The sequence below is a fragment of the Cupressus sempervirens genome, chromosome 9 (assembly GCF_028749045.1).
Source record: "Cupressus sempervirens isolate cs-2001-9-10 chromosome 9, ASM2874904v1, whole genome shotgun sequence".
Lineage (NCBI taxonomy): Eukaryota > Viridiplantae > Streptophyta > Pinopsida > Cupressales > Cupressaceae > Cupressus > Cupressus sempervirens.
Genome location: NC_143126.1, coordinates 554,962,882 through 555,034,970, shown reverse-complemented (window position 1 = coordinate 555,034,970; position 72,089 = coordinate 554,962,882). Strand labels below are relative to the sequence as shown.

General features: G+C 34.4%; 2 protein-coding genes across 3 annotated transcripts; both read right to left on the bottom strand.

The window, feature by feature from the left end:
- Positions 1 to 56,974: 56,974 nt before the first annotated feature.
- Positions 56,975 to 66,784, bottom strand: LOC149539853 (disease resistance protein Roq1-like). 2 transcript variants are annotated; one of them, XM_089801047.1, is made up of 6 exons: positions 66,072 to 66,784; positions 64,869 to 65,952; positions 63,899 to 63,958; positions 63,457 to 63,783; positions 61,693 to 63,369; positions 56,975 to 58,217 (listed from the first exon to the last, which is right to left on the bottom strand). In XM_089801047.1, the coding sequence occupies exons 1-6, from the start codon at positions 66,617 to 66,619 to the stop codon at positions 58,206 to 58,208; spliced, it is 3,708 nt and encodes a 1,235-aa protein (XP_089657173.1). In that variant the 5' UTR covers positions 66,620 to 66,784; the 3' UTR covers positions 56,975 to 58,205. The 2 variants fall into 2 exon arrangements, with proteins under 2 accessions (XP_089657173.1, XP_089657174.1); XM_089801048.1 differs by lacking the exon at positions 56,975 to 58,217 and adding an exon at positions 61,506 to 61,642 and having other exon boundaries at positions 61,690 to 63,369.
- Positions 60,612 to 61,639, bottom strand: LOC149539854 (uncharacterized). Its single transcript, XM_089801049.1, has 2 exons — positions 61,225 to 61,639; positions 60,612 to 61,135 (listed from the first exon to the last, which is right to left on the bottom strand). Exons 1-2 carry the CDS (start codon positions 61,501 to 61,503, stop codon positions 60,731 to 60,733), a joined length of 684 nt encoding a protein of 227 aa, XP_089657175.1. The 5' UTR covers positions 61,504 to 61,639; the 3' UTR covers positions 60,612 to 60,730.
- Positions 66,785 to 72,089: the final 5,305 nt, after the last annotated feature.

The following is a 72,089-nucleotide window of genomic DNA, read 5'->3' as shown; positions in this document are numbered from 1 at the left end:
AATGAAGCAAGGTCATAACCAAGCATCTTTTTTACTCCCATCCTAGCCTGTACTAACACTCAAGGCATGGGCGAGGAAGAACAATGACTCTTATTAATCTATTTTATTCTCATTTAATGAAATATTATCACTTATTAAAATAACCTACAATGGGTTACGTAGGCAACCACTTTAGGGCTCCGAACTCCATTGTAAGCCACTTCCCATCATGACATAAATATAACCTACCCTAAGCTCAGTAAAAAGAAGGTGGTCTCATACAACCATAAAACATACACCAATTTTTAAACAAGCAACTAAAAAGCACTGAAATACTAATAATTGAAAATCATAGATTTCACCAATATAATCATCCTAATAGGACTGATCCAAAATCAAATACACATACAAAACCATGACATCACATGACATCACCAAAACAATAACTCCCAATCTCTAGTAGACATCTTGAAATTGGTCAACACTCTAAGTCAACCCCAAACCCAACACAGAAGAAATCATACAACTGGCACTATAGTTTCATAGATTTTGTTTCGTTTGAAATCATACAATTGATTTAATAGCAGGGTTCAAGTTTACATTTATGTTATAAGTTTTTGGTTTAATAAAGTTTGCAAATTTTCCCTTATAATTGAACCCATTTTCCCTTTGTAAATCTGAACACACAATTTACCACAATAGAACTAATGTCTTCACAAAATATTATAAAAAAATTTAAACAATAATTATTTATTTATCAAATAATAATTATTAAATTATTAATAACATAATACAAATTTATTAATAAACATAATCATTAAAGAATAATAATATAATAAAAATTTAATTTAAACTTATTAAAGAACATTTAATATTAATTAAATTAATTAATAGTAATAAAAAATTTATATTAATTAAATTAATTAATAAAAAACTAAATTAAAAAAAATTTATTAAATTATTTTTAAATTAATAAATTTTATTAAAAACATATAATAAAGAATGTTTAAAAGCCTGTTGGCCTAGAGCATAGGCTGCCATAGCAGTGTACTACTGCGTTAGCAACAGTACCTGCTACTACCGCAGTGGGGTCTATTGTGGGTACAACAACAAACGTCATTGGCTGTGTTGGAGAAGGGGAGTAGGGGGAGGTAGGGTGTTGGTGACCTACCTCCCACTCACAATTAATTTAAATTTTATCTTGTGTTTGTTTAATAAAACAAATAAATCCACCCCCCATTCAATTTCATTTTTATTTTTTTAAAAGTTTGTGATAAAATTATCATAGTAAATTCATTTGGTGTGGTAATTTTATTAACACACACACATATATATATATAGAAAGAATTTCTCCAATTAAACTGATAGGAGAATTACAAGAAAGCAATCAAATTAGTATAAACCAATATTGATATCTTTTGCAAACCCTACTCATATCAAAATACGATTCTCTAAATTTTTACAAACAAGGGTTTCTAATTCACAACTCATATACAGATGATCTTGAAACAAAGAATAATGAAATTTACAATAAGGGCTTCAACCAGATCAAAATTTCTAAAAACAAATTCATCCAGATATGAAGAAGACAGAGAAATCAAAGAACAAAAACTACTACGTGAACCCCATAAGATCCTACCTGGATCTGATGCTAAAACGACAAATGCGCGAAGCTCACAAGAAATATATATATATATATATATATAGAATTTCTCCAATTAAACTGATAGGAGAATTACAAGAAAGCAATCAAATTAGTATAAATCAATATTGTAATCTTTTGCAAACCCTACTCATATCAAAATACGATTATCTAAATTTTTACAAACAAGGGTTTCTAATTCACAACTCATATATAGATGATCTCGAAAAAAAAAAAATGAAATTTACAATAAAGGCTTCAACCAGATCAAAATTTCTAAAAAAAAATAATCTAGGTATGAAGAAGACAGAGAAATCAAAGATCAAAAACTATTGTGTGAACCCCAAAAGATCCTAACTGGATCTGATGCTAAAATGACAAATTCGCGGAGCTCACAAGAAATTTGACCTTCTTCTGAAAAACTTCTTGAAAATTGCTCTTCCAAATCCCAATTTAGAGAAATGAACTCTAAATTCCTAATAATGTTTTTTCCCCAATTTAGGGCTTCAATTGTGCAATCACACGAAACCCCTTTTCTTAATTACTTTATTATATTATAATTTTCATGTACAACTTTTTTGAAATAAAATTAAAATAATATTTATTAAATTAATTTATTTCTCTATTTAATTAATTCTTCAGATGTTTTTGATAAAATATTTATTAGCTTAAATAATATTAATATTTAGAGTTTATTATAAAAATGAAACTCCTAAATATATTATTAAATTAAGTAAGTATGATTATGCCAAAATTAGAACTTAAAATATATCTTTAAATTTAATTAATTTCTGAATTAATTAAATATAAGTAAATATTGAATTTTATCTATAAAATTTCTATTAAATTAAATCATTAAATACTCTTTTAATTTGATTTAATTATAATAGAAAATAATCACAAAATCACAAGACTAAATACGAAAACTCATTACAAAGTACAAAATACTAGATCAAACTCATGGGTCAAAATCATGAGTTTACATCACTTGATGAATTCAGAAGGGTAGACAACTTAGGTACTTGTCCTACTTTCAAGGACAATTGGCTCAAGGTTAGGATTTGGACTCAAGACTTATCTCCCCACTTTTACCATTGATATACTGCGATAGGGTACGCTCATCCAAGCAATTCAGGAAAGTTGATGTCTGGTACCTGTAATCTGCATAAAATTTGAGCATGTACATACACATATAATCTAAACTAAATAGGCAATGGAAGAAAGTGGTGCATCATGTAGATTTCAACTAGTAGGTGACAATGACTCCCTCCCTCATCCACATCAAAAACATCAAACATAAAGTAAAATATACACGTACACCATACACATGCAAGTATGGGGTGAGTAACCATAGAAACTACATTTAAATAATCCATCTATCTATCATCATGAGATAACTAAAATCACTAAATGAACATAAATATCATCATTGTCCTTGAAAGGATAAACAACAATACATGAAATAACTAAGTATGCAATAACATCTAATCAAATATAGTAACCAAGTATTGCTAATCATAAAACATAATCATAAATTTGGCCTAAAAAAATCCAACAATCCAACATGAAAAATCAACTAGGGGTAGGCATTACAAAAATAGCATTAGTTCATAAAAAGGATTGGGAAACAAAACTTCATAAAGCACTACAGGCCTACAAGACTACATGGAAAACCACCACTGGATTCACCCCTTTTCAACTTGTCCATGGTAAGTAAACTATGATGCTTATGGAGTTTGAGTACAAGACTTTAAGGACAACATTTGAATTAAATTTGGATCTTACTATTGTCCAAAGGGAGTGAATTTTAACACTAAATGGATTAGACAAATGAAGGAAATCTACCTTGCATGATATTGAGATATTGCAAGAACAAAGGAAACAGTGGCATGATAAATGGTTTGAAATTGGTGATTGGATCCTTTTTTATGATTCTAGATATCAACATACCCTTGGGAAATTTTAAACAAGGTGGTTGGGACCTTATGAGATTGTTGCTATTTTTCCTAATGGTGTTGTTCAATTCTCAACTGTTTATCCAGTGTGTTTCAAGTTGCTTGTAAATGCACAAAGTCTTACGCTCTATCATAAGCCTTACAAAAAACAAGAGTTCCTCCAACAGTTTCAATCTGGAGCTAATGAAAATACTCTTATAGCATTTGATCTCAAGCCTTTTTCTCATGACCATTCTTCTCTTTAGAGTTCAAATCATTTCATAATAAATAATTTCTTGTCGAAAGTACATTCTCCATAATAAATTCCATATTTTCACCTCACAATTTCCTCTTCTTCCACTTATCCACCTCATCATTCTCCACCAATGGATGCTGTCAACACTTTGTTAGGTTTGTATATACTATCCACAATATATATTTCATAATTTAAAAAATAAATTTATTAACATCACTATTGTCACATGTGCAATTGTGGAACCAATTGATCAATTAAGTTGGGGGCAAGATTTAATTCTTTTGTTTTATGTGATTATCATTGTTGTATATGCTATTCTTTGTTGATCTTAGATTGGTTTTGACAATCGAGTGTCAACACACTTAAATAATTTACTTAGTTCATGCTAAACTAGTAATACATGTCGAGTATAAACATAGACTATACTGAGTTGCAATGAGTGCCAAGTCACTCAAGTGCCAAGCAGATAGACCATGTAGAGTGATTCAAGTGTTGAGTAAACAATTAATGCCAAGTAGTTCATGTGATGAGTTAGAAATAGAATTATAATAGGTACCGAGCATTAGTGACTTCACATGCTGAGTAACACAGATTGGACATATTTGTTTGTAATGGCACAAACAACTATGTAAACCATTTTTATGTTGACTTATGGATAGATCTTTGATTTTTTAAAGATAAGGATGAATCTATTTGAAATCCCTATGCAGTTACATGTAGCCAATCAAAAAAATGGGAAGGGTTAAGCGGTAATATGGATGAATCTTAGCCATAGAATCATACCTAACTCTAAGCCACCAAATTCTTTATAAAGAAGATGAAGCCCCAAAGTTTATATGTGCAAAGAGAGAAAAGAGATCAACTTATAGGAAGGTAACAAGGGGTGAATGATTGAACAAATCATTCAAGGTGACATAGCAGCAAAAGAGTGAATTGCAGAATCAGTAAAAGGAGAACAAAGAATAGAGAAGGATACAACATTGTTATATCAAATCAAAGAGGATCAAGAAGGACAATGTACAGATTTGATCTTTAATTAGGAAACCAGAGCCAATCACAAGATCTATGTTGAAACATCCTAACAAGTAATTTTGGTTAAATCTCCTAGGTGGAGTAGTCCTAGCAAGTTGTACTAAATCCTTTAACAGGGAGGCATTCCAAGTGAATGTTCTAAAGTCCTTTAACCAGACACACTTCTAATAGGTTGTTCAAATCCTATAACAAGGTGGGACTCAATAGTCTCTATAAGCCTTTAGTAGGGTAGGCCTTTCATAGGACAAATCATGTTTTATGGTCAAGCTATTGTAACCTTAATTGGCTACACTTTATTGTTGTAGGAGTAAAGATTTGTGGGTGTCATCCCCACCCCAATTTTACCTTCTCATTTGGAGGGTTTCTGGGTGATCATATTAGGTGTTAAGTGTATATGTGTGTTTACATGTTTTGGATGCATTTACTTTACATGCTATTTTTAGTTTTTACATTGTATGCATCTAATGAATGGTGAAAGTTTTATGTGTTGAAGTTTGAACTTCTGATTCACACCCCCCCACCCCCCTCAGAAGTATATGTTTCCCATTTGTAATTCCAACAATTGGTATCAGAGCTAAGTTCTTAGAAGGAGAAGCTTTACAACTTAGAGGAAAGATCTTGAAATGGAAGTCTACAAACTGTAAAGGATTATTGAGAATCAAGGAATTGAGATGCAACTCATTCTACATTCATTGGATGAAGCTAGAGAGGAGTTAAGAAAATCCTTAAAGAGAAGAAAAGAGATTCCCATTGTAGAGAATGATACACAATACAAGGAAACTGACACCACCAAGCTATTTGTAGATGGAGACTCCAATGAATTTGATGTAACAATTATAGATCTGATGGAAAAGATTGGAAAAGAATAGAGTACAAGCTAAGGAGATTAGAAATCTCAAGCTAGAACAAGAATCCCAAGCCATGATGCTATGTGAAGCAACTAAACAAAAGAAGAAAACCATAGGAGATAAGTCCATGATTGAAGAAGACAAAAGGATCCTCACACACTAACTAGAAGAGAAGTCAACAAAGCTAGCCAAAATTTCCAACATGCAATTGGATACCCTAAGCCAGATGATGAATGCTCATCATGAGTTGAATGTCAAAGACATTGAGATAACTATATTGAAGTTGTTGAATGAACAACTACAAAATGACCTAAAAAGAGAAAGAGAGATTGCTAAAAGTTTCAAGAAGCCAAATGAAGCCATCAAGTACTTTGAGCAATTATTGAAATCCCTAAGATTCAACAATGATATAGTAGGATTAGGCTAGACAAGCACTGAAGAAGGAGAATCATCCAAGGTTGCTGGAAAAAGAAATATCAAAGGTATGAACTCAAAACCCACTTTCATTATTGTGGTAAGAAGGGACATACTGCTAATGTGTGTAGGAGTGAGAATAAAAATAAGCATGTCAAGCCTAAGAACATGACTCATTGTCATAAATGCAACAAATATGGTCATCAAGCACATAAATGTAGAACCAAAACTATGCATGCACCAATATTTTAAGGTTATTACTACAATTGTCAAAAATATGGATATCGAGCATTTGAATGTAGATCCAAGTCTATGTGGTCATTAAACAAGTCAACAAAGAAAAGAAGTTGAAGACACTATAATGACTGGGATTACAACAGAAGACAAAGCTATCATTACTATCAAGAGCATGGACATATCCATGAGAATTTCATCTAAACACACTTCAGAGGTAACTACAATAGATGGTTAAGTAAAACTACATGTTTCAACTATTTGAAGATTGGTCACATCAGTAAATACTCTCCAACTAGGTCAAAGGCACCCAATTGTGAATTCAACAAAGGAAAAGGCAAGGCAGATGTTGAACCCATCAAAGGAGAGATGAACAAGACATGGAAGAAGAGAGATGATTGGAGTACATCAAATGAAGGGATCACTTCACCTAGTAGGTCAAGTGGTCACACCTTATCAAACTAAGAAAATAAGAGGTATGTGGGATTGATACTTAAGTGCTATATCATACATTAGTTCAAAAAGAAAATATTACTAAAAAGAATGGATTAACATGAATAAAGATGCAAGATGTTCTGAGAAATCCAAGGTTAAATCAAGTTAATTTTTCATGTTGTTGCTAAGCACAGAAAGATTTCAATGGATGTCGAGTGAAATGCTAGTTAATGTCGAGCTACCAGGCAAAGTCAGTTATTGCCAAGTCCATAGTAGCTGCTAAGTGTTCGTAACACCAATAGATGCCAAGTGGATCAGAAATAGCATTGATGCTGAGTTTACAATTGTACAAGCATTAAGCATTAAATGCAAATATTTGAAGGGTATATGATCGATTTTCACCCATTTATTTTACAATGAATTCAAGTGAGAGCAAGTAATGTAGAATGCAACTCAAGAATCTGTTCAAAGCATTTGAAAATTAACATAGCAATGATTCCACTCCAATTCTTCAATTTCTAAGGTATTCTTCATAAGCTGAGTCATGCAATTTGAAATTTGTAAAAACCTTAGCTTGTCAAATGGTGTCTAGTTAAGGGAATGTAGAGGGAAAATAAGTTTTAAAAGATGTTCAATTATTGAGTAATGATGTCAAGAAACCAAATTTTAAAGCTATCCCAGACATAGCATACAAGCAAGAGCCCTCAGGCACACTTTCCATTATTCCCCCGAATGTGATAATGGTCCAAGATGTTAGAAAATGCTACAATTGTAAGATAGGAGGAATAGGTGATATGGAGATAAGACAAGCCTATGATACGTTATGTGAGAAAGGCATTCTAAAGGAAAAATTCAAGATCGTTGAAAGGAAGGGTTTGATCCGTGCCCTAGACTTTCCCATACTGTTCAAAATGGAATGGATAAGGATAGTATTAAGTATAATTCATGATGGATCCTTGTGGCTAGAAGGAGGACCGATCAAGATTTCCAAAAGAAGAGTTCATAGGGTAACTGGATATCAAACCCTAGATCGGCCCAAAACTCTGTGAAGTGACTCCAAGGAGGTTATAGAGAAGAACATAGGGGCAAAATGGAATAAGAGAGAAATTCCTATTGACACTATCACAGAACCACTATTGGAATTTTCTATTAGGGTTATTTCTCACTAATTTTATCAATCTAGTAGGTTAAACAATATACCCTGCATTGTAGTTAATGTGGGCTATAAAATTGTAAAGAAAGATCATACCTATGATCTTGCCAAGTTTCAATTACAATAGTTGAAGGAAAACCTTGGAGTAGTTAGAAAAACCAAGAGTGCATAGTGTAAGTTTGGAGCAATACTTGTTTTCATATTTTTCTATATTCAGAACACATTCCCATCCTTTGGTATAGTTGGTTGGAAGACAAACAAATAGTGGCTGTGCAAATCAATGAATACATTGAGCAAATGGGAGAAAATTTTGAAACTATCATGACTAGCTATTTTGAAGACTTCAAGAAGTCTATGAAACAAAGAATGACGATACTAGTATCTTTGGTTGAGAAAAATTATAATGACATATGTTTTCTTGTAGGTATTGACTATACATATATACAGGCTGCTACACCTAGGGTAAGATGGTTAAGACCTCTAAGTTATGAGATCAATGTTGATGAAGCATCCACAACAATAACAACACTTCTAGTTGATAAGAGTGAAAATATATTTGGAAACTATGATGTAGTAAAATCCAAAGTTGAGATGGAACTGAAGACTGCCTCCACATTGAAGAAGAAGGACAAACTATTCAGGAAGCTTAAGGACAGATTTGGTGAAGGTGCAGATGAAGAAGAAGAGGAAGATGATGAAGAGGATGAAGAGGAAGAGCAAGATCATGATCATGCACAAGAACCTCTTGCATTAACCCAAGGCATGGGAGAGGATAAGGATGAAGAAGAAGAAGGTTCTTAGAAAGAAGGAGCCCAAGAATCACCAGTACAAGCTGAGCCAAAGAAGAGAAAGGCCAAGGTACAACCTGTGGTTAAGACCAAGGACAAGAAGATAGAAAATCCAAGCCCAACAAAGCCAAAAACACCAACCACTAGGGTAAGACAAGGGCCACTACACAAAAGGCCAAGGAGAAATCCAAAGAGAAAACCAAGGCTACAAAACAAATAGGCCAAGTGAAGAAGAAACAAAGAAGGAAATACATTGCACAACTTCGAAGAAAGAATTGAATTAGAGGACACCAACCAATTCAGAGTGGTAAGTCATACACCACAATTTGATATTGAGAATATCTGTGAAAATGTTAGAAATAATGTAGATTTGATTGGTTTGAAATATATTGATTTTGAAAAACTTGGTAGAGAAGAGAAGAACCAAGTAGAGGAAGCAATATATGTAATGATGTCCAAATTCAAGAACACTCCACTTAAATTAGATAATACTATGCCAAAGGAATTATATATTATTGTTGAACAAAAGTGGCATTATTGTTTAAGCCTAGAGAAAAAATTAGAGAATCCACATTGGCATAGGTAATGCCAAAGTTGACAAAAGGGAAAATTTCCAAATCAAACAAGAAATATGGTGGAAGGTTTGCACCCAAATATAGAGCATTCAACATTCTTCAAAATAACATTGAAGATGTTGTAAAAAATCTACCCAAATATGGAAATTGATTTATGGGTTAACAACTGTCAAAAAAGGAAAGAAAGATCCCTTTGAGGGAAGAAATAATGGAGATAATGATGATAAGAAAGAAAAGGAAAATACTATTGAGGAGGAAATACAAAAGAAAAATGTTGACACGAGAACAACTAAGGAACAAAAAGAGGAAAAGAGTGTGCAAGACACACAAATTTTGAGTGTCAGCCCTCCTCATGACACTAATGTACCTGCAAAACTATAACTATTAAGGATGTTATTGATGCATCAGCTCAGAACATCAATCCTTTAACTATAGAAGAATTAAAGAAGATTCTTGACCAATCTACACTTCAAGCAAGATTATGTGACAATCCAGCATTGGTTAGTGTGGATGAACTTAAAAAGGCAGTAGTTGAAATAACAAGGGACAAGGTGAATACACAAGAACCACCCTCTATCCCTACAAGTACTCAAGTACAACCTCAAATCTAAAAAAAAGTAGATAAATTTACTAAGGTTGATACTAAAGATGACACAAGTAACAAAGTTGAAGTTAAGAAAGGAAAAGACAAAATAGGACAGATAGATGTATCTGTACCTAAAGAACAAGAGCAAGGTGCAACTCAAATCATTGTGATTGACAAGGACAGATCTGAAGAGAGCAAGGATACACCAAAGGAAAAGGAGTAGGAAGCCATTCAAGCATTGGTAACACTACCAACATCAAGCACTCCTATAAAAATTCTTCAAAAGCTGAGCACGGAAGCTGCACCCCTGCAAAGTTCAGTACCAAGCTCAAGCTCTACAAAAGTTGATAAGGTAACTCACTATGGTGACATAACTTTAGATGAAGAGATAGTGATACCTAAGTATGATTATGATACAATCTCAATAGAGAAAATAAACATGTTGCAACAAGATCTAGAGAAGAAGAAACATCAAGAGATACTTAGGAAGGAGTATAGGCAAAATCAAGCATTGCAAGAAATCAAAGACATACAAATGTTGAAATGAAGAGGAAAAGAGTGTGCAAGACACACAAATGCCAATTGTCAACCCTCCTCATGACACTAATGTACCTACAAAAATTGTAACTGTTAAAGATGTTCCTGATGCATCAGCTTAGAACATCAATCCTTTAACTACAGAAGAATAAAGAAGATTCTTGACCAATCTACACTTCAAGCAAGATTATGTGACAATCTAGTATTGGTTAGTGTGGATGAACTTCAAAAGGCAGTAGCTGAAATAACAAGGGACAAGGTGAATACACAAGAACCACCCTCTATCCCTACAATTACTCAAGTACAACCTCAAATCCAAACAAAAGTAGATAAATTTACTAAGGTTATTACTAAAGATGACACAATTAACAAAGTTGAAGTTAAGAAAGGAGAAGACAAAATAGGATAGATAGATGTATTTGTACCTAAAGCACAAGAGCAAGGTGCAACTCAAATAATTGTGATTGACGAGGACAGATCTAAAGAGAGCAAGGATACAACAAAGGAAAAGGAGAAGGAAGCCATTCAAGAATTGGTAACACTACCAACATCAAGCACTCCTACAAAAATTCTTCAAAAGCTAAGCACGAAAGTTGTACCCCTAAAAAGTTTATTACTAGGCTCAAGCTCTACAAAAGTTGACAAGGTAACTCACTATGGTGACATAACTTTAGATGAAGAGATAGTGATACCTAAGTATGATTATGATACAATGTCAATAGAGAAAATAAAAATGTTGCAACAAGATCTAGAGAAGAAGAAACATCAAGAGATACTTAGGAAGGAGTATAGGCAAAATCAAGCATTGCAAGAAATCAAAGACATATTTTTAGATGTATTCAACTTGCCTACACCAGAAGAAACAAAACCACTATTTGAAAAATTGTCAAACATTGTAGAAAAGATCAATAGTGAAGACCTAGATTCAAATGCTAAACTATTAGAATGGTCTAAAAGAAAGTTTCAAGGAAAAGTCAATGAGAAGATATTTGGTGACATTGCACTAGCAACTAAGGTTGAGGATCTAAAGAAGGTATTTGAGAACATTTTCTCATTGTACACCAAATTGTGTGACCCCACACTCTTCACCCAAGAGACTAGACATAGAATTCTGAGTTTGGAGAGAAATCTAAATGTTTGAGGTACACAACTACCTCTAAACCCAGCTTAGAGTGAGAAGCATTTTCACACATTGCTTCAGTATAAAGTCAATTAGTTGTACTCACAATAGAAGAGGCTAATATTAGATCCAAATTGGCAAACATTCAAGCCTCCCTCACCCCACACATGGAAATACTCCATAAAGAGCTAGGCTATGCAAAAACTTTATTAAAGAAAGATCCTAATCTTTCTACATTAGATAGACTAGTTCACCTTATAGCCGAGCTGGCAATCTGACTCAAGTCATTGGAAGTAGCATGTGAAAACTAGGATGTAGCTCTAAAGATAATCATGGAAGTCCACAAATCCTTTTTGGACAAATACACTCTAAGTGTACAACCCATTCGACATAAGTGTCAAAAAGGGGGAGATAAAGAAATCAGATATCATAGGGGGAGATAAAAGCAAGAAATATAGAAAGGGGAGATGTTGCAAAGGGAAAGTAAGATACCAAGAAAGGGGGAGATAATGGAAGGAGCAGATAAAGAAAATAAGGTGAGACAAAGCAAGGAGAGATAATGAAAGGGGGGCAAACAGAATAAACAAGGGAGGAGATAGATCAGAACAACAAACAAAGTAGAAAAAAGATAGAAATAGAGCATATCAAATGAAAGATTATAAGTGCATTGAAGTCAAAGAGTATCAGTAGAGACAAATCTACTCAGAATGGAGAACAAATTTTGGATACAAAATAGGCACACTAACTCAGGGGGAGTTACAAATTTTGAGGTATATAAGTTATTGCAAAATTTTGAAAATTTGAAGCTTTGTATATAAGTCGAGTTGTGAATATGTTATGGGTGATCCCACAATAATGGGTTCCATTTTTGACCAATTTTGACACTGAAATCAATATTTTTGCAACAAACATCACATTCAAGTGACTATATGTCAAAAACTATAAATAATTTCAAGATGACATAAACTAATGATTTTCAGTACTCTGTTCCTACTTTGTAATCATATTTTTTAATCTAAAAAAATAAAATTATTTATGTCAATCTTTTCATCTCCTTCAAAAAGTGGTACATAATAAAATTCAATATTTCAAAAGAGTGACAGTCTGTTTGACACACATAACTTTTTTTTCTAAAAATGATAATGAAGTAATTCTTTTGGTGTTAGATTCGTAACATCAATATCCAGAGCATGCATTTGGTTTGATTCATTTTGGTTGAATATTGTGTAGTTTATGAAGTTTTGAAGTGACACAAATTGTAATTCAGACATATGTTCCATTTGACACAGATAATTTGAAGTCGATTTATCAGAAACCATTTTTATTTATTTTTGAATAGAAAGGTATCTCAATAAGCTAGTGCCTACATATTTTTAAATTTTTTTGACCTAATTTACTAATTTTTCCGAGGTGTCAAAGTCGGTTGATGTTCGATTGGTAATGAACCTATGATGAGTTAAACTCATATTTGAAAGCCTTAATGATTAAAATATGTATTACAATTATAGTCGTTAGAAAGCTTGCTTCGAGTAGCACATTTTGGCATTTTTTTATTTTACACTAGGAGATCATTTATCTGCAATTATAGGTGTCGAAAGAGAAAAAAAAATATTAAAAGAAAAAAGGGCCCAAAAAAATGTAATTTTGTATGTTCGTGAGAACATATGACCCAAAAAAATTGGGTGAAAAGACATTTTAAAACGTTGGAACTCAATGTTTCATATGTTCGCGCGAACATATTTATCACGTATGTTTGCGCGAACATAATAAGTATGTTCGCACGAACATATGGTAAACTCGATTTCCCATTTTGCAATTTTTTTCATTTTTGTTTGTCCCACTAAAGTGGAACCCATTATTGTGGGTTCACCCTTATACTCGAGAAGATTAGATTGATTATGCATAGTTAAGTGTTTTTGACACTCATGTCAAAGGGGGACATTGTTGATCTTAGATTGGTTTTGACAATCAAGTGTCAACACACTTAAATCATTTACTCAGTTCATGCTAAACTAGTAATACATGTCGAGTATAAACATAGACTATGCCAAGTTGCAATGAGTGTCGAGTCGGTCATGTATCGAGTCACTCAAGTGCCGAGTAGATAGACCATGCTGAGTGATTCAAGTATTGAGTAAATAGTTAATTCTGAGTAGTTCAGGTGTCGAGTCAGAAATAGAATTACAATAGTTGCCCAGCATTAGTGACTTCACATGCTGAGTAACACAGACTGGACATTTTTTTTGTAATGGCACAAACAACTATGTAAACCATTTTAATGTTGACTTATGGATAGATCTCAATCTTTTAAAGATCAGGATGAATCTATTTGAAATCTCTATGCAATTACATGCAACCAATCAAAAAAATAGGAAGTGTTAACCGGCAATATGGATGAATCTCAGTCATAGATTCATACCTAACCCTAAGCCACGAAAGTATTTATAAGGAAGATGAAGCCCCAAAGTTTGTATGTGTGAAGAGAGAAAAGAGATCAAGTTACAAGAAGGTAACAAGGGGTGAATGATTGAACAGAGAATTCAAGGTGACTTAGTAGTAAAATAGTGAATTGCAGAATTAGTTAGAGGAGAAAAAAGAACAAAGAAGGATACATCATTTTTATATATGATCAGAGAGGACCAAGAAGGACACTGTAAATATTTGATCTTTAATTAGTAAACTAGAGCATATCACAAGATCTATGCTGCAACATTCTAATAGGTGATTTTGGTTAAATCTCCTAGGTAAAATAGTCCTAACAAGGTATACTAAATCCTTTAATAGGGTGGCACTCCAAGTGAATGTTCTAAAGTCCTTTAACCAAGCACACTTCTAACAGGGTGTTAAAATCCTCTAGCAAAGGTGGGACTTAATAGTCTCTATAAGCCTTTAATAGGGTAGGGCTTTCATAGGGTAGATCATGTTTCATGTTCAAACTATTGTAACCTTAATTGGCTACACTTTATTGCTATAGGAGTAAAGGATTTTGGATGTCATCCCCACCCTAGTTTACCTAGATTTCTAGGTGACCATATTAGGTGTTAAGTCTGTGTGTGTGTGTGTGTGTGTGTGTGTGTGTGTGTGTGTGTGTGTGTGTGTGTTTACATGTTTTGGATGTGTGTGTGTGTGTTTACATGTTTTGGATGCATTTACTTTACATGTGATTTTCAATTTTTACATTGTATGCATCTAATGAATGGTGAAAGTTTTATGTGTTGAAGTTTGAACTTCTGATTCACCCCCCCAGAAATATATGTTTCCCATTTGTAACTCCAACATTCTTTCCAATATTTGCAAATCTTGCCACATTTTCAGTTTTGATTATTTTGTGTTAGCTCTTTAAAAATTTATTTATTTCACACATTATTTGCTAAAGTGGCTGGTACATGAAGGCACACTAATTTTGAGGAAATAATTATGAGAAATGAACTTGTGATATGTTCAATATTTGCAATTATGTTTCAGAATAGCTTACTCCAAGAGATTTTTTCATTTTCTCCTACTATTATTGCCTTTGTCATTTCCATGTTTTAATTTTTTTTGCTACAATCCCTTGTAGTAACCTTGAATTTCATTTGTTGCTACAAATTTCTTTGTCTTGCATGTGTTTGGTACTCTGAGAGGATAGGAGGAGGTTTGATTCATCATGAACCTGAAATTCATAATGTCTTATTGGTAGACCAAGCATGCAAGATAAATTTTGAAGCTAGGGGTTGGCTTGAATACATTCACAAGCTTACTAGTAGGGATGATGAAGTGGTTACTTAGTGTTTGAGCACACTAAGGAATGGTGTAGCTATGGTTAAGGGGTTAAGGTTTTCATTCACTGAGCAAATTGTAGTGTAAGTCATGAGATTACCTCAGGAAGGAGAAGAGTTTTTAGAAAAATTTGATCGCACAACTGCTAGAGCTCATTTTACATTCAATACAGAGCCACCATTACACATTGAAAAGAAACAAGGTACAAACAAATTGTCGTTGTCAAGTCCTTACAAGAATTGTGTGATATATATCATAAAATATTTTACTTGTGAAGGGAGGCAACCATTTATACATTCTATTCATTTCAAGTTTTTAAGTTGCTTACCCCATGACAATCGGCCAGTGAATGTTCCTAACTTCCTATTCCATATTTTGAAAAAGATGGCTTCAATTGTACAGGGAGGTAAGATTATCATTTTTTCTTACCATTTTTCGATCAAGCTAATAGTGGAAAAGGCATTACAAGAAAAAACAAACATGTCATCGAAAATGTTTCTTTTAGGAGAATTTGAAAACCAAACCCTAAGTCTAATAGAACAGAGAGTCAGAAAATGGATTCGTGCTAAATGTGAGGTTAAAAAGATAATTGAAGAAATGAAATGAACATCTTCCTCTAGGAAATGTAGAATTTTTAGGCATAAAAACCCTGATAATTCTCTTGGAGCCTCTATGTTTGGGTTAGACTAGATAAAAGGCAAGAAGATTTTTTTTTTTTTTTTTGTTGAAGAAAAGACTATACCCTCGTCTATAAAAACTAGGGCTTCTATGAGAAAGGAACAAGAACAAAGGGAAATGACCTCTAGTTCTTGTCAAAAGATAAGAGAATATGTTCTTGTAGCCTCACCTATTTCCAAAAAGAAGAAAAAACATGTAAAAGCAAAAGAAACACTAGTAAGAAGAAGGTATAGGGAGAAATAAATTTTGTTTACAAATAAACTACAAACCAGGTCAACAATTAATTTGGAATCTTATAAGTGACTAGAGAAAGTGATAAATGAACCTAGTAGTCATCAAAAAAAATTATTTGATTCATCACCTGAGATTGAAATAGAGCAACCCTCTATAGATGAAAAGGGTGAAAAATAGATGGTGATTGAAAATGATTCTAGTTCTTATGAACATTAATTTAGGTTTCAAAGGAAGGGTTCATCTTCATAAGAACCTTGGTTATTTAATGACCCTATGAACCCAAATAATAATAATGTGTCAAAAGGAAAATTCCCTATGGAAAAAAAAATCCCAGAATCACCTCCTATAGCATCAAGAAGGAAGTTTTATGAAGAAGATTTTGGATTTTACATGAGTTTCGCGAATGAAGTGGCATAGAAAATACTTAAACAAGGTTTAGATGTGCTAGCTTTAGCTTCTAACCAATATGACAAATTTGAGAAGACCATGGTAGTGGAGACATACCCTCCAAAGGTTAACATTCTAGTTGATAATGAGATTGATAAACATCCAAATACAGCAAGAGGAAACCTCAACAAGAATACTGTGTCAGGTGACTCTCATTCTATATCACTACTCTCTATTATTTTTCAATTTTCCAATATTCAGTTTAATTTGGAACAAGAAAAATGAAAACAACACAAAAGGTTGAATCAAATCAGTGATAGTCAATATTAACATCTTTTGGAAAAGGAAAAAGAAGTAGAATGTTAAACTACAAACAAAGCTTACCAAGGTAACTTCAATGATACCTAAACTCATGAGTTTCCATTTTCCATCTCCAATTTATGCATTGTTCCTAAAATAATAGTTACTAAATTATAAAATGACTTATGTAATGAGAGACAACTCTTAATCCTTAGATGAACTACTTGAATTTTTTCAAGCTTTCCATAGTTCCCCCGCAACCATACATAATTTGTTGTGTGAATTTTGTTTTCATGATTTTGCAGTACCTAACAATAGAGTATGGAATCCCTTGTTGTATGTTAGGGATATTCAGTTAAGAGCCTTGATGTCATGGGTACACAATGAAATAAGTAGGGCAATACATGATAAGTCTTATAGGGAATTGGAGGAAGAAATTCTCCTGTACCTAAGACCTAAAGCTAGAGATCCTAAAACCTGCTATTATGACTAATAAAAAATTGCTCCTTCATATATAGGATGTCATGTAATTTATCCCCTCAAAGATGCAACATTTGATGAATATGTTACGATAACTAAGATTGAGATGCTTGAGGCTATGAAAGCAATATAGTGGTGATGGGCTAGCATGACTGAGTATCTTAGGAACAAAGAGCCACATTCACCCCTTAATTTTATTATGGCTAATACAATATCCCCTTGGTATATAACATTAGACAAAGTTTGATAGAGTTCCTGGATTCCTCTCACCTTCCAGCCACCCATGCTTATTTCTCATTTGTTGGCCAATGCCAAAAACCTAGATACTTATGATATGGAAGGAGAGGTCAGAAGAAGGAAAAAATACAAGGAAACAAAGGGTTTTAATTGGAGCTTTGCAAAAGAAGGCACAAGATAGAAAATTGTTGCAGATTATAGAATGATGACCAGTGTTAAGAACTTCACGTTTGCTGGAGGACCAACAAAAAATAAAGTTAAGGGGAGATGATGAGGCCAATTTAAGGCCTATTTAGTTCATATTTTTATATATTTTTAAGTCTCAAACTTGGGAAATTTATGAACTTTTGATGGACTTATTTAGACTACTTATAGCTATGCTATTATATGTGTGCACACTTTGATATTTCTAAGAATTGTAGAATATGCTATATATATTATATGGTTACATAGAATGGAATGATGTATCTTTCTATCTAGCATTAATTGGATAGTTCTTCCTGTAGCCATGTGATAAGAGAAAAGCTAATATGAGAACAACTTATTATGAATTTTATCTTGGATATGTATTGTAATTTTTGCATGTGCACACTAATGTTTTGTAGGGAAATGATGAGTCAGCAATGGCAGAAGTCAGTATCAGAAGAAAGAGTGTTGATAAGAAGTTGGTTGACTACTTTGAATTCATAATGATCTCAAGAATTTTAGTTATCAATAGTTATTATTACAAGCTAGGTCAAAGTGGTTATGAATCATTAAGGAGTAGATATAGAAGCCACAAAATCCTAAATTCATGTGCAAATTGAGCACAAACAGTTCTCGTAGTAAATGATGTTGTTGTATCTTCAATATTGTCACATTCTTGATATTGGAGGATCCTAGATTTAGGGAGTTCTATTTTAAGTTTATGTTATAAATAAGTTGGAGTTTAGATTCCTGAGTTAGTTAGTTTTTCTTTGTGAAATTCTCTTGTAATCAAGCAGTAGTGATAAATACAATTATGTTGGTACAATATGCACCTATGTGTTATTCATGAATGAAAAGATATTTATAGTTTTTAATCTCTTAGTTGTTATTCATTCATTCTTCCGTGGGGGCCCATACAGGAGGTGAAATTAGTTCATAGCTAGGTAGGAATCAGTCTTCCATTTAATAGAATAGAAGCATTTTATAACTTTGTTGCTCCTGCAGCCATACGGTAACAAAATTGTTGGTTGTTTCCTATAGCATAAGTAAATAGTCCAGTTTCATACTTGTAGCATTATTTTTGAATGCTAGGTTATATTTCTAATTCATTCCTTAGCTTAGTATTCCTTTCAAAAAAAAAATTGTCTAGTTACAATGCCATGTCAAATGGATTAGAGGATATACTTTGTGGGCATCATTTCAAGTTTTACATCCTTGGTCGATAAATTTAATGAGTTCATTGTGTTATTCTAGCATGATACTTGGCACTGTTGAGATAAAAAGTCATTATAAGAAGGATGTCCAATCCTTAGTTACAGAGCCATTATAATGACCAACCATTTTTGGCATCATTTCTAGGGATGGTGTCAATCTTATCCATTCCTAAAGTCATTGCCTTAGTTTAGTTTGCACATTTTTATGCCTAGAAGAAGAAGAGTTCATCTTGGGAGATTCCTTCCTCAAAATATTCAAATTGAAATAGAAGATATATTTAATCCTAAACTTGAGGAACCCCAAGTTGATAATGAAGAAGAACAAGAACTATTTGAAAATCCATTTGCTGATGCACAAGAATAGTCCATTTGAAGAGTCACTGCACCTGAATGATCTTTTTGATGAACCTCAATATAAAGACAATCTATTAGCTCTTTTTATTTATCAACTCCAACAACCACCTCTCCTACCAAGGATGGCTCAACCTACATTTCCTTTCCCCACCTTGATTTGCATGATAACAATAATTTGAAAAACATAGGTACCTCTGTGCTTCCCAAGTTTTTTGGCCTTATCACTGAAGACCCTGAAACCTCCTTTTTTGAATTTGATATCCTTTGCTGGAGCTATGATTATATGAAATATGTTGATAAACTAAAGTTTTTTCCATCTACTCTTAAAGAGGCCACTTTAAGATGCTTCATGGGATTAGGTGCCAATGTTGTAAGGGATTGGGATGCAACGAAGAATATATTTCCTACTAAATACAAGAAGAATTGTAGGGGTTGTGATATGAAGGAAGATGACATCTCTAAGATACCACAGAAAGAGGATGAGACCTTGGAGGACTATGTCTAAAGGTTTATGGTTGAGTTTCAACACAATACCCAACACCAATTGAATAAAGAATCATAGAAACATCTTTTTCTAAAAGTGTAAATGATGCAAGTATAGAGGCTTTAGACCTTATGGCAGGAGGAGAAATTACTCAAAGGAATTGGAATGATATACAAAGTATATATTTGAATTAATCAAGAGATAATGTGAAGAAAGATAGAGGACTTAGGGCCATGCCTAATAAGACTAATGGTTCAGGAGTATCTAAGGTGGAGTTGTCCAATATTCTATCTAATTTCAATCAGGACATTATTAATGATCTTGCTACTCAGCTAGATATCATGCAAGCAAGAAGGAAGAGGGAAGAAGCTGAGCATATGTTAGCTGAATGTTGTCCACATTTCATAGAAAGGAAGAGGAGTTTTTCAAATTTGGAGCTACAACAAATGCCTATTGAATTCAAAGCTATGCATGAAAATGGAGAGGTTCTCTATGTTTCTCAACTTAGGCCATGGGCCCAAAGACTAGGTATGCCATACTTGCAAAATTATGGTAACAATAGTCAATGGCAAAGTCATCAGAATATAGGTCCTTAAGTTTTTATTGGAAATAAAAATTCGAAACAACCTCGGCCAGATTGGAAACAACCCTAGAAAGGTTGGAAGTAACCTCAACAAGGTTGGTAGCAACCCCAACAATGCTTTAATCAACCCAATCAATAGGCATTAATGCCACCTCGTCAACAACAAGCTTTAATGCCCAATGTTAATTCTAATAATAGCAAGTCACCAACTCAACAATAAAGATATGCTCTCTCTTTGAATGACAACCATTTAAGGTTAGGAACCACTCTTGCTTCACCTCAAAGTCCTCTAATTATAGAGGTTGAAGATCCTTTTGCTGAAAAGGTAGATGAGCCCACACCACAAGCTCCTCCTGTAGTAAAGGGTCCTTTATTTCCTCAAAGGCTAGTATACACAACTATGCCTATACAAACCCAAGTTGTACTACATTTTCTTGATCAAATGAAGCATACGACTATGAAGATATCATTACTATATAATACAAAAGAAGTTCCTATTTAAACAAAGGCCATTAAAGAAGCTTGCACAAAAAAACCTAGTGATAAAGAGGAAAGATAATAAAACTATTCATGTCTTTGGACAATTATATGACCTTATGTTAGAAAAGTTAACAGTACATAAATATTTTCATCTAGGGAGTCTTGTAGTTATTTTCACTAATCATGGAATTCAAGTACAAAATGCCCTAGTTAATTTAGGTGTATCTATAAATGTAATGATAAAATAAGTCTTTTCTCAGTTGCACATTATTGGCCTTAGAGAAACACCAACCATTTTATAGCTCATTGATAGTTCTACTATTAAACTAGATGGGATGGTAGAGGATGTTGTAGTTTCACTAAACTCTTGGGAATATCCTATAACTTTGTTGTCCTTTCCCCAAAAGCCAATATGGGTGGGTATCCTCTCATCCTAGGGAGACCATGGTTAGCTATTGCAGATGCTTATATAGCCTATAGGATTGTAAAGTTGATAATTTCTAATGGGATGCATACTACAAACTTGACCCTATACTCTCCTGCTCAACCTTTGTTACAAGATGATCAAGCATTTTGGCATGATTTAGGAGATGATGAACTAGAAATTGATTCACTCCATCAACTTATGATGATAAATAGAGATCCATTTATACCCTCTCAAGAAGATGATAATGTCATCTCATCCATTGTCACAAATGAATATGGAGTCAATTCTCAGTTGTGTTCATAATAGGCTATACCTTTGGAAACTATTTTCCACCTCCAAATGCACCTCAATACTCAACATTATCTTACTTGCTTCATTCATTACTACTACATGAGATGCATTCACCTCCAATTTCTCAAATATCCATGATGAAAAAAGTAACTATGAGTGATGTTAGTCTAGGAAAAGAACTGAATATTAGTAGTATCTTGTCCCCTTCACATTAGGAAGGTATAATAAAGTAGTTGCAAGAGAACTAATAAACATTTACTTGGGACAATAAAGATATGAAGTGCTTGGATCCTAAGCTTTGTACCCATAAGATTTACATTATCCCAAAATATAAGCCTATGAAACAACATTAGAGAAGGGTTAACCTTGTCTTAAGAGCCACAATCAAGACTTAATCATAGAAAATGTTAAAAGCTTATTTTATCTACCCAATCTGTGATAGTGCCAAAACGCTTATTTTATCTACCCAATCTCTGATAGTTTTGCCACTAGTAATTGTGCCAAAGAAAGGTGAAACATGGATAATTTGTGTAGATTATAGAGAACTTAATTTAGCCACTAAAAAGGACCATTTTCCATTGTCATTCATCGATCAAGTCCTTGATAATTTAGCTCGCAAAAAGTATTTCTCTTTCCTAGATGATTTTAGTGGCTATAATGAGATCCAAGTAGCTCTAGTATGCCATAGGTGTAGTGCTAGGACAGAAAGAAGGAGTGATAGAACATGCCATTTATTTCATTAGTAAAAATTTGCAGGGAGTATAATTTAATTATACTGTGATAGAAAAGGAATTTCTTGCAGTTATTTATGCACTAAATAAATTCAGGTATTATATTACTGGTTATTAGATATTTGTTCATTTTGACCATTCAACTATTAAATACTTGATGAATACCATATCAGGAAGGGTAGTTAGATGGTTGTTGTTTATGCAAGAATTTGATATCACCATTATGGACAGACATGGAAAATCCAATGTAGTAGTTGACTTCCTATCTCGTTTACATGTTCTTGAGGATCTTGCAGTCATTGATGAGATTTTTCTAGATGAGAATCCTTTTCTAGTATCAACACAAAATCTATGGTATGCTGACATTGCAAATTATCTAACCACAGGGAGGACACCAACACACTTTTCTCACAAGCAAAGGAAATTGTTAATAGAGAAAAGTTTTAATTTTTCTTGGATTGTTGGGTTTATGTTTTACACTAGTCTTGGTCAAGTGATGCGTAGATGTGTAAGAGAAGATGAAACAAATGATATCCCTTGGGCATGTCATGATGAACCATATGGATGTCATTTTTCTTCCAAAAAGGCATCATTCAAAATATTGACCACATGATACTATTGGCCAGTGCTAATTCAAAGGGATGCAGCTAGGTACACCAATAAATGTGATAAATGCCAATGATGGGAAGGCCTACTAAATCATATGAGATGCCCTTGTAGCTACAAGTTTTTGTAACACCATTTGATCAATTGGAGATTGAATTTGTTGGACCTATTGAACCTACTTCACAAGATAAATCTTACATTCTAATTTATGTTGATTATGTCACCAAGTGGGTAGAAGCCAAGCCTATGAAGCACCCTAGGGATTAAAATGTTGCTAAATTTTTATATGAATCCATTTTCACTATATTGGATGTTCCTAGAGAATTGGTATTTGACCAAGGTGCTCAACTCACTTCAAATATTATCACTTCTTTGATGGAAGAATATAAAATTAGGCATTGAAAATATTCTCCCTACCTTCCATAAGCCAATGGCTCGGTGGAGGTAACTAATAGGGAGCTTGAAGAAATCCTTACCAAAAAAGTGTTAGTTCATAAAAAAGATTGTGTAGAAAAAATTCCTAAAGCACTATGGGCCTATAAGACTACATGGAAAACCATCACTAGATTCACCCCTTTTCAACTTTTCTATGGTAAGTCAGCTATGATACCTATGGAGTTTGAGTACAAGAATTTAAGGAAAACATTGGAATTAAATTTGGATCTTACTACTTCCCAAAGGGAGCAAATTTGAACACTGAATGAATTAGACGAATGAAGGAAATCTTCCTTGCATAATATAGAGATGGTGCAACAACAAAGGAAATATTGACATGATAAATTTATAAATGATAAATAGTTTGCAATTGGTGATTGGGCTCTTCTTTATGATTCCAAATATCAATATACCCCTAGGAAATTTCAAACAAGGTTGTTAGGACCTTATGAGATTGTTTCTATTTTTACCAATGGTGTTATTCAATTGTCAACTGTTGATCCTATGCATTTCAAGTTGCTCATAAATGGACAAAGGCTTAAGCTCTATCATAAGCCTCAAAACAAATAGGAGTTCCTACAACTATTTCAATCTAGACCTGATGAAGACACTCATGTAGCTACTGGCCTCAAGCCATTTGCTAATGATCATTCTTCTCTTTAGAGTTCAAATCATTTCATAATAAATACTTTCTTGATGAAAGTACATTCACCATAATAAATTCCATATTTCAACCTCACAATTTCCTCTTCTTCCACGTATCACCCTCATCATTTTCTACCAACAAATGACAACTTTTTTGCTGCCATCGATAGTTTTCCAAGTTCGTACATACTATCCATGGTATATATTTTATTACTTGTTTTATTCATTTATTAGCAACGCTCTTGTCACATGTTCAATTGTGGGACCAATGGATCAATTAAGTTGGGGGGAAAGATATTATTCTTTTTTTAATGTGATTATCATCATTTATATGCTATTCTTTCCAATCTTCACAAATCTTGCCACATTTTTTTCAGTTTTGTGTATGATGTGTTAGCTCTATTTCACACATTATTTGCTAAAATGATTGGTACATGAAGGTACATGAAGTCTGAGGAAATAATTATGAGAAATGAACTTGTGATATGTTGAAGATTTACAATTATTTTTCATAAAAACTTACTTCAAGAGCCTTTTTCATTTTCTCCTATGATTATTGTCTTTGTCATTTCCATGTTTTACATTTTTCTGCTACAATCCCTTGTAGTGACCTTGAATTTCATCTATTGCTACAAACTTATTTTTTTTGTGTGTGTTTGATACTCTACGAGGATGAGAGGAGGTTTGATTCATCATGAACCTACAATTCATAATGTCTTATTGGGGAACCAAGCATGTAGAATGATTTTTCAAGCTAGGGGATGGCTTGACTACATTTAGAAGCTTACTAGCTGGGATGATGAAGTGGCTACCCAGTTTTTGAGCACATTAAGGAATGGTGTAGCTATGGTTAATGGGTTAAGGGTGCCATTCGTTGAGGAAATTGTAGTAGTAGTCATGGGATTTCCAAAGGAAGGAGAAGAGTTTTCAAAAAAAGAAAATCGCACAACTGCTAGAGCTCAGTTTACTTTGCATACATACCCACAATTAGACATTGACAAGAAACAAGGTACAAACAGATTGTCATTGCCAGACCCTTACAAGAATTGTGTGGTATATATCATAAAATATTTTACTTATGAAGGAGGGAAAACATTTCTACATTCTATTCATTTCAATTTTTTAAGTTGCTTACACCATGACAACTGGTTAGTAAATGTTCCCAAATTCCTATTCCATATTTTGAAGAATATGGCTTCACTCGTACAAGTTGGTAAGATTAATATTGTTTCTGACCATTGTTTGATCAAGATAATAGTGAAAAAGTCATTATGAGAACAAACAAACATGTCATGGAAATTTTTTCTTTTAGGAGAATTTGGAAACCAAACCCTAAGTTCTATAGAGAATAGAGTCAGAAAATGGGTTTGTATTGAATGTGGGGTTAGAAAGATAAGTGAAGAAATGGAATCAACATCTTCCTCTAGGAAATCTAGAAGTTCTAGGCTTAAAAGTCCTAAGAATTCTCTTGCAACCTCTACATCTAGGTAAGACTAGGTAAAAGGAAAGAAGAAAGTTAAATTTTTTGAATATAAGATTACACTCTCGTTTGTAAAAACTAGGGCTTCTGTGAGGAAGGAACAAGAAGAAAGGGAAATACCCTCCAATTCTTTTCAAAAGACAAAGGAAGATGTTCCTATAGCCTCACCTATTTCCAAAAAGTAGAAAAAGAATGTAAAAGTAAAAGAAATACCAGTAAGAAGAAGCTATAGGGAGAAATAAAATTTGTCTATAAATAAACAAGAAACTAGGTCAACAATTAATATTGAATCTTTTGAGTCACTTGAGGAAGGGATAAATGAACCTAGTAGTCATCAAAATTTTTTGTCTAGTTCATCACCTGAGATCGAAATAGAGAAACTCTTTGTAGATGAAAAGGGTTAAGAATAGATAGTGATTGAAGATTATTCTAGTTTTGATGAACATAAATTTGGGTTTTAGAGGAAGGGTTCATCTTCATAGGAACCCCAGTTATTTAATGATCCTATGAACTCAAAAAATTAAAATGTATCAAAAGGAAACTTCCCTATGGAAGAAGACATCCTAGAATCACCTCTTGTAGCATCAAGAATAAATTTTTATGAAGAAGATTTTGGATTTGACATGAGTATCATGAATGAAGTGGCAAAGAAAGTACTTATACAAGGTTTAGATGTGTTAACTTTAGCTGCTCAATAGTTTGATGAACCTGAGAACACTAGGGTAGTGGAGACATACCCTCCATAGGTTAACATTCTAGTTGATAATGAGATTGTAGTTTCAAATACAACAAGAGGAAACCTCAAAAAGAATACCATGTTAGGGGCCTCTCATTCTATATCACTACTCTTTGTTATTTTTTAATTGTCCAATTAGTTGAATTTGGAACAAGCATAATGGAAACAATAATAGGAAAGGTTGAATAGTCATTATCAAGATCTTTTGGAAAATGAGGAAGAAGTAGAACAACTAAAAACAAAGCTTACCAAGGTAACTTCAATGATACTTAAACTTGTGAGTTTCTATTCTCCATCTCCCATTTATGCATTATTCTTGAAAGAACAATTCTTGAATTATTAAATGACTTGTGAAATGAGAGATAAATCTTCATCCTTGGTTGAACTGCTAGATTTTTCTCAAGCTTTCCATAGCTCCCCTATAGCTCTACATATTTTTTTGTGTGAGCTTTTTCTTTATAATTTTGTATTACCTAACAATAGAGAATAGAATCCATTGTTGTGTGTTGGGGATATTAAGTTAAGATCCCTCATGTCATGGATACAAAACAAAATAAGTAGGGAAATACATGCTAAGTCTTATAGGTAATTGGAGGAAGAAATTCCCCTGTAACTAAGATATGAGGCTAGAGATCCTAAAACCTTCTATTATGACTAATTAAAAATTGCTCCATTAGATACATGAAGCCATGCAATTTATCCCCTCAAAGATATAACATTTGATGAATATGTTAAGATAGTTGAGATTGAGCTTCCTGAGGCTATGAAAGCAATATAGTGGTGATGAGCTAGTATGACTGAGGATCTTAGGAACAAAGAGCCACATTCACCCCTTAATTTTATCATGGCTAATAGAATAGCCCTCCGATATATAAAATTAGGCAGAGTTTGACAGAGTTCCTTGAGTCTTCTCACCTTCTAGCCACCCATGCTTATTTCTCCTTTGTTGTCTAATGCCAAAAACAAAGATTATTATGATATGGTAGGAGAGGTAAGAAGATGAAAAAAATATAGGGAAAAAAAGGATTTTTATTAGAGGTTTGTAGAAGGAGGTATAGAATAGAAAATTGTTGCACATTATAGAATGACGACTAGGGTTAAGAAATTCATGTTTGTTGGAGTACCAACAAAAAGTAAAGCTACGGGGAGATGATGAGGCTAGTTTAAGGCCTATTTAGTTCATATTTTATTTGTTTTTATGACTAAGACTTGGGAACTTTATGAGATTTTGATGGACCTATTCAAACTACTTATAGCTATATTGTTATATTTATGTGCACTTTGATATTTTTAAGATTTGATGAATATGCTATATATATTATATGGTTGCATATAATAGAATGATGTATCTTTCTATCTTGCATTGATTGGAAATTTCTTCTCGTAGCAATGTGATAAGAGAAAAGATAATATAAGAACAACTTATTATGAATTTTATCTTGGATATGTATTGCAATTTTTGCATGTGTGAACTAATCTTTTATAGGGAAATGACAAGTCAACAATGAAAGAAGTCAACATTAGAAGACAAAGTGTTGAAGAGAATTTGGTTGACTACTTTGAGTTTATAATGATCCCATGATTTTTTAGTTATCAATAGTTATTATTGTGAGATGGATCAAAGTGATTATTAATCATTAAGAAGTAGATCTAGAAGCCATGAACTCCTTAACTCATGTGTAAATTGAGTGCAACCTATTCTTGTAGTAAATGATGTTGTTTTATCTTCAATATTGTCATATCCTTAATGTTGGAGAATCCTAGATTTAGGGAGTTCTATTTTAAGTTGATGTTATAAATAAGCTAGAGTATAGAGACTTGAGTTAGTTTTTCTATGTGAAATTATCTTGTAATCTAGTAGTAGTGATAAATACAATTTTGTTGGTACAATATGTACCTATGTGTTTTACATGATTGAAATAATATTTACAATTTTTAATATTTGATTTTTTATTCATTCATTCTTTCATGGGGACCCATGTGGGAGGTGAACTTAGTTCATAGCTTGGCAGGAATCAGTCTTCAATTTAATAGAATAGAAGCATTTTAGAACTTTGTTGCTCCTGCAGCCGTATGGTAACAAAACTGTTGGTTGTTTCTTGCAATATAAGGAAATCATTCAATTTCATACTTGTAACATTATTTTTGAATGCTAGATTAGATTTATGTTTCATTCCTTAGCTTAGTATTCCTTTAAGCATTTATGTTGCATAGTTACAATGACATATCAGATGGGTTAGAGCATATACTTTGTGGGCATCATTTCAAGTTTTGTGTCCCTGGTCGATAATTTAATGAGTTCAGTGTGTTATTCTAATATGATACTTGGCACTATTGAGATACAAAGACATTATAAGAAGGATGTCCAATCCTTAGTTACAGAGTCATTCTACTGACCAACCAAAGTACTCAAAATAATGTTTGATATCTCATCTGATATCAAGAGTATTGACCTCCCAGAATATCAATGATATTCACCAAATACTCAAAATAACATTTGATAGATCACATCTGATATCAAGAATTTTGGCCTCCAATAATACCAATGATATTCACCAAATACTCAAAATAAGGCTTGATATTACTTTTAATATCAAGAGTATTGGCCCTGCAAAATACAAATGGTATTTGCCAAATAATCTTTGAGTAATGGCCTTCTAGAATGTTGAGATGCAAGACATTCACCGTATACTCATTTTGTTTGATCTCATAATACAAGTTATTATAAGATTGTCACCTTAAAATAACTTTTGCAAATACAAGTGATGATCATTTGGAAGTCGTCACTTCCTCGTGATGTACATAGTGGGTAAGCCCATTATATCATGCAGCCACACTCATGGTTCCAATAGTTTACACGAAGTCAAAACTCCCTCTAATTCTTATATGATCAGAATCTTCAAAGATCAACTCAAAGATATCCTCTCCTTCACACAGCCAGACTCCCTTTGAATTTAATATCAACCATCCTTTTTTGGTAAGAACATTCTTGGAAAAAATCAAGGAAAACAATTTTCATGTATAATAAATAAGAGAAAAACTATAATGAATAGATAGTTGTAATGCTCAAGAAAAATAAATACTTATCAGCATCCTTGATTATCCTTGTCATCATTGATGTAGTAATAAAAAATAATTTCTTTCACCCTTCTTATAAGATTTATATCAACCTTATACCCACCATGATTTGGTTGGTGCTTGATGCCTTTTAACACTTTATAATCATATTCTTCCATCCACTTCTTATTTTTTATCTGTAGTTTATTTAATTTATGACCAATTTAACATGCATGGGATATTGTCCCCATTCCCATCAATAGTAATTGGGTCCCTTTTCTTTAGAATTATGAGGTACCAATTTTCTTTCTTTCTTTCTATTTTAACTAGCACATGTATTGGGGTTTGATGGGTTGGAGACACATGTCTAGTTGTTAATTTACTCGATGCCTATGTTTGTTTTCCTTGATTTGGTACTCTCTTTTTTGTCACACATATCCTTTATTATTGTGATGACTTCATCTTATCTTCATGGGAACTACATAAACGTTAACTTTTACCTCCTAGACAATATTTACCATATCAATAATATAATATAGACAAATTAGATCCTTAATGTGTCATACACTTATATTATCATCACCTTTTTAAAATTCAACGAGAGCAGGTTTCTTAAGAAGTGGGATCATGAAATTCGTTCCTTTCAAATATATTTTTCTATCTTAGTTTAGAACTATCTTCGTAGTGCATATAATAGTGGGTCAAATTTGAATATGATTTCCCTATGCCATTTAACAACCAAATACTAGTCAATGGTATATTCAAGTCTTTCAAGGATTTCACATTAACCTTCTATTGTGTTTGAATTTCTTCTTTCCTTGTTCTCACCCAAAATATATTCTTTCTCTAATACCAATTAATAGAGTGGTCCATGGATATTTGTGTGCTCGATTCTATCTCCCTATCAGGAGATTCCATGTGGGAGGATTGTGGAAGGTCACATAATTTCTATACTTTGGTTATGTCACTCTTTAATTTTATATATATATATATATATATATATATATCATCTTTGTTCTATGTCTGAGATATCTCACCCAAAAGGGGTCAACCTTTCCAAATATGCCTTATATTAAATCTCAATATGTGTTCTTGTCCTTTTAATGTGATTTTCACATATCTTTTTCTTATTTCTTATGTCCATTCCTTAACTCACTACACCTCGCTCCATAAAGATATAATGATTGAGTCAAATAGTATCTTCCCTCTTATGTATTGACCATAAACCAATATGAGGTATCATAATGTGAACTGTATTAAACACTCCAAGTGCTAAATAAACTATATCATAGTTGATTTACTCTTTCCCCTTAGTATTAATTTGTTCCCTATGCTTTCCTCTTGTCTTCTATTTCTCTTTTAATATGTCCAACTGAGAGTGTTTCTATGTGATTGTCGACTAGGATATCCACTCATTCCATTCAATATCCTCCTCATGTGTTACTCTTCTTTCCTTCTATCACCATAGTGGTAAGTAGAGTGCTTTTTTCACATTTTTTTGCCAGCAATTTAGAGAGTTATATGAACTCCTGTACCTGTAGAAATATGGTCATCGAGTTAAATACCAAGATTGGTATCCTAATATCAAAATACAAGTGCATATTGATTAAATTCCAATGTCATTGAAAGGATGTCATGTCAATTTCTCTCAATATACCCAATCACTTTCAATGTTTGTACTTGAATCTTTTCAATCTCAACCAACTATACAAGTGAAGTCTCTTTGGTGCTTAGTAAACACACACATACAATGCATTTCATATTTTAGTTTGTTGTTATATTTACTTTTGCAACGAGGCTTTGATACCATGTTGAATTTCCAAGGATCTATTGCAAATATATTAACACTCCCATTGTATTTGTTATGTGTTTTCCAAATGGCAATGCCCTTATATTTGTATGAGGAATAAACTGAGAGAAGGGGCATGACCCTTCATGGGGCATGTCTGGGTAAGTGCACCAAGTTGTGGTGCCAAAAAGATGACACCTTTTTTTCCTAGTTTTGAAAAGCACATATGCACTATAGCGCGTACGCACTTTTCAAAACAATTTTTTTTTTTATAAAGCACGTATGCACTATTAAGAATTAAATTTAAAAAGCTTTAAATAACACATGTGTGCTATAGCACACATGCACTATAAGGTGCACGCGCTATTCATAGTTTTGCATTCTACCAAGCCTAAGGTTTGGTTTTGCCTTGGGAATCCAACCCAAAGGTTTGGAGTCTGTAAACTAGTCTAAGACATGGTTTTCTGCAAACATACAAAAAATGATTGATTTTTCTTGTGTGTTGTCCTTCAAGTTTCCTCATCGTTGAGCATCAATAGAATCAGGTTACATGATATTGTAGATCTCTGTGTTAGCTATATAACCATATAATTTATTTTTTATTTGAACTATTTCAATCCTTTCATCTATAATTTCTTTTGAATGTATGTCCATTTTTTGTCAAAAAACAACATGTACGAATTGGGCTATAGATTTTAGCTCATTCATCAAATTTTGCAACAACTTAGTTTCTTAGAAACTAGACTCCATTCTACACACTTTGAAAAAAAGAAGTTTTGATTTTAGAATAGTTTTCAATCATTTATTGGGGGAGCACATAGATATTTCATGTTTTTGGGATGTGTCTAATTAAAAAAATCATAAAAAATAAAAACACATTATAAAATTACCCGAAAAATCTAAGATAAACCACATAGTGTTAGGTAACTTTTGACTAGAGCGATTAAAGAATTTCAAAAAAAAAGTTAAAATTTTAGAGGGGCCACACTTTGTACTAAGTTATGTTTTTCAAGAATAAACAACACCACTTTCTGTGGCCCCCTTTTCTAAGGACCTAAAACTTAACCATTTTGGAAAAAAATATGTAGTTTAGAAACTAGATTCAAAGGACTACTACTTTTATTTTTGTCATATCTTAAAATTTTGAGCGTAACCATCTTCAAATTCTTGTTGAAGTTCAAAAATTGCTGATTTCAAAAAAAAAAAGGTGTCCACTTATACCCCCCCTTTGGCACTGCAACTTGGTTTACTTACCTGTCTATTCTACAATATGAATAATATCATATAAAACTTAATTATAGTTGTGTGCATGTGTGTGTGTGTGTGTGTGTGTGTGTGTGTGTGTGTGTGTGTGTGTGTGTGTGTGTGTGTGTGTGTGTGTGAATCATTGTACTCATATTAATTTCTCTTTAATCTCAGAGGTTTATCCTACTAAAGCCACCAAACATCAACACTTTTAACATTAAATGCCTTGATTCTTGGATTGCATAAGGTTGAAGAGCATAAATAGATGTCTAAAGGATGTGCAAAAGGGAAGTACCCAAGGTAATCTTTTCCAAAAGATAATGCATGGAGGGCCCATCACCCACTATAGCTTATTCATTTAGATATTTGTGGTCCTATGGAAACAAAAAGCTTTACCAATTCATCATATTTAATTGTGTTCATTGATGATTAATCACACGTGTTGGGTGTATTTTTTGATGACTAAGGATGAAGCCCTTGATACATTCAGGAGGTTTAAAGTCATGTAGAGCTAAAAAATGGAACACAATCAGATGTTTGAGAACATATCATTGAGGACAGTATTGCTCCTAAGATTTTTAGATTTTTTGTGAGATGAATGGGATCAAGAGACAACCCACAACTTCCTACACACCTCAACAAAATGGAATGGATGAAAGGAAGAACTGTACTATGGTAGAAATGACAAGAAAAATGTTACAAACCAAGAGTTTGAGCAATTCTTATTGGGAAGATGCAGTTGCTACATTAATCTATATTCTCAATAGGAGTCCTACAAGTGCCTTGGACAAGATGACTCCATATGAACCATAGTGTGAGAAAAAGCCTAATGTAAATCATTTAAAACATTTTATCTTTTTGGCTTATGTTCAAGAACCTGATCTGAATAGATAAAAGTTATCTATGCTAAAAGTGAATCATGCATTTTTTGGGTTATAGTGAGGAAAGAAAAGATTACATATTATTGAATCCTATTACTAATAAGATTGTTTTTTCAAGAGATATGATTTTTGATGAAGGGGGAGTACATGGTCATCAAAATGGCCATGTTAAAAAGCCTAAATCTATTTTGGATGATAATATAATTGCTAATAATGATAATGACAAGACAACAAATGGATCCATTTCTAGGTCTCCATGCCCACCAAGCATCCCCTCATCAATTTCAACTACAAGTCTACCCTCAAGTCCAAGTCCTACAAGAAAGGTAAGAAGATTAAGTGATTTTTATCTAAGGTGTTAAAATCAAGCATATGGAGAAGATCTAGTAAGTGAGATAGTAAATTTTGCATTACTTGCTAAAGTTGATATTGTACCATCATGTTTTGAAGATGCATATACTAATGAGGTCTGGATGCAAGCAATGAATGAAAATATGGATTCCATTCATAGGAATGAGACATGGGAGCTTGTAGAGCTTCCACATGAGAAGAAGAAGATTGACATGAAATGGGTCTACAAGATCAAGTATTGTTAGAAATAGGGAATACTGAGAGGGAGGTGAATTAGTATTCTGAAAACTTTTTTCACCAATTGGATATTATTAATTACTTTGTACCAATGCATAAGAAAGTAAACAACTAATGCTGAATAGAAATAATAACCATGCATAAAGTGAACTCATAACACCATATTTTGTTAACTAGGGAAACCCTGGCCAAGGGAAAAACCCAGTGGGGATGATATCCACTAGATAATATACTGATATATATGTTCCTTGTTAGAGGATGGACTTTGTTAGGAGTTAATGTCCCTATTAGGAGACTTTGAATCCCTGTTAACAAATTTGAACCCTACTGGAGTTGTAGTATAATAGATACAAGAAGAGCCCACTGCCCAAACATGCACTTCCAATTACAAGAAGAGCTCATTGCCCAAATGAGTAATTAGTCCTCAAGCATATAAGTGATGTAACTTCTTTCTTGACTAATCTCTAACCTTAGCTCGATCTTGGATCACAAAATTAGGTTCTCAAAAACTTCTCATATATCGCTTCACAAAAAGTTTGCATCTCACTTCTCACAATACAATTGCACACTTCTTTTCACAAGACATCCTTTGCATAAATACCGTGCCTTTTCAAAAACTACTGCAAGGTTGGCTAAGACCATAATATACTTTTCCAACGTAGAGTAAACATCTAGGATGTTGGCCCTAATTGGCCTACTAATTATTTTGTACAAATAGAATAATTCCTTTACCTTTAATTTTGTTGTTCTATTTCACTAGTAAAAATAAAATATCTCTTTCCCATACTATCCATACTGATGTCTGAGGTTATACACATCATTAGTAGCATGTATATTGTCTCCATCTAACTTTTCTTAGTTATAATATGACATCATAATTTTTTTACATATAAAACAATGTATTGTTGTAAACCAATTTAATACTTAGGCATTTTTGTGAGTATCAAAAGCTAAGTATCTTTGTTTTTGAGGTTTACCACAAGTATGTACATCATGTGTTGCCATTAATGACAATAATTACATCATTTCATATAGCTAGTTGTCAACAAGTAAAAAAATGATGAGAGCGTTGAAAAATACAAGGCAAGATTGGTTTCTAAAGGTTTCACACAAAGGTATGGCATTTATTATGAAGAAAATCTTGCACCAATAGCAAAACAAGAAGCTATTAGGATGCTAATATCTCTTGCATCTCAAAAGAAATGGAGTATTCATCACATAGATTTGAAAAGTACCTTTTTGAATGAGCACTTAGAAGAGGAAAAATATGTGGGAAAGCCTCAAGGTTTTGAAGTTCAAGGCAAAGAAGATCATGTCTAGAAGTTGAAGAAGGCTTTATATAGGGCCTCAAGAAAGCACCACATGCATGGTATGCCAAGATTGATGGATATTTTCAGCAAAATGGCTTCCAAAGAAGTGAGAATGAACCTACCATTTACTACAAACATGAAGGAAACCATATCCTAATTGTAAGTTTTTATGTTGATGATCTATTATATATGTGTAGTTGTTCTAAGATAAAATATGAATTAAAAGTTGTTATGATGAATGAATTTGAGATGAACAATTTAGGTCTCATGAAGTATTTTCTTGGCATGGAGGTTTATCAAGGTAAATATGAAATTTTTATTTGCCAAAAAAAGTTTGCAAATAATATGTTGAAGATATTTGATATTGATGATTGTAAACCTCTTTACACTCTAATTTCACATGGAGTTACATTGTGTAGAGATGACAGTGCTGAAATTTTTGATGGGAAATCATACCGAAAAATTGTTGGAAGTTTGATGGTTATAACTCATAGAAGGCCTGATATTGCATATTCAATTTCATTAATTTTAAGGTATATGATAAATCCATCAGAGGAACATATGAATGTAGCAAAAATAATTTTGAGGTATGTGAAAAGCATTGTAGAATTTGGCATTCACTATCCTTCCAATAAGTTTGAGCTTGTTGGCTTTAGTGATTCATATTTGGGAGGTTGTTTGGATGATCAAAAATATACATCTAGTAATTGTCTTTCTTTGGAATCTAATTTAATCAAATGGAGTTCAAAGAATAAAAGTATGGTTGCTCTTTTTTCTATATAAGTGAAATATGTTGCAGGCAATTGGAGAGGTACAAATTCAACCCACTATAATTTTTTGTGACAACATTAGTGCCATAAAATTGGAAAAGAATCTAGTTGATCACAAAAGGACCAAGCACTTTGATATGAAACAACATTTCATCAAAGACTTGGTATAGAAGAAAGTAGCTAATTGAAGTATATTAACACCAAGGAATAAATAGATGATATATTCATAAAGATAGTTGCAAAAGATCAATTTTTGGAAATTCGAGATATGATTGTTGGCCCTCTCAACATCAAGGGGAAGTATGAATATTGATGCATACAAAATGTCGAAGACCTATTTTTCAATTAAATCCTTCAGTTATTTCATCTTTCACCACCAAAGCTTTCAATTCTATTTTTTCTCAATTCTACTTTCTTAAAATAGAGCATGTTAACTCTTATTGCATGCATTAGATTTTAATCATTTCTAGTGTAGGTTTAGTTTAAATTATAATACTATTGTTACACTAAATTCTTCAATACGGTACCCTATGCATGAAGAATGCATGTTGTTTTTTAAGTACTATTTAATTCAATAAGGATCATGTTGCAATCTGGGCAAAGATTGAATAATCTCCCTTTCAATATTTAGAAATCATTTTCATTTAGGCAATTACCTTGCTAATATTAGTGCTCTTTGATATTATCCTTTATTTCTAAGATCCATTTTCAATTTTTCCTTATAGTTATACTATGAGAGGACTATTTAAATCTACAATGAATCAGAGAGATTTACATATGAAATTGGTGGAAGAAATGTGGAATCATTATAGACTTAATAGTGCCACATGGAAGTCCATCAACCTAAAACAATATGACAATTAGGGATGCAATGCAAGTGTTAAGACAACATAAGCCAACTGCAACATTACCTTGTTAATATCTTGTTGCATGACCTTGTTCTATGTTTCCAACCACCTTAATCCAACTTTCCATTTTATATTGATAGATTGTTTCAAATTATCTTATGTCTCTTCATTTTTTTTGAAGTGATACCTTATGGTTCAATGAGACAATTTTCATCTTTCAAATTTGGAGGACACATTTATGGGGTCATCTCTCCTATATGGTGGGATCCATCACACTCGTCTCATCAAAATGTCATTATTTTTAAAGATTTTTACAATAATTTTTTAAGATTCTTGATTTGTCACCTTCTTCATTTATTAGGAACACATGCCTAATTGGATTATGAAATCTTTGTCTACCACATAACAACGAGGCACTTGAGAAGCTCTTATTGACATCGTCATACACCTTAATGCTTCTTAATGCCAATTCCTATCTAAAATGGGAAATATTATGTCATTTGTGCTTAGTTTTATTTTTTACTAGAGAAAAATTAGTTTTTATTTTTTTTTTAGAATGACAATAGATAAAAGGGAAATGATTATATCTTAATTTGTAGCATATCATTTTTTACATTAAAATTATATATATAACATGAAGATGGTCAATTTATTGCATGTTACATATTATTTTCTTAAAATGAGTATATATCTAAAAGAGAAGATTAAATTTCACTATGTAGTATCTTATTTTGGTAGAATATTTGAAAATGCAAACTAGATATGGTTATCTTTTATTTGTACTATCTTATTTTCTTATATAAATCATAGATAAAAGAGGGGTGGTTATCTTTTATTGTGTGCTATATTGATTTCATAGACATAATTAAAACATCACTTAAGTATAAATTATAAAAGTAGTAACTTCAGTTATGATCATCACCATTATATTATAATTATATCTACATATGTAGTAGATAAGAGTAGATGTGTAATAGTCTTATCCCATATGATTATGATGTTAGTTTAAAATTGACTATAAATCTTAAGAATGAAGAATCACAAAACACTTTCCTAGTTACAACAAGTCCTTATTATCTTGGACCATATTTTGATTACAAAACCATAGCGGATAACCTTGTAGATTTCATTCAAGTAACATGCTTTTAGTTTGAAAAAGTAAAGAATAAATTGATTTCATATTTATTAAAACACAAATAAGTTTTACCACTAATATATATTTCTCTTTTGCATATAAAACTAGCAACCACCAAAATGATGAATATTTTACATATCAAATTTAAAGATTTTGTAAACACAATTCAAATTGATTTTAATAAAGTTTAATTTGTTGCAAGCTAGAATAAGATATAAAATAATAAGGCACAATGAGAATAATATTTTGTATGAATTTAAAGTGAAACATCTTCTATGGAAGGTATTTTAAGATGTGAGCATACTCAATGGTACGAGTATATATTGTAGTTATTATATTATTTGAGAAGGTTAAACTTTAAGAATGCATTAAAGTTTAATAAAAAAGGGTGGTCACATAAGACTCATGATATTGAAGTCCTTCATATGCCTTATATATCATTGTACAAGTCTAGTTTTTGGCTTGTGCTGTAATCATTCTTCAAATTTTTACTTATGTGATACAAGACTCAACCATAAAAAAACAAGCTAATGTAAGATTGAATGTTGATTTTTGAAAAGAATTGAGTCGTAAGTTGTAAAATTATTTACAAAAGTATATTATAGAATGATATATCATGATATATCTATATGGATGCAATTTTTATTATTATACTTCACTTTGTATTGTTAAAATTTATTTATATTTTCTCTTTACTTTCCTATCCACTTATATATATCTAAATTATAATGAATAATTTTTAAAAAAACTTAATAAAATTTTTATTTCTATTAAAGAAAAATAAGATTGTTTACAAGTTGAACACATTCCTCATAATAACATTGCTTGAATGTTTTACATGTTTGTAAATTCGATAATTTGATTTTTTTTAGTTTGGTAGCTTATTGACTTTGAATGAAAAGTGGCCATAGCATTGGAAATTCCTCCATTAGAATTCCCTCTTCCCCCATCATAGCTAAACCTTTCTACACTTCATCCTCTTCTACGTAGTCTCCTTCATTAAAGTGTATGGAGTACTCTCCATCTGACTCTAATTTGATGGAGGAATGTTGTGAAAATCATCAACCTCACCATCTACTCTGGCCATTTTTCAATAGCGCCTCAATTTATTCTAAATAGAGATAAAATAAAATATATTTTTATAAACATTTATAGAAAATTGAATCATAAGAGTAGAGAAACAAGAGATGTGGTCAAACAAATCAAAAAAGAAAAAGATTCCAAATAATAGTCCCAAACTACTCGAGGGTGTGTGCACCAAGTTGTGGTGCCAAAAATATGACACACCATTTTTTTTAAAGCTTTTAAAAGCATGTATGCGCTATAGCACGTACACACTTTTAAAAATTTAAAAAATTAATAAATGGGTTGCAAACCCGCAACCCATTTCATTTTGCAAGGATTTCCTCCTCGTAGCACGTATAGAAGTTGAAGAATTCAAAGACTTTCGCCACTCACCTCCTCAAAATTCCTCCTCGTTGCCGAAGTTTGAGATCGAGATCATGTAATATGTTTTCTACTCTTGTTTTTGCATTGTTTTATATGTTTTTGCATTATTTTGTAGGTTTTTTTCAATTTTTCTTTAAATTTGTTTATTTGTTTAGATTGCAATTGGTTTTTTATCAAGAAATATGAATAATGAATCACCAAATCCCCAACAAGATGAAAACCAAAACCCTCCACAAGATCCAAATGAAAACCCTCCACAAGATGAGAATTAAAAACCTCAACAACAAGAGCAAGAAATTCTACAACCTACACCAATTGGAAGACCTCATCCTGGTACACAAGACAATATAATAAATGAAATAGAAAGAGAGGAAAATGAATTAGAAGCACTCATTGGTAGGTTGAAAGCTTGTGAACAAACCAATCCAATGAGAGCATAATTGGCATCCTCCTTTGAGTCCATTATGACCCATGTAGCTTTTGTTAGTGGTCAGTTGGATATTTGGCATGTTAAGAGGTATGAATAAATAAGATATTATGCAAAAAAATTATCATATCAAGATGTAAAAGAAAAGAAATAGCAAAAGGTAGCATTTGTGCATTGTTTAAAAAGTCTCGTGAACAAAATATTGTTAGAGAGAAAACTAAAAGGTTCCCCATCCATTGCTGCATACATGATGATATTAGAAATAATTTTTGGGATTGATGGTGGATGGTCTTTGATGCCCCTCCCTGCAATAATCATGAGGTTCTAATGTATTTCTTAAATAAATTGTATTATGAATTTGTCCTTGGGGAGATCCCCAATTATTTTGATTTATTAGAATCTCAGGGTAGAGGTGGGGGGTCATCATTTGAGAGGTCGGGGACACATCATGACCCTAATGTAGTTAGGGCACCTATTGTCAAGCCATAGGGTGAGCATGTGATTATTCCTTTAGTTGTGAAGGAACATGTAGAGACCAACACTCTAGGGACGATTAATGCTTTGATGCAGACCCTCATTCATTGCATGAGTCCATTATTTGAAAAAGAGCCTTTTGTGCATTGCAGTCACATGTGCACATCATGTGGATCCTTATGCACATTTGGAAGTCATGCTGGAGATAGTATGGATGATGGGCTCGTCACTAATCAGTTCCAAAGTTAGACATTTTTCATTGACACACAAGTAAATTACAATTATAATAAACTAATTTGATCACATTTTTTATGTGTAGTGAATGCCTAATTAATTAGCATGTATTGACATTGTTCAAAATTCAAGGTAAGAGTGTTGGTAGCCCTAGTAGAGATCCACTGGCCCCATTTTTTGTCCCATCGACAAGTCCAAAGATATGCATTGATTTAATCATTTGAATTAATACATATATTTATTAAGTAATCATATGAAGGTGTTAGTACATGATATAGACACAATTTTAAAACTTCAAGTGCAAACTCTTTGAACCACTTCGAACTAAAGTTTGAAGTAGTTCAAAGTGGTTCAAAATAGTTCTATTTGCTCATGCAGGTTTAATGAATTCTGAAAGGTTCACATGTATAATTTAGTGGCCTGGTCTCAGTGGTTTAGTCTACATAAGAAGTTTCATAGATTCACAAGTTAGTCTAGGTGTTTGGTAATCTCAGTGAATTCATATGCTCAGAATTTGAAGGCTACAAATCAATGAATTGAATTCAGAAGTTCAATTTCAGAATTCATATTTATCAAGGATACACCATTAAAAGTGTAAAACCCCTCACACATGATTCAAAAATTTAGAGATCATAGTTTGGAGATGCTCCTCAGCCGAAGAATAAAATACCATCATAGTGAATCTTCAAAGTTCTTTTTAGTGGTTTGGAATGGTTCAATTTGTTTGAAATAGATTCAAAGTTTGAGAAGATTTTGAATTCAATTTGGAAAGCTGGCAATTTCAGTTCAGAGTTTTAGAGATTTGGAGTTCATGGAGGATCAAGTGGTTCATAGGTTCAAGGAGCTCAAATAGAGGCAAATTCAATGTAAAGGTTCGATAGTTCAAAGTTCAGGTTTGAAACATGACATGGTTCAAAGTGGTTCAACGAGTTTGATGGTTCAAAATTTTTATATACCTCCACTCAATCTTCAATAAATTTTGACTTGGACATAATTTTCTCAATCGCTCTAGTCAAGTTGTGCAAAATTAGGATCTCTCCAACATATCTGAAAATGTAGGAAATCCAATGGTGGAATAATTAGTTATGGCCCCGGCACTAGGACCCATTTGACTATCCAAAAAAATCCTCCCAACATCAAATTTTTATCATTATTTTGGACCGATTTATTCATTTTCCACTTGTCCAAATATTCTAAGATGACATTTGATTTAGTGAAAAATCTTTACAAGCTGAATGTCGTAAAAATCAAAGAAAAACTATCAAGGAAGGTGAAAAGAAATAGTTTCAAGATTCGGTTAGGGAAACTAAAAAGCCATATGAAGTGAAAAGATAAATAAGCCAGTAATAGCAAGACAAAGGTTCCATCTTTTCTCTCAAAGGCTACAGACTGTGGGCTATAGAAAAGGGAGAATTTTTTAGAGTTATGCCATTTTCTTGTGAAGGTTATATGGGGCAGAGCAAGTTTCTATTTTCCTATTCTAAACTATGTGTTAGCAATAGGAGAATTTTTGTTTGTTACAACTTTCATTAATGGTGATTGTAATTGTAAAATGCATAATAAGGTGTTTGCATCTTTTATGCTTTAGGGAAGGGAGAATTGAAAGTTGATTGTATGTCAAAACTTTGAGTTTGAGCAACCCTCTTTCCACTAATTGTGAACTTTGTGTCACTTTAGTTTTCTCTAAATGTGCTTTTACCATCATTATTTCTTGTATACATTCTTTGTTTCTGCATTTTCTCAAGAAGATGGAAAATGTATTTCTTGATTTCATCCTTTGTAGCATGTCGGGTGAATGAACTTTGTGTCATTTACCATTTATTTTCTTGTAGTTGTTTGTGTTGACAAGTAGATATTTGAAATCCTTTTGTGCTTTTTGGTTAAAAGCATCCATAATCAATTCATTATATATCTTGCACAAGGAGCTATACTTGATAAAATTTTCGAGGAAGGTTATCAATCCAATGATAACCTATCCAACTATTGATGTCGATTAATATTCCCACCTGGGCATTTAAAGTTGTATTTGCACGCACTTTCTAGGAGGACAATCTGTTCACTAATAGAAGGATTGACAAAAAAAATTTATGCACGTGCATTAGTTCTCTACTGGACCATTGACAGTCACTAAGGACTCTGAGCCTAGGTGTGATATGAGCTTCATAGAGGTACATTTGTTTCATGTTAATTTAATTCATCTGATTATATTTGTTTCATATTTCATGTTACATGTAACTTTTTTTGTATGACATGCAGCTCTTGACATCTGAGACTCCTCCTCATCTTCGACAATCCATCAATCATAGAATTGCTGCAATGATGGCTACTTCAGAGCCATTGGTTGAGGTATGAAAGATTTTTCTTAGTTTTAGTTGTTTATAATAGTTAGTATCAAAATTTCTAATGTTATTTATAAGTGATTATATTGATTGAATTGTTGTAGGGCCTTGTTACACCTGATTGTTTGCGAGCCTTTAAGGTGGATGTACAGAGTGACTATTTGATGGCGATAAGAAAATAATTAATTTTTTGTGTTCGTATATTTGATTTTAATTTATAATAATTATTGATTCATATCTACTTTGTTTGTATCAGCTCAAGTTAGAGAAGAGCCTAAACAAGAGGATGAGCGAGTGTGTGAGGAAGACACCATCATCCCCATCATCTCCCTCCACATGATGACTGAAGACCTCTAGGGATTTGTTTCCTTCCCCTCGTGGGAAGGAGAAGATATAGTTGATAGACTCACATGTATAGGCATTAGTGGACATATATGTTGAATTTTATGTCAGTGAACATATTCGATATACATTTGATGTATATATGACATTTTATATTTGATGTATGACATATATTTGATGCATGACATTATTAGACTTATGTTTTTGTTAATGTATGCCATTATTGGTTATCATTTTATATTCTATGTTTGTTCATGTATGACATTATTGGTTATCATAATATATTATATGTTCATTCATGTATGACATTATTGGTTATCATAATATATTATCAAGGTTGCATGGGTACTTGTACCCACACCCCTGGTACTCGTACCCATGTACCCAAGTACCGAGTACACGTATCCCAAGTACTAGGTACTCGGTGGAGAGCATTATAGCTAAGGACCTTGATTGAGATTTCTGATTATTATTTTTCAATTTTTTGTTTGTGTATCGAGCATTGTTTATCAAGCTTAATTCAATACCTAATCATTTTGAAACTTTGATAGAATATTGATTAACAATAAACTTTATCACTGTTCAAGCATAAGTTTATCATTTCCAATATGTCATCATCATATGATTTATGATCTTGTTCATGTTTAAAGTTTTCCTTCTCTATTATTTGTTTATCAAGCTTAATTCAATTTCTAGTCAGTTTGAAACTTTGATACAATATTGATCAACAATAAACTTTATCGCTGTTAAAGCCAAAAATTTATCATTTGCAATATGTCATTGTCATATGATTTATGATCTTCATGTTCATGTTTAAAGTCTACCTTCTACGTTATGCATCTAAACATTTATCATAAATTATTATTACAAACATATAACAACTCTGAAACTGAAAACAATACATTACATTTGCAAACTTTATCACTGTTCTTGATTTGAAAAATTATTTTCATGACTCATAAATTGTGGTTTTCTATAAATATAAAAGTATAATTAAAAATAAATTTTGACATACCCAAGTACCCTCATCCCTCTCCTACTCCCTCTCCCACCGCCTACTCTCTCTCACTCTCTCTCCTCTCCCATCTCCTACTCTCTCTCACTCACTCTCTCTCTCCTCTCCTATCCCCTACTATCTCTCTTTCTTTCTCTCCTCTCCCATCCCCTATTCTCTCTCTCACTCTCCCTCTCCCACCACCTACTCTCTCTCTCCCATCCCCTACTCTCTCTCACCCTCTCTCCTCTCCTATCCCCTACTCTCTCTCTCACTCTCCCTCTCCCACTGCCTACTCTCTTCTCTCTCTCTCTCTCTCTCTCTCTCTCTCTCTCTCTCTCTCTCTCTCTCTCTCCATCCCCTACTCTCTCTCACCCTCTCTCCTCTCCTATCCCCTACTCTGTCTCTCTCTCTCACTCCCATCTCCCCCTCTCTCTCCCTCTCCCACTGCCTACTCTCTCTCCCATCCCCTACTCTCTCTCTCTCCCCTCTCCCATCCCCTACTCTCTCTCTCCCTACTCTCTCTCCTCTCCTATACCCTCCTCTCTCTTGCTCTCTCTCCTCTCCCATCCCCTACTCTCTCATTTTCACTCTCTCTCTCCCATCCCCTACTATCTCTCACTCTCTCTCCTCTACCATCCCCTACTTTCTCTCTCTCTCTCCTCTCCCATCCCCTACTCTCTCTCACTCTCCCTCTCCTAGTCCCTCTCCCACCATGTACTCTCTCTCTCTCCCATCCCCTACTCTCTCTCTTACACACACTCCCATCACCCTTCTCTCTCCCCTCTCCCACCACCTACTCTCTCTCTCTCCAATCCCCTACTCTCTCTGTGGCTACTCTCTCTCTCTCCCCCCATCCCCTACCCTCTCTCTCACTCACACACTCTCATCCTCCTCTCTCTCTCTCTCTCTCTCTCTCTCTCTCTCTCTCTCTCTCTCTCACTCTCCTACTCCCTCCCCCAGCACCTACTCTCTCCCTCTCCCATCCCTTACTCTCACTCTATATCTCCCATCATGTTCTCTCTCTGTGCCACCCCCCTACTCTCTCTCACTCTCACACTCTCTCTCATCCCCTACTCTCTCTCTTACACACACTCCCATCTCCCCTATCTCTCTCTCTCTCCCACTCCCTCTCCCACCACCTACTCTCTGTCTCTCCCTCTCACACACACTCTCTCTCTCCCATCTGCTACTCTCTCTCTCTCCCTCTCTCTCTCTCTCTCTCCCCTGCTTATCCCATCCCCTACTCTCTCTTTCACACACACTAACACTCCCATCCCCACCTCCTCTCTCTCCTCTCTCATCCCCTTCTCTCTAGATCTCTCACACACACTCCCATCCCCCCTCTCCCTCTCCCTCTCCCACCACCTTTTATCTCTCTCACTCTCTCTCACTCTCTCTCCCTCTCTACTCTCTCTCTCCCATTCCCTACTCTCTCTCTCTACCACCATCACTCTCTCTCACACTCTCTCCCATCCCCTAATCTTACTCTCTCTCTCTCTCCCATCACATACTCTCTCTCCACCACCCCCTACTCTCTCTCACACTCTCACACTCTCTCCCATCCCCTACTCTCTCTTACACACATTCCCATCCCCCCTCTCTCTCTCCCTCTTCCAATCCCTCTCCCACCACCTACTCTCTCCCTCTCCCATCCCCTAATCTCTCTCTCTCCCAGGCTACTCTCTCTCCCCTCTCCCATCCCCTACTCTCTAGATCTCTCACACACACTCCCATCCCCCTCTCTCTCTCCCTCTCCCACTCTCTCTCCCAACGCCTACTGTCTCTCTCTCTCTCTCCCTTTCCACTCCCTCTACCACCACCTACTCTCTCTCTCCCCTCTCCCATTGCCTACTCTCTCTCTTTCACACACACACACACACCCATCCTCTCTCTCTCTCTCCTCTCCCATCCCCTACTCTCTCTCTCTCACTTGCTCTCCCTTTCTCACTCCCTCTCTCACTTCCTACTCTCTCTCATTCTCTCTCTCTCACTCTCACTCTCTCCCTCTCTACTCTCTCTCTACCACCCCCTACTCTCTCTCACACTCACACTCTCTCCCATCCCCTACTCTCTCTCTCTCTTACACACATTCCCATCCCCCTCTCTCTCACTCTCCCACTCCCTCTCCCATTGCCTACTCTCTCTCTCTCCCATCCCCTACTCTCTCTCTCTCCCATCCCCTACTCTCTCTCCGGCTACTCTCTCTCTCCCCCTCTCCCATCCCCTACTCTCTCTCTTTCACACACACACTCCCATCCCCCCTCTCTCTCCTCTCTCATCTGCTACTCTCTCCTCTCCCATCCCCTACTCTCTCTCACTCTCACACTCTCATCCTCTCTCTCTCTCTCTCTCTCTCTCTCTCCCACTGCCTACTCTCTCTCTCTCCCATCCCCTACTCTCTCTCCCACCCCTTAATCTTTCTCTCACTCTCACTCTCTCTCCCATCCCCTACTCTCACTCTCTCTCTCCCATCCCATACTCTCTCTACCACCCCTACTCTTTCTCTCCCATCCTCTACTCTCTCTCTTACACACTCTCCCATCCCCCCTCTCTCTCTCCTTCTCCCACCACCTACTCTCTCTCTCCCATACTCTACTCTCTCTCTCCCCTCTCCCATCCCCTACTCTCTTTATTTCACACGCACACACACACACTCCCATCTCCCCCTCTCTCTCCCTCTCCCACCACCTACTCTCTCTCTCACTCCCTCTCTCCCTCTCTACTCTCTCTCTCTCCCATCCCCTACTCTCTCTCTCTCTCATTGCCTATTCTCTCTCTACCACCCCTACTCTCTCTCTCTCTCTCTCTCTCTCTCTCTCTCTCACACACACACACACACACACACACACTCCCATCCCCCCTCTCTCTCTCCCTCTCCCACTCCCCCTCTCACCACCTACTCTCTCTCTTAGGATACTCTCTCTCTCAAGCTACTCTCTCTCTCCACTCTCCCATCCCCTACTCTCTCTCTTTCACACACACAACCTCCCATCCCTTCTCCCTCTCTCTCTCTCTCCTCTCCCTTCTCCTACTCTCTCTCTCTCACATGCACTCCCATCCTCTCTCTCTCTCTCTCTTGCTCTCCCTCTCCCACTCCCTCTCTCACTACCTACTCTCTCTCTCCCATCTCCTTCTCTCAATCTCTCTCTCCCATCCCATACTCTCTTTGCCACTCCTACTCTCTCTCTCTTTCACTTCCTCTCTCTTCCATCCCCTACTCTCTCTCCCCTCTCCCATCCCCTACTTTCTCTCTCTGCCACCCCTACTCTCTCTTACACTCTCTCTCATGCCCTACTCTCTCTCTCTCTCTCTCTCTCTCTCTCTCGCGCACACACACTCCCATTCTCCTCTCTCTCTCTCTCGCTCTCCCTCTCCCACTCCCTCTCCCACTACCTACTCTCTCTCCCATTTTGTACTCTCAATCTCTCTCTCCCATCCCGTTCTCTCTCTCTGCCACCCCTACTCTCTCTCTCTCACACACTTCCTCTCTCTCTGCCACCCCTACTCTCTCTCTCACACTTCCTCTCTCTCCCATCCCCTACTCTCTCTCTCTCACCCATCCCCCCCCCTCTCTCTCTCTCTCTCTCTTTGCCTCTCTCCTTCCCTCCCTATGCACTATTTAGGTCTTAATAGTGTGTGCACATTAAAGCATATACACACTAAAGTGTGCATGTGCTAAAGCACGCACACACCATAGAGTGCACATGCTATTTAAAACTTTTTATTCTACCAAGCCTAAGGATTGGTTTTGTCTTAGGGATCCCACCATAAGGTTTGGTGTTTGTAAACTGGTTTGAGATGTGTTTTGCTACAAACATACCAAAAATGATTGATTTTTCTTGTGTGCTCTCCTTCAAGTTTCCTTGTGGCTGAGCATCGATAAAATCAAGTTTCATGACATTGTAGGTCTCTATTTTAGCTATATAACCATATAATTTATTTTTTATTTGAATTATTTCAAGCCTGTGAACTATAATTTCTTTTGAATGTATGTCCATTTTTTGTCAAAAACTAACATGTACTAATTGGGCTATAGATTTTAGTTCGTTCATTGAATTTTGCAACAACTTAGTTTTTAAGAAACTAGACTCCATTCTACACACTTTGAAAAAAGAAGTTTTGATTTTAGATTAGTTTTCAATCATTTCTAGGGGGAGCACACAAATATTTCATGTTTTTGGGATGTGTCTAATTTAAAAATTCATTAAAAAAAAACACATTATAAAATTACCCAAAAAATTTGGGATAAACTACATAGTGTTAGGTAACTTTGACCAAAGCGATTAAAGAATTTCAAAAAAAAAAAGTTTAAAATTTTAGGGGGGCCACACTTTGTACTATGTTATGTGTTTCTTGGAATAAACAGTACCACTTTCTATGGCCCCCTTTTTTGAGGACCTAAAACTAAACCATTTTGAAAAAAGAAAATAGTAGTTTATAAACTAGATTCAAAGGACTGTGACTTTTGTTTTTGTGATATCTTAAAATTTTGAGCATAGCTATCTTCAAATTCTTGTTGAAGTTCAGAAATTGTTGATTTCAAAAAAAAGGTGTCCACTTATACCCCCCTTTTGGCACCACAACTTGGTGCACTTACCCTCGATCTAGGGTTACTATTATTCCATGAATATCGATTCTCTCCATTCTCTTCTGCATATAGAGAGAATATAAAATTAATTACTTAAAAATCAAAGTACTTATACAACTAGCACTAAGATCAATAAATTATTTTTGCCTTCCCAAACACGTATTATTTTTATAAATAATTAATTTCCCATCTAGTATTTGATTGTAAAATGGGCCTAGTTGGCTATACTATCTTCTTCTTCGTTTGATTAGAAGAGAAAATTGGTAAATTAAAGAAGCATCACAAAAATTTAAACAATCAACATGAAAGATTTTAGTATTGCATTTTATGTAAGAGTGTCATCAGAGATATTGAAATCTCCTATGAATTTGGTACAATTAATTAATGAATAAATGCATCAAACATTCATTAAACTTTAAACTTTGAATTTGTTATAATTTAAACATAATTTTTTAACGAATTAATGCATCAATTAAATTATTTTAGAAATATTAGTGTCTATTAAAGATACCATTTTTCCATAATCCATTAAATTGATGAAAAATTAATAAAACAATTTTTTTAACATAATTATTTTAAGAAATAACAATTTATTATTACTATCTATATTTTTGTTAAAGGAGAAGTTGTAATTTTAAATATACAGTTGAGCCTCCATCTTAAATCTGTAGAACTGAAAATTTAGAGAATGTGTTCCTCACCGAACAAAATGACCAAATAATAGACCTAAGACACCCATCAACATCCATAACACTAGATAATTTTTTATAATAAATAATGTATGTACCATAGAGATTATAATAGAAATATAGAAAATCAAAGGCTTAAAAATAGAAAAGCTAATGTAACTAGCACTGAGATTAGTAAATTTTATTTTGACTAATCATTACTTGAAACACACACTAAGTAAATGGGAAGTGAGTATGGCAAGCTAATTAATCATAAATTCAATAAAACTTAGTTTGTTGGAAACAATATGATTTAGTTATGAAGTAAATTAATTGATTCATTCTAAGTTAATTAAAAAATTGAATTTAATTACCTCTATTTGGTTTTGGACATTAATAATTATTTGGGGGAGTCCAAAGCAATAGGGTGATTGGCTTGTTGCAAAGTTCCTTCCCATGTCTCTAATACATCATGCATATTTATTATGTCTCCCTCAAATTCAACCAAACACTTATGATAAAGAATTTTCAAACCTTGTTGACCACTCCATCCAATCCATTGCATAATTCAATTACCAAAGTACTCTCTTCTCCAATGAAAAAACATGCAACATTAAAAAAAAAATTCTTTTCCTTGATGATCAAGGTTGTCATAACTTATTTTAAATATCTCTTGAATATCACTAGGTACTGCTATCATGACTTTATGCAACAAAGACTCCTAAATTTCTTTGTCAATCTCTCCTTTGAGTTGTCTTGGAAATAACTTTGAAATAGAGTGGTAGTATATTGCAAGCCTCCAAGAACTTCTCTACAAGCTCCTCAAATCCATCTTGGTGAAGAAGTTTTCCAAAAGCATGCCAAAAAAAGGTTGTTTAGCATAAACTAGATCAAGAGCTCTCATTTTATATATAGTGGCGATAGGCCAAAATTTAAGTACATCATATTTCCTTGTGGTAACAATGATAAGACTACCACTTTCAAGTTTGTCTTTTGTAGGCATCAAAGCAACCAGTTGGTCTACATGATCCACATCATCTAGAACAATAAATATCTTAATTAATCTTAAATGACTTGAAGGAGTTTATTTACCTTCTTCATTATTAATAAATGCTACATTTTCAACACACAGATCTTTGAGGATTTTTTGTTGCTTCCCATACAACAAACCTTTTTTTGAGGCATCTCGAATATTTGATACAGATTTGGACCACTTAAAGATAGAAGAATTTTTATTGTATAACTTCTTTGCTAGGGTAGTCTGACCAAACCCACCCATCCCCAAACCCCAATGTTTTGTACACCCTGATCAAATTTCATAGAATGAATTGTATTATTCTCAAAGTCTTCCATTATTTCTTCCATACCTACTAGATAGTCTGCAACCCATAATGAATCTCTTTTTACTATATTCAATGCAGTATTCACAATATCCTTCAACTGACTATCCTCATTGCTAAAAAAGTAGAAACATTAGAAAATCAAAACATTGTACATGCCAAAGTTAAAATTACACATAAACTAAAAATAAATGATATTTTTTAAAATAGTGAGTCCAACTATATATGAATTACCCTTTATTTTGTATGAAATTTTGCCCTTGTAAAATGATTTCTTGAAGAGTGCCTTCTTCCACTAATTCAGTTTCCCCAAATATCTGTTCTTTTGTAAATATCCTTCAAAGGCATCAACATACTTTCCTTTCCCTTGATGTACCCATTTGAGATCTGTAGGATCTACATGGTAGAAGATTAGAATAATCGAGGTACCAGATTTGACCATAATGAGAGTTTTTCTGAACACCAGGGGGATTTTGCATACCCCTTAGAGAAATAGAAATATGGACTAGAGCACTTATCATTACTACTTGTGAAAAATAAAATCACAAACCTAAAAATTTTGCTCGGCACATGAAGGTGCCAAGTGACAGTTTTTCTCGACACCAACGGATGTCGAGTGACAGGCAGTGAGTGCCGAGTTAGCTCAACACAAAAGGAAGCTAAGTGAACTCGACACAAGGAAAACTCAGCACAAATATATGTCGAGTGAGCTCGGTAGCCACTAAAAAGTGGTACTCGACAGAAGAGGGTGCCAAGTGAGCTCAGTAATAAATACAAAACATAACTTATGAGAGTAACAAAGAGAGGACTTGGTAAAGACTAAACCGAGTGGACTGTAAACCAAACTTACAACCTAGATTTTTCCTCCATTAAAACTAGAGAGCCAAAGTATGAAGCCTTCAACAATGATCTTCGCAAATGCAATAAATAGAGGAAGAACAATAGATTTTAATATGCCTACTTACTTTCTTGCTTTCTATTCAAATATGATAAAACTATTACAAAATCTAGGAGCATTCAGTTTCAACCAGAAAACACTAAAATCTTCAAACTGGTAAAAACTCAAAACTTTAAACTTTAAACTTATAGCTCTAATAGCTGCATACAATAATGCTTGGAGTAATCACTGCTTCACAGGTCGAATCAATGATAACTTATAGAATGAAAAATGATTCAACACATGCAGTGCAAACACCAAGTTGAAACCCTTCTGTCTTCTGAACTCTGACTTGATCTGCTAATCAATTTCCTTCTTTGCTCTGTGCACTTGCACTTCTCTGCTTTGCTCTTCTGCAACTCTTTGATTTGCTGAACTGTTCAAAGAATTGGATGAATTAGATTCATTACTTTTTTTTCTCTTCAAAAATGTTTTCCCCCTCTTTTCCAAATTTGAAACTCACCTATCAAGCATTAATACTTCTGACGCAGTCAGGATGGTAGGTAGACATTCGGCTCAAGGGGCAAACAACTATCTACATTTAATATTTCAACACTCCCCCTTTGTCCTGAGCCAAACAAATAAGTATCACTCCTTATCCAAATCAACTACACCAAAACTCTCTCTTAGGTGTACAAAAGTTCCAATTTCTAAAGGCTTTGTGAAAATGTCTACTAACTATTGCTCAGAATTACAAAATTCCATTTTGATATCCCCATTTCCGATGAAGTGATATCTAATCTCTATGTGTTTACTTCTCCCATTGAAGAATGGATTCTTGGACAATGCAATTGATGATATTTTGTCACAATAAATTGTGGTTCCATCCTCTTGCCTTTCATTCAAATTTGTCAAGATCCTCCTTAATCAAATAGCTTGACATGTTGCTGCATTTACTACTATATACTCAGCCTCTATTGTAGATTGAGCAACAATAGGTTTCTTCTTGGATGCCCATGAAATTTCACCTGATCCCATATGAAATATGTATTTGGAAGTGCTCTTCCTATCATCTAAACTTCCAACCCAATCACTATCTATATAACCCACAAACTTGAAATCATTTTCTACAGTATACAAAATTCCAAATCCCTTGGTACCATTCACATACCTTAGGATCCTCTTTCCCACTTGCTAATAGGAATCCTTTGGTGTTTCCATAAATTTGGAAATCAAACTTACTGCATGCATCATGTCTGGCCGAGTTGAAATCAAATACATCAAACTTCGAACCATACGCTTGTATAGTGTTGGATTCACACTTTTGCTGCAATCTTACTTGCTCAACTTTAGACCTATTGTTTTTGGTGTTGGGGTTGCCTTACTATTCTGCATTTTGAATCTCTTCAAAATCTACCTTGCATATTTTTCTTGAGAGATGAAGATGCCATTATGCATTGTTTAACTTCTATGCCTAGAGAGTACTTCAAGAGACCTAGGTCTATCATTTCAAATTAATTTTTCATAGCCTCTTTGAACTCACCAATTAGAAAATTATCATTTGCAGTGAAGATTAAATCATCTACATACAAGACAACAATAAAAAGATTACCATTTGATGCCTTGATGTAAAGTGTGGGCTCATCATCGCTTTTGCTAAAGCCAATTCCTATCAAATATGAGTCAATGCTACTATACCATGCCCTTGGAGCTTGCTTGAGCCCATAAAGAGCTCTCTTCGATCTATACACCTTGTGTTCTTTACCTGCAACTTCATAACTAGGTGGTTGCTCCACATAAACTTCTTTCAATACACCATTCAAGAAGGTGGACTTCACATCCATTTGATATACCTTCCACTTGTGCTAGGCTGCAATTTCTATGATAGCATGCATGATTTTCATTCTTGCAATCAAGGCATATGTCTCATTATAATCTTTGCCATACTATTGCTTGTATCTCTTAACCACTAAACGTGCCTTATGCCTATCTATTTTTTCTTTAGCATTGCACTTGGTCTTGTAAACCCATTTCACTCCAATTACTTGTTTCTTGGGAGGCAAAGTAGTTAACTCCCACGTCTCATTCCCTTCAATAACATCTATTTCATCATCCATGGCATTACACCATTTCTCCTCATTCACAGCTTCCTCAAAATAAATTGGATCACTATGAGAAAATAATGCAAAATTTACACTCTTATCATAATCTTCCTCATACCTTTCATCTTGGTATATCTCCCTTAAACTCTTGGTCTTTCTTGGCAATAGGGAGGCGAGAGTGGGATCTGAATTTTTAGTATTGTTGCTATTCATATTTTGCATACTAGCCCAGGGTTGTCTTGAAGTGCTTGGAGTTGTTGCTCAGCATGTTAAGGGCTACTTTCCTTTTTGCCTTTCTCTGCAATCCATGTTTTTTGCTCCATCTTCTTGCCGATCACTAATGTCATCTTCTTCCTCTTCAATAGTAGACACTTTACTTGAAGTCCTTGAGGATTCATCTACCAAGCCATCCCATTTATTTTCAAAAAACTCCACATCTCTTAAAATGATGATCTTCTTGTTAATTGGATCATACAATCTATAAGCCTTTGATTCTAAGCTATACCCTATGAAGATGCACTTCACACCTTTTTCATCTAGCTTTTGCCTTTGTTCCTTAGGCACATGTGCATATGCTACACATCCAAACACTCTCAAGTGCTGAATTGCCCATCTATTCCTTGACCAAGCCTCAAGAGGTATCTTGTTATGAACAGATTTTGTAGGGCACCTGTTGATCAAATATACTGTTTTTGCTACAACTTCTACCCAATATTCAGTTGGAAGTCCTTTTTCTTTCATCATACTTCTTGCCATTTCAATAATGGTCCTATTCTTTCTCTTAGCCACTCCATTTTTCTACGAAGTATAACTAGCAGTGAGTTCTTTCTTGATGCCATTTTGCTTGCAAAAATTTACAAACATATTGGAGGTAGACTCCCCTCCTCTATTTGATCTAAGGACCTTTACATAGTGTCCACATTCTTTTTCAGCCAAGGCTTTCAATTCAACAAATTTTATTAAATGTTTCAGATTTATTCTTCAAAAAATACAACCATGTCCTACGATTGAAATCATCTATAAATGTCATAAAATAATTACTCCCCCCAATAGAAGTAGTTTGCATAGAGCCTACCAAATTAGAATGCACTAATTCTAATGGTGCCCTAGCCCTTCTAGAATTTCTAAAATTAAAGGGAAGCTTATGCTGCTTACCCAATATACAAGCCTCACACTTGTCATATGAATCTGCAATGCTTGACAAACCATCTATCATTCTTTTCTTGGACAACAAATTTAAACCAGCAAAGCCAAGATGTCCATACCTGAGATGCCAAAGCTTGGAGGGGTCTTTAATCATGTCCCTAAGAGCTTATTGCTAATGTACTACGATACATGCATGCTTGGGAGGTGCAACACTGACTTGAGAAGAGAAACATGTCTCTATCCTCAATGGGAATATCTAGTTCTTTGTCATTTGGACTACTGTGAGTAATCTATTACTCCCATCCTTCTCATGAATGACACATTGGTCATTTTTCATTAGCACTTTGTATCCATTTTGAATGAGTTGTCCAACACTCATTAAGTTGTGCTTCATACCGGGGGCAAAATACACATTTTGTATCTCCTTCTTCTGACCTTGCTTAGTGCGAACCATATTAGATCCTTTGTCCACTATGGGAATAGTTCCATTATTTCTAATCTTAATTTCAAACATAGAAGTCTTATCAATGAAAGAAAATAAACTTTCATTACCACTCATGTGGTTGCTACATCCACTATCTAAGTACCATACCTTAGGGCTTCCTTCTTCACCAATGTTACACATGATGAAGGCTATGGGATTATTTGCATTTCCCATGTTCACATCAGCCACATTAGCATTTTGCTTTGACTGATCACCCTATTTCTTCTAACATTCACTTGCATAATGCCCACACTTATGATAGTAGTAGCATTCAACATTACTCTTATTGGAGTTGTAATTCTTCTTACTCCCTCTAGAGCTGTTTTGAGAGGTGTTTTCTCCCTCTTGGTTGCTTGCTCTTCTTGATCTTTCTGCACTAGCATTCCTTTGATCATTCCTTCCATGACCTCTACTTCTTGAGCCTCTACTGGAGCCATTTCTACCTCTCCCACTGCCTCTTGAATTCTTTTGAGCCTTGAAAGACTACTCTTGAGAAGTTCTTGCTGATCTATTTATCCAGTGCTCATGGGTTTGAAGAGTGCCCATCAACTCATCCATGGTCAATGTGGTGAGGTCTTTTGCTTCCTCTATGATCATCACAAGGTTGTCATATTTCTGAGGCAAACTCCTCAATATCTTTTCTACAATTCTTTGTTCATCATACTCTTGTCCATTTGATTTGAGTTGGAGAATCAAAGTGGAGATTTGTGAGCTGAACTCTGCAGTAGGTTCATTGTCCCTCATCTGAAGGTTCTCAAACTCTCTTCTGATCATTTGTAGCTTCAGTAGTCTAACCTTATCAATCCCCTTGAAGTTCGTCTCAAGGATGTCCCATGCTTCCTTTACATAATTTGATGTTGCAATCTTGGGAAAGAATGTCTCTGTCATTACTGCTTCAATTAGACTTAATGCCTTAACATCCTTTCTCCTTGACTCTTTCAACTAAGTCTTTTGTGGATTTGTGAGAGTAGCATACTGAGCTGGGTTTGTCACATCATTGAACCCATTTATCACAAACTTTCATAAATCATTTGCATCCATTATGGTTTTCATCTTCTTTGCCCATGTATCATAATTTTTTCCACTAAAGGATGGTGGTTGCTGCCATATCTTTCCTATATCTCTTGCCATGTCAAAAATCCTTGAAAAAAGATGCCTTAACTAACTATGGATGTGGGGCCTCAAAGCTTTGATACCATCTGAAAAATAAAATTACAAACCTAAAAATTTTGCTTGGCACATGAAGGTGCTGAGTGACACTTTTGCTCAGCACCAATGGATGCCGAGTGGTAGGTAGTGAGTGCCAAGTTAGCTCGGCACAAGAGAAAGCCAAGTGAACTTGGCACAAGTATATGTTGAGTGAGTTTGGGAACAAGAAATTTCGAGTGAGCTCGATAGCCACTACAAAGTGGTGCTCGATAGAAGAGGATGCCAAGTGTGTTCAGTAATAACTGCAAACAGAACTTAGTGAGAGTAACAAAGAGAGGACTTGGTAAAGACCAAACCGAGTGGGTTGTAAACCAAACTTACAACCTAGATTTTTCCACCATTAAAACCAGAGAGCCAAAGTATGAAGCTTTCAACAATGAACTTCTCAAATGCAATAAATAGAGGAAGAATAATAGATTTTAATATGCCTACTTGCTTTCTTGCTTTCTATTCAAATATGATAAAACTATTATAAAATCTGGGAGCATTCAGCTTCAACCAGAAAACCCTAAAATCTTCAAACTGGTAAAAACTTAAAACTTACAACTTTAATGGCTACATACAACAATGCCTAGAGAAATCACTGCTTCACAGGTCAAATCAATGGTAACTTAGAGAATGAAAAAAAATTTCACACATGTAGTGCAAATACCAAGCTGAAACTCTTCTGTCTTCTGAACTCTGACTTCATATGCTAATCAATTTCCTTCTTTGCTCTGTGCACTTGCACTTCTCTACTCTACTCTTCTGCAACTCTTTGATTTGCTAAACTGTTCAACTGACTGAATGAATCAGATTCATTCCTTTTTTTTTTCTCTTCAAAAATATTTTCTCCTTCTTTTCCAAATTTGAAATTCACCTACCAAGCATTAAAACTTCTAACGTGGTCAGGACGGTAGGTGTGCATTTGGCTCAAGGGGTAAACGACTATCTGCATTTAATATTTCAACACTTGTAATGTTTGGGGAGAGAAATCTCCATATTCTAACTCCGGTTCATCCAAAAACACAGAGAGATGCCATTGAGAGCAGTAGCTATGGCCAATTTGATGTTTGGTCCTCGATGATTGATGAAAACATCATAGGAAGGTCTTTTCATGGTTATTGAGGAAAAAGATAAAGAAGATGCAAATGGTGTCAGTTCATGAAAAGTGTCCATAACTAATTTAGCCTTTCCTTTGCTCCCATTGGAAAAAGTAGATGCCATGGAAGCTGGTCATAGAGAAAGAGGATAAAGAAAGCATGCTATTGGGGACGCAAACAACTGAATTGTTGTTAAAACTGATTCTGCAAGATAAAGTGATTCATATATGAATTTAGGCTTATGGTTATTAGACAAGTTTACAGTCTTACCTTTGTTCAAAGTCAGCAGGGAATTTGTCTTTTCTTCGCCCTTATGATTGAGTGGTTTTGCCAGTCATTGTTCTAAAGAGTGATATATACATTACTTCATTGGCAATGCATATTTGGTTTTGAAGAAGATCTTTTCTTGTTTCTTTAGCCCGTTCTCAATAAGCCCAAGCATTTCTTTGGTTGAATTGGGGTTTTAGGCTATTTTGTTATAAATTCTACTTCAAATTTCCATGTAATCTCTTCAAGAGTTCCTCTTATGTTTGGGAGGTTTGACTTTCTTCCTTCTATGAATTATTATCCATCCTTCGTCATTCACTATTGTGGATTGGGTTTTATATGTCTCGGGAGGGATGGATCCAATCTTTTTTACTTATCTTTTCTCTTATGTTTCTCTTAATCTGTTGTATGGCTACATCACTACTTCCTTGAGTTGCTTTGTTCAGTTCTCATGGAGCATTGACAGGATTTCAAAGCTATTCACGTAATGCAGGTTAATATCTAAACTTCTTTTTTACTGACCATGTGGTGTAGCAGATCCTACACAAGGCTTTCCTTTTTGTCATTGGTGACTTCTTCGATGCCCCCTAGCAAGAAGAATGGATCGTTGCTAGGGCTTCAAGGTTTCTTTATTTCATTCTCATGTACTGGGTTCACATAAGCTAGATTCATATTAGTAGACTTCACCATTTTTTCTAGCTTTTAAATTGATAGTTTAAATTATAACATTAATAAAATTCTAATTTTTCCTTCTACTTTTGTACAGTGAAAAACAATTCATCATTAATATATTCATTTATTTTGAAATTAGTGCTTATGAATCCTAGCTTTACAGTTTAACAATTTTTATTTTTTTTTAAATGTGTGAATGATAAATAACTAACACAAAATATAAAAAAATTCAATCATATACAACTCAATTCTTGTAATCATATACAATTTAGAATTTTAGTGTGTATTACAATCGAGTTGAGGCCATGATCACCAATATTTTATCATATTTTAACGCATATTGAATCTCTTTAATTATAAGAAGATATTTGAACTATTTAGAATTGAGTCCTCATAAAAACTATAATTAACTGACATAAATTTATAAATCTTGCCAATAAATTCTACCCATAAATACTCTAATCGTATACAACACAAAATACTCTAGCCACAATTTACATCCCTATGACTTAGCCAAATTATTTAAAAATTCAAAAGGAAAAACCCATACACTTAATAGAATAATAAACAATTAGTCAAAGAATCCAAAGATTGAAAGAAATTCTTTATGATTTGTAAATTTCAATTGAAAGAAAAAGACAATGCATAGAAAGAACGCTAAAAAAATTCCTGTCATTTATTGAAAATAATAGTTTTAATCATGTGGCTTACCATTATTTAACTCAAGCTTGAGTGATTTTCGTCACATTTGTCATTTGCTAACAAAATTACAATGGCAAATTAGTAATCGTTGCCTTTAAATGCAACGACTAATGTTTTCGTCACACTGATTGAAACAGTTAATCCTCCCTCGAGAATCATTTCAACACAAAATTTAAAAGTTTATTCTATGATTTGTAGTGTCTTCATTCTCCAATTTTTGTTTATATGAATATGGACAAGTTGGCCTCTTTTGATCACGTCAATAGGTTCATTTACATAAAGTAGGAGTTGGATCAAAGGAATTTTGAAGAAGAGCATTGTGTACAAGATTTGGATCAATGGAGCAGGGCACAAAAACTTGATAGGCATTACCAAAGTTCGTACTTAGGCGGAGAATATGTTTTAGATGTCGCTTCCCACTTCTTTCCATTGAATATGCAATTTACAAGCAATAAAAAACCAAAGTTTCAATCATTAATATGAAAATGTTGATGTAACTTTGAATGATTCAAATTAGATGCTAATTGTTTAAAATAATTTAATTCTCTCAAATAATGATTAAAAAAATAAAATTATATACACAAATATATTATTCAATGATGCACGTGAATGGATCTATATTTTTCTATACTTCAAGTTGTAATTTATCTTCACTTTTCTATCCACTTATCCCTTGCATCTTCTACTCCTACAAATACTAGAATATATAAAAAATAATTAAATATAATAAATGAATTTATCAAAATATACTTAAAATTCGTACAAAAGTTAATTTAATTCATAAAATTGATGAAAATAAAGATGATTTACAATTTGAACACATAAAATTGAAAATGATGAGAAAATTTTCAAGTAGACATTGCTAATATATTTGGTTAAATGGATCGGGACACAAAAACTTGATAAGCATTACCCAAAGTTGTTACTAACGTGGACAATATGTTTTAGATGTTGCTTCCTATTTCTTTCCCTTAAATATGCAATTCACAATATATAAAAAAGTTCAATCATCAATACAAAAATGTTGATATAACTTTGAATTATTCATATTGGATGCTAACTGTTTAAACTAATTTGTTTGTAAAATTATGTACAAAAATATATTATTCAAAGATACATGTGAACCAATCTATATTTTCTTGTAATTTCTTTTCACTTTTCTATCTACTTTTCCCTTGCATTTTCTACTGCTACAAATACTAGAATATATAATAAACAATTAAATATAATAAATAAATTTATCAAAATATGCTAAAAATTCATACAAAATTTAATTTAATTCATAAAATTGATGAAAATAAAGATGATTTACAATTTGAACCCAAAAAATTTTAAAATGATGATAAAATTTTCTAAGTAAACATTGCTAACATTATATTACAATGCACTCGGAAGCCACTTCATCGCAATAACATTGCTTCCATGCTGTAAATTTGATGGGTAGATTATTAACTTTGAATGAAAAGCGGCCATAACTTGTGAAATGCCTCCATTAGCGTTCCCTCTTCCCCCGTCACAGAAAAACCTCTCTCCACTTCATTCTTTATATGCGGATAGATGTAGGAACGTGGTTTATAGACACCTACGCATGCCCACCTACCCTTTTCTACTTTAATGCGACCACTTGGGATAGAAAATTTCGCCTGTGAAGAAACACAATTTATAACAAAACAGAGCATGAAGGCTCCGCCATTGGAGATACGCCTTTTCATCAATTCTAAACGATAAGAGTCAAATTTTTTATTGGAGATGGAGTCAACGATCTTCACATTCGAAGGGAGTAAAGATTGTAGAAGCGAGGCCGCATCAGGGACTGCCCGCGCACATATCACTGTTGTTCCAGATGGCCATTCCTGCAACATTCCCAACATTCAGTAAATGCCCCGCAAACAGATTGCGAAAAAAAGTTAGAAATTTCTAGTCCTATGAACACCACTATTACCTGCATCCTAGGAATACAACGTTCAATAACTGCTCCGTTGTTTGCTGTCAGCCTCAGCTTCCTCAAATTCTGCAAGCGTTCCAAGCTTTCTATTCCCGGAACCTCCATTCTGCTCTCAATAGTTAGCTCTTTCAATCCTATGCAATTTTCTATACCTTCGATTTTCACAATTCTGTTGCGTCCTTCTAGATGAAATCCTCTCAGAGAAGTTGATCTTGCAAGACTCGGAATTTTCTTCAGCATTTCACAGTCTTCCAAATATATTGACTCGAGGGTCATTGGCAGTGCTTCGATCTCCTCCAAATCTGTTTCTTCTACACGCAGAGTCTGAAGATTGCTCGATCCAAACGATAATGATGAGCCGCTGATTGGACACTTGACTACACTCAGCCTCTGAAGATTGCTCAGCTGCCTAATCGCTTTTTCTACAGATTTCTCTCCCACACGATCCAGCTCGGGACAATCTCTAATATCAAGTTCTGTCAAAGAAGACAAATGCCCGAGAGAATCGGGCAGACATTTCAGCTCGGGACACCTTTCAATGTCAAGCTCTGTCAAAGAAGACAAATCTCCGAGAGAATCGGGCAGACATTTCAGCTCGGGACAATTTCCAATATCAAGCTCTGTCAAAGAAGACAAATGCCCGAGAGAATCGGGCAGACATTTCAGCTCGGGACACCTTTCAATGTCAAGCTCTGTCAAAGAAGACAAATCTCCGAGAGAATCGGGCAGACATTTCAGCTCGGGACAATTTCCAATATCAAGCTCTGTCAAAGAAGACAAATGCCCGAGAGAATCGGGCAGACATTTCAGCTCGGGACACCTTTCAATGTCAAGCTCTGTCAAAGAAGACAAATCTCCGAGAGAATCGGGCAGACATTTCAGCTCGGGACAATTTCCAATATCAAGCTCTGTCAAAGAAGACAAATGCCCGAGAGAATCGGGCAGACATTTCAGCTCGGGACACCTTTCAATGTCAAGCTCTGTCAAAGAAGACAAATCTCCGAGAGAATCGGGCAGACATTTCAGCTCGGGACAATTTCCAATATCAAGCTCTGTCAAAGAAGACAAATGCCCGAGAGAATCGGGCAGACATTTCAGCTCAGAACAATCTCTAATCCAAAGCTGTGTCAAAGAAGAAAAATTTCCGAGAGAATTGGGCAGACATTCCAGCTCAGAACAATCTCTAATATCAAGCTGTCTCAAAGAAGACAAATTTCCGAGAGAATCGAGCAAACATTCCACCTTGTGACAACGATGAATCTGAAGCTGTCTCAAAGAAGACAAATCTCCGAGAGAATCGGGCAGACATTTCAGCTTGGGACAATAACTGATTTCAAGATTTGTCAAAGAAGACAAATCTCCGAGAGATTTGGACAGGCATTCCAGCTCGGGACAATCTCCAATCCAAAGCTTTGTCAAAGAAGACAGCCGACCGATGTTCTCTGGTAGCTCCCTCAGCGGACACCCCAATCGTAGCTCTGTCAATGAAGACAGCCGACCGATGTTCTCTGGTAGCTCCCTCAGCGGACACCCCAATCGTAGCTCTGTCAAAGAAGACAAATCTCCGAGAGATTCAGGCAGACATTTCAGCTCGGGACAACCTTTAATCCAAAGCTTTGTCAAAGAAGACAGCCGACCGATGTTCTCTGGTAGCTCCCTCAGCAGACACCCCAATCGTAGCTCTGTCAGGGAAACATTATTTGCGATGTGACGCGGCAACACTTCCAATCGCTCGCACCTATCAAGATTCAAATACTTCAGCTTTGTTACGTTTTGCAGATAGCTCAACTCCTCTTCTGACTTCAATGTGAGTTCTCTACACTCGTCCAAATTGAGATGTTGGAGGAGACTCAGGTTTTTGAAAGAAGCCGGCAATGTACTCAACATACTGCTTTCCCGCAAATCAAGATGCCGCAGACTGGTCAAGTTGCCGAAATTGATCGGCAGTGATTGCAGTTCACTCTTAAACAGAGTGAGGTATTCCAGGGATTTGAGAAAGCAAAACTCGTCTGGCAGACTCGTAACACTGGAGGCATCAGTGACTTCTATCTTCTTCAAATGAGTGAGAAGCCTTATCGATTTTGGAAAACCTTGAAATTTCGTGCACTCAGATAATAACAAATGCCGCAACTGCACAGGGACCTGCAACATAATTCCGAGTAGAGGAACGTAAAGCATTGAGCAATTATAAAAGAGTCGAAATATAGATTCAAAACATACTCGGCTTACCTCGCTCTTAACCCACAGCTTTCTCAAATAATGTCCTCCATATGCTTCTTCAAAGATTTCTAAAACCCTCAGATTTTTCATTAAAACTCCTGCCGGAAGATTTGGCCGTTCAATTCTGAACCAGCGAAGCCACACCAGGTCTCTTGATACTTCACTATAAAAAGAATCCCCACTAATCACTAAATATTTGAGCCCAACTGAAGAGGGTGAGAGCGACCAGATTCCACAATTTGTGTCAACCTCGATTCCTCCCTCGGAGAACCGAACGTGAAACTCATCAACCCCATTTATTCTCCCGGCCATTTTTGGATAGCGAATCCCTCGTTCCTAAATAAAAATCATAAAACATAAAATAAAAGATAAACCTAAAACATATCATTGTAAACATTTATGGACATTTAAATTCTAAGAGTAGAGAAACAAGAGATGGGGTCAAACAAACCCAATAATCCCAATTCACTTGATCTCCGGTTACTATTATTCCATGAATGCCGATTGTCCTCTGCATAAAGAGAGAATATAGAATAAAATTAAACTCGACAGTAATATAGCACTAAGATCAATAATTAATTTCTACCTACCCAAACACAATATACAATCTGAATAAGTAAATTTTCTTCCCCTATTTGATTATAAGCAGGCCTGGCTAGGCAGGCTCTCTTCTTCTTGGTCTTGGAAGAGAAAACCAGCAAATTAAACGAAGCGTCACAAAAATGTAAACAACTCAAACCTGGATTTCCATATTGCATTTCATGTAATAGTGTCATCAGAGATTCTGAAATCTGGTCAGAACTTTACGGGCTAAAAAAAAATGAAATATATCTTGAGTTGTAATAGTATTGCTTACACAGCCTCTCTTGGATCCATTAAACTTTTTATATATAATTTATTTAATGAATCAAGACATTAATTTAATTATTTAAAAAATATTAGTATCTATATCTTTCCACAAACGAGCCGTTGCAAGTTTGCGAATTGAGCAAAGAAAAGCCTCTAAATAAGAACTGCAGAACTAAAAATTTAGAGAATACATCTTGTTCCTGACTAAGAAAAGACCTTACAATAGACCTGTATTTAGTTATGAAAGAGCAGACAGTAAGAATACTTTTTCACAATAAATAATGTAGACACCATATACATTAGTACAGAGACTAGATCAGATGTATACAAAATCAAATGCTAAAAATTGTAAACCTATTACAGCCAACACCCATATTAATAAATTTTGGTTTAGTTCTACATTGATTGAGACACCTAATATTAAGCTAGACTGTTTTATTAGAAAGCTAATTAATCATAAAATGGATAAAACTTAGTGGACACAAACAACTGTATGATAAAAAAATATATTATTTAATTATATAATAAATAAATTATTTCTTGTTAAATTAATTGTAAATATTGAATTTTACCTCTATTTGGTTCTGAACATTGATAATTGCTTTGGGGAGTCCAAAGCGATAGGGTGATTGGCTTGTAGCAAGGCTCCTTCCCAAGTCTCTAATATGATCATGCATATTTATTTTGACTCCATCAAATTCAACCAAACACTTATTAAAAAGACTTTTCAAACCTTGTTGACCACTCCATCCCAATCCATTCCATATTTCAATGACCAAACTACTCTCTTCTCCAATGAAAAAACATGCAACATCAAGAAACATTTCTTTTTCCTGATGATCAAGGTTGTCATAACTTATTTTCAGTATCTCTTGAATATCATAAGGTACCACTGTCGTGACTTTATGCAACAAAGACTCCCAAATTTCTTTGTCAAACTCCCCTTTGAGCTGTCTTCCAATAACCTTGAGAGAGAGCGGAAGTCCATTACAAGCCTTTAAGAACTTCTCTACAAGCTCCTCAAATCCATCCTGGTGAAGAGGTTGTTCAAAGGCATGCAAAGTAAAAAGTTGTTTAGCATAAACTGGATCAAGAGCTCTTATTTTATATATACAAGTAACCCTCCAAAATCTAAGGACATCATGTTCCCTTGTAGTAACAATGATAAGACTACCACTTTCAAGTCCACGTTTTACAGGCATCAAAGCATCCAGTTGGTCTACATGATCCACATCATCTAGAACAAGAAACACCTTTACTGAATTCAATTTTCTTGAAAGAGTTCCTTTACCTTCTTCAATATTACAAAATCCCATATCACCAAGATTCAGATCTTTCAAGATTTTTTGCTGCCTCTCATACAACAAACCTTTGTTCGAGGCATCTCGAACATTAGATACAAAACTAGACCACTGAAACGTAGAAGACTTTTTGTTGTATAATTCTTTTGCAAGGGTGGTCTTACCAGACCCACCCATCCCCCAAATCCCAATTATTTTTACACCCTCATTAGCTTCCTTAGAGTGGATTGTATTCTTCTCAAAGTCTTCCACTATTTCTTTCATACCTACTGGATAGTCTGCAACACATAATGGCTCTCTTTGTACCATTTTCAATACCGTATTCACAATATTCTTCAGCTGCGAATCCTCATCGCTGAACAAGTAAAATTTTTGGAAAATCAAAACACTGCACATGCCAAAGTTAAGACTATACATGATACGAAAAAGAATCGATATTTGTTACAATAGGCAGGTCAAGTGCGTGGGACTTACTCTTTATTTTGTATGACTTCGCCCTTGTAAAATGATGCCTTCCAGAGTGCCGTCTTCCACTCGTCCAGTTTTCCCAGATATCCTTCAAAGGCATGAGCATACTTTTCTTTCCCTTGATGTACCCGTCGGAGATCAGAAGGATCAACATGGTAGAAGATGGGAATGATTGGGGCGCCAGACTTGACCATAAACGAGAGTTCTGCCAAACACCAGGGCGATTCGGCATACCTCTCAGAGAAAATAGCAACGTGGACCAGAGCGCTGCTCATTGCTGCTTGTAATGTATCGGGAAAGAAATCACCATATTCTAACTCTGGTTCATCCAAAAACACAGAGAGATGCCGTTGAGTGAGCATGGCATAGAGAGCGGTAGCTATGGTGGATTTGACGTCTGGTCCTCGATGATTGATGAAAACGTCATAGGAAGGTCTTTTCATGGGTATTGAGGCAGAAGAAGAAGAAGATACAGATGAAGATGGTGCGAGTTCATCAAAAGCGTCTATATACGCAGCCTTTCCTTTATTCCCGCAGGCAGAAGTAGACGCCATAGAAGCAGGTCGCAGTGAAAGGGGATGAAAAAACCCTGCTGTTGGGAAGCCGGCGAAGGGCTAATTTGTTGGGGGAATTGAGGCTGCGGGACGAAATGAAACGGCACTGGCTAAATAGCCGAATATTTGCACCGGCTATTTAGCCAGTGCCGTTACCTCCGTGACTCGGCACGTCAGTTTTGCTGGATGCCCTGCCGCCTATGTCTGGGCAATGGCTAAATCGTAAACTAAATTGTAATGCCCCCATATGCCTATGCATGCATGTATGAGTGGACTTGACTAGCACACGTGAAGCACTGACCCCATCGGTGACTGATATGGGTCGCATTACTCTATCTGGCTCACTGTTACAGTAAACACTGTCATTATGGTTACTTGCAATCAACAGTAGTGGCGCGTGATGCGTGAAAAATCCAAGGTCATCAAATTCAAATGTGTCTCCCGCATTTGTCCATATTCAAATTCTATTTAAATTTGTGTCTCCCACGTTTGTCCATATTCAAATTCTATTCCCGGCACGGTGAATGTGAATGCATCCTCATTAAAGAGTCACTATTTTACAAGTCTCCAAGCCGATCATAATACATTCTCCAGATTTATTGCAGCCTATGCAAAAATGAGTGTCGAGACTAATTTTAGAGGACCTGTACAGCAAAAATGATGGTGCCCCTCATCTGATGTAGAAGCATAAACAATGCTACGAATATCTCAAAGAAATGCACTTAAATAAAACGCCATCATTGCAAGATATGCCAAAATGGAATCTGTTTAAAGCAAATGCAATCGACAGGTGTGAAGTTGGCTTGTCATCATCCTTCCAGCCTGTGACTAATGAGAGCTTTGAAGCAGCCTATGGGCATTAAGGATGAGTAAGTTTATTTGAAGTTCTAGCTATCACTACCATCTCTAGCGAGGATTTACGATATGGCATAGTAATTGGTCCAATAGAATGCCTCATAGAAATGACTAGTAGAATGCATAAATTTTTGGATATTTCTGAAGTTCTAGCTATCACTACCATCTCTAGCGAGGATTTACGATATGGCATAGTAATTGGTCCAATAGAATGCCTCATAGAAATGACTAGTAGAATGCATAAATTTTTGGATATTTCTGATAGGCATTAAATGAATTTTGTAACAATTACTTGGAAAATATGCAAACATCTCTAAAATATTTGAATTACTAAAAAAATTGTTCATATTTTAGATTGATGATTTATAGATTGGTAATTTCTAGTTCTTACATTCAAAACAAACCCATTGCTATTGAGGTTTAAAAATAAATAAAAATCATGTTATTGAAATTTCTTGAGAGTACTTTAAAGTGGTCCATGATTAAATTTAAAAATTTAATCTTTAGAATTTATAGTTATATTCATGATTTACAATATAATAATATAAAAATTAATAAGAAGAGATTTGAAATTTTCCACTAATAAATAAATTGTCAATATTTTAATTGTTGTGTACTATATTCTTTAAATACTTATCTATAAAATCTATAGTTTGTGACCTCAATAATTTTCTTATTTTGTATAATAGAGTAGAATAATACAAAAGAATAAAGTAAAATAAATTGACAAGTTCAAAACTTCAAACAAATCGTTAGTGGTAGAATTTTTCCAAAGGCCATCTCAAATGAACTCCCTTAAATTACAAACTAAAAATTTGGAGCTCTTATCCATTTGAACACTATTCTACTTTATTGCTTTTCACCATAAGTTCTCACACTAAAATAATATGCACCATGTCACACCTAAACTAATATTGAATTATCAAACTTTTATTTCTCAATTTTTAGATAATTATTTTTCTTTTTTTTTTTAAATAATTTGACATTAGAGACCATGGTATTGGCTTCATAACTAATATGCATAGGGTACATTTTAAAAATCTAGAGGAGGGGGTGGACAACAAGTGAAAAATAGAAGTTGAAGAGCACTTCTGTAAATGGAAAGATGTCTAATGTCTATCTTGTAGGAAATGGGAGAGGGGTGCTCATATTACAATTTATAGTTCTTCATTTGGATCAACACCCATCATAATTATACTTCAAATTTTGTGTAGTTTATTCATTTGCATTAGCTGATTTGTTTTTGTTTGACTAATAATTTAATTAAAATAATATTATAGGACCATTCAAATAATGGTATATATTTTCATTGATCCTTTTGAGAAATTTAACAATTTTCTACATAGTCAAGCAATAAAATAGATCTCCTGATCGTGACATAACATTTTATCTCAATTTTTCTTTGAATGGATCATCAAGGAAAAAGAATCATCCAAAGGCGACATTGTACATATCACCCTATTTAAGGAGGTGAAGATGGTGTTTTACATCATGGTTAGAACTAGTTACAAGGAAAGTTTGGCAAAACTGTGATTTCTTGAAGGGATTTCCTAGTAGATCAGAGTGGAAGAACCTATTGTAAGTCCAAACTATGAACCATAGATGAGTGTAATGGTGATCTAAATAGACAAAGTGAATTTTTATTTTCAAATCAAAATTAGTTGTTACTTTTTGACCATTGTGACAATAAAATCCTTTAATCAAGGTTGACCTAGCAATCATTTGAAAAATCCTTTATGTAAGGAAAATCAAGTGTGGAAACAACTTCCCACACTAACCTCTTAAGGAAAGTATTGTGCAAATTCCTATTAAATTCTTACAATTTTAGATTCGATATTATGTAAACAATAATATTGCAGTCAACCATAAATACAAAAAACAAATAGAGAAGGAAAACACATAAACACAAAGATATGTTGGTGGGGAAAAACCTTTCAATAAAACAACCCCACCCCTCCAAAACCTGCGCTATGTATTATCTTCAACACAGAAAGTTACAACACACTTGCAATGCAAGTTCTTTCAGGATATATAAGACCAATTCAGTAGCAACATACCATACCAACAATACACATACACACACACTCTCTCTCTCTCTCTCTCTCTCTCTCTCTCTCTCTCTCTCTCTCTCTCTCCAATATACAACCCTAAAAATGCTTACATCATGTGCTTTCCTTTTTAGGGAAACTTCCAAAGAATAACCATATTAGGGTTTTACCATTATCCAAAAAAATAGGAACCCAAAAAAAATTCAGGTCGATGCCCCGAACCCCGTGCAAGATGGGGATTCGAGTGTACAGTACTCAATGATCAATTCTCACATGTCTTCACATCTTCACCCATCGTCAAATCTTCTAGAGATAGCTCTTACATGTCATAGGAATCCATCATAACCATTTCAGCCATGATCTCTTTGCACACAATTCAAGATGCCGACACATACAAGTGGAGTGACACATCAACATGCCAACTGGACATGTACACTCACACTTAATTACATTATTTACAAAAAAATCATTTACAAAAATAAATAATAAGAATAGGAATTATCCAAGGTTGAGACACCTTATTCCTAAGATTCTCCCACTTGTTGAACACCTTGTAAGAGCAATAGGGATATAATAGGAACTAACCACTATAGGCCAAAAGGCCCATAGACTCTAAACACCATCTGAACTTCTCTATGCCCACTAGTTTTGTCAATGCATCTACAACATTATTTATAGTATCTACCTTCTGCAAATTTACCTTTACATCTTCCACCATATCTCTCAAAAAGTGAAACTGCACATCAATGTGCTTCATTATGGCATGGAAAGTTGGATTTTTTGCAAGCCAAATAGCACTCTAACTGTTGCACTAAATAGTAATCTATCCTGCATCAAAACCAATATCAGAATGCAATCTCCTAAACCAAATGGCTTCCTTACAAGCATGATTAGAATTCATCTACTCAGCTTTTGTAGTGGACAAAGCAACCATAGGTTTTTGCTTACTCATCCAATTGATGGCACCACCAAACATAGTCAACACATAAGCACTGGTGGATCTCTTGCTATCAATATCAGCTGCCCAATATGAATTCACAAACCCACGAATACAAATTGAATTCCAAGCTCTAGAAGAGTTACCATGATAACAAATGGAGTAATCTAATGTACCCTTCAAATATTTGAGTACTTGCTTAACTACATCCCAATGTACCTATCCAGGATTAGCCATAAACTAGCTCAAAACTCCCACTGCATGGGAAATGTCTGGTCTATTATAGTCCATAGCATACATAGGACTACCAACTACACTTGCATAAGGTACTCTACTCATGTCCTCCACCTCACTAAGAGATTTTGGACAATCATTATCATGTAACCATGCAACTTCTCTATCTATGAGCTCAAAATCCTAAAAAATATTTACATATGAAACGGTTTTAGTTACATAAACATATAATTGAATTTTATTTGCTGAAAAATCAATGCAGGGAATTATACAAGGAAAATTTAAGACTAGTTGTATTATCTATAGACAATCAGTTTCTAAAAAAAATTAAGAAAAGGTTGGTTTTCTTATAATTGAGTCACAATTCAAGGAAATCGAACAAAAAATTAAATTATACAATTAGCTTTCATAAAATGGATACCTTATGAATATATTTAAGAGAAACTCTCGTTTGATTATTTGAATTTGAATTTGGTTTCATCACACCAAATTAGATGCAATCTCCCCACATCAACTTCACACATGCTTTCATTCTCTCCAAATGAAAGCTGCAAATCTTTTGTTCGTTTATGAATCTCACTCATAGTTTCCTTCATATTTGCTACAACATCTTGCATTGCAACTACTAGAACTATTATAGAAAACATTTTCTCATAAGTAGATGCTTCATTCTATTGAACTAGGTCACATTTAATGTTGGTGAAAACTAGTAAATCATTAGGTAATTTTGGTCAGTCATCATTGTTGGTTTTTGTAGCTAAAGAACCTTCACAACAGACCATATCACTAGTATTGAAGGTTGAAATCACTTTTTTTGGTTCTAATTCTAGGATTGGAATTGCAACATTGAATTTATAAATATCCTATGAGTTTGAGGTTTATTCCTCTTTAAATGGAAGCTATGCTCAATCTTGTGGTAGCTTGCTTTGTAACTATTTGGTGAGGTTTCTGTATCTATAGTAACTTCTTCCTATACAACTAGGGCAGGTGCAGTGTCGGTCATTCTCTTTAATTTATCAATCTTGATTTCTATTATTGAGTGCAATAGGTACTTTTTATACTCAACAACCTAGGTGGCCAAATGGTCTACTTAGGTAGGGTTCCTATGAGAGAGCTTAACCTCTATGAATTATGATCAAATTCAAAAGAAAAATGATTATATGATAATAATCATTTATAATTACAAATCACAAAAACTAAGTAGCATCTAATAGGATATATTAATATCAATAAATAATCCATCGATAACTCATTTAGTCATTTTTTTAGGTGACTAATTATCACTGACCGATTGTTTATTGATTTATTTGGTCATTTATTTAGTCACTTATTTTTGTCCAACCTTGTGATTTTACTCGATGACCAAATTAGTCATTTATTTAATCACTTTTACTTA

Excerpts from the sequence above, each read along its gene's own strand:
- LOC149539854 (XM_089801049.1), bottom strand. The coding sequence starts at position 61,503 with ATGACCCTCGAGTCAATATATTTGGAAGACTGTGAAATGCTGAAGAAA. Across the intron at positions 61,136-61,224 it reads GTTGTATTCCTAGGATGCAG|GAATGGCCATCTGGAACAAC; the intron begins GTAATAGTGGTG and ends GGAATGTTGCAG.
- LOC149539853 (XM_089801047.1), bottom strand. The coding sequence starts at position 66,619 with ATGGCGTCTACTTCTGCCTGCGGGAATAAAGGAAAGGCTGCGTATATA. Across the intron at positions 65,953-66,071 it reads GAAGTCATACAAAATAAAGA|CGATGAGGATTCGCAGCTGA; the intron begins GTAAGTCCCACG and ends TTACTTGTTCAG. Across the intron at positions 63,784-63,898 it reads AAGTGAATTGGGATTATTGG|GAACGAGGGATTCGCTATCC; the intron begins GTTTGTTTGACC and ends ATTTTTATTTAG.